This window comes from Natrix helvetica (genome assembly GCF_964273705.1).
Source record: "Natrix helvetica genome assembly, chromosome: 2".
NCBI classification, from domain to species: Eukaryota; Metazoa; Chordata; class Lepidosauria; order Squamata; family Natricidae; genus Natrix; species Natrix helvetica.
This window is the reverse complement of record NC_138552.1, coordinates 207815874-207887962: the sequence shown is the minus strand read 5'-3', so window position 1 is coordinate 207887962 and position 72089 is coordinate 207815874. Positions and strand designations below refer to the sequence as shown.

At 42.3% G+C, this 72089-nt stretch overlaps 2 protein-coding genes and 1 long non-coding RNA gene across 4 annotated transcripts in view; 1 reads left to right on the top strand and 2 right to left on the bottom strand.

Annotated features, from left to right (window-relative positions):
• Window positions 1-17555: 17555 nt before the first annotated feature.
• MYCT1 (MYC target 1) lies at window positions 17556-40884 on the bottom strand. Its single transcript, XM_081942334.1, has 2 exons — window positions 40727-40884; window positions 17556-21733 (listed from the first exon to the last, which is right to left on the bottom strand). The coding sequence occupies exons 1-2, from the start codon at window positions 40773-40775 to the stop codon at window positions 21204-21206; spliced, it is 579 nt and encodes a 192-aa protein (XP_081798460.1). The 5' UTR covers window positions 40776-40884; the 3' UTR covers window positions 17556-21203.
• Window positions 40885-41604: 720 nt separating this feature from the next.
• On the bottom strand, window positions 41605-47867 carry LOC309386760. Of its 2 annotated transcripts, none has more exons than XR_014174487.1 (3): window positions 47520-47867; window positions 43140-43574; window positions 41605-42356 (listed from the first exon to the last, which is right to left on the bottom strand). It is a non-coding gene; the product is annotated as an uncharacterized lncRNA (long non-coding RNA). The 2 variants fall into 2 exon arrangements; XR_014174488.1 differs by lacking the exon at window positions 47520-47867 and adding an exon at window positions 44881-44950.
• Window positions 47868-58360: 10493 nt separating this feature from the next.
• SYNE1 (spectrin repeat containing nuclear envelope protein 1) overlaps window positions 58361-72089 on the top strand; it is a 325193-nt gene continuing 311464 nt past the window's right edge. The window contains exons 1-2 of the mRNA XM_081943908.1: window positions 58361-58627; window positions 70671-70934. Of these exons, the coding sequence (XP_081800034.1) occupies window positions 70832-70934 (103 nt within the window). The 5' untranslated portion in view covers window positions 58361-58627; window positions 70671-70831. The remainder of the gene's footprint in view (window positions 58628-70670; window positions 70935-72089) is intronic.

Sequence of the window (72089 nt, the reverse complement as noted above, 5' to 3'; positions counted from 1 at the left end):
TTTTTCTATTTGCTAACAGCCACAAACAAAGTTCCAGGGCTTTCAGAAAACATGCAAAGAAAGTTTGAAACTTTGGGATAAGGAATAATTGCGCTTCCGCATAGCTTAACAGCACCACCTAGCTGCTGTTAAATTAAGGGTTTTATTCCTGGCAAAACTGCCTGCAGGATTTACAACATGAATTATCAGTAATATCTTTAGTTAAAACAAACACGTCATGCAATAAAACCACATGCCACATTACAAAAATCAATAAATAAAATAAAGTGCTCCTCAGAAACAGAATACCAGAATATAAAACTAGATTTCAAGCACAGTTTAAAAGGGATGAAAAACTGGACATCAGAGCTGGAGGAATCTTGCAACCATCGTAGGGAAGGCTTGTGATTCCAGTCTGATCTCATCCCTGGATGGCATAATCTCATTCCTGAGGGCAGAGGTGGTATTCAGCAGGTTCTGACCAGTTCTGGAGAACCGGTAGCAGAAATTTTGAGTAGTTCAGAGAACCGGTAAATACCATCTCTGTCTGGCTCCACCCCCATCTATTCTCTGCCTCCAGAGTCCCAGCTGATTGGGAGGGAATGGAGATTTTACAGTATCCTTCCCCTGCCACGCCCACCAAGCCACGCCCACAGAACCAGTTGTAAAAAAATTTGAATCCCATCACTGTCTCAGGGGTATAATTTCTTTAGGATTGAGTACCGGTAATCTTCAATTTATGATCACAATTGAGCCCAAACTTTCTGCTGCTAAGCGAGACAATTGTTAAGTGACTTTTGCACAATTTAACTACCTTTATTGCCACAGTTGTTTAGTGAAGAACTGCAGTTGTTAAGTTAGTAAAATGGTTGTTAAGTGAACCTGGCTCCCCCATTTGACTTTGCTTGTCAGAAAGTCATAAAAGGCGATCACATGAATCCAGGACACTGCAACCGACATAAATGTGAATCATTTGCCAAGTGTCTGAATTTTGATCATGTGACCATGGGGATGCTACAACAGTCATAAGTGTGAAAAACATTCCTAAATCACTTTTTTTCGGTGCCATGTAACTTTGAACCATCTCTAAATGAACTATTGTAAGTCAAGGACTACCCGTAGTATGGTTTTTAAAGCATTCTGCATTAAAATTGATCAATTCCATAGTCATTCATGTTTATGCATTTTGATAACTTCTAAAAATCCCACCCCAAAAGTACAGATGGACACTATTTTAAGACGATGGAATGAATGGTTATAACTTTTACTTTCCACCACTCTCCTTAATGGATTCCTGGTGTCTGAAATGCATTTTGCTGCATTCCTACGAGTGATCCACACTGGGGATGCTAACCTTGAACTGTCTTCTATCACCCATAAATAAGCTGTTGCATGTGTGTCAACTCCTCCTCCCAAATATTCCCCAAATGTTATCTCTTTTCCAAATCTTTTTTCTCTTCTAACACTACAAGACCATTTATAACAACCTGCAGATCAATGTCATGTCCAGCGCCAACTGAAAAGAAACATCTATTTCTGTCTCTTTTGATCCTAGTAAATACATTTCAACGTGCTTTCTGACAACCAGGATTCAGCATCAAGGAATTTATATATAGCAGTAAGTTTTCGTGTCCCTACAATGTTTTCTCCATCCATTGAATACATGGGAGAAGCTCACAGCCAGATTCAGGGTCATTCTAATGGAACATATTGTTGGATTCTTGTTTGCTTTATCCTGACAACAGTGGACTGTGTTGTTTGGACTAACAGGGTTGTCAATCATTGAACTTTTTGTGGGGGGGGGGGAGGAAGCGGTTGATCATATTGCCTCCAACAATCTGGATCCTCATTTTACCAACCTCAGAAGAAGGGAAGGCTGAATCAATGTTGAGCCAGCCAGGATCAAACTGCTGGCTGAGGGCAGAGTAGCCTACAATGCTGCATTATAATCACTGCACCACCAAGGCTCCTAATCCAGTCAATTATAGGGTTAGGGAAGATTGTCTTAAAACAGCCCTGAGGTTATTTAGAGTTAAAACAATTCCATAAATTAATTCCATAAATAGGCTAAACTGAAGCTTTCCTTTCATGCTGCTTCCCACAGAAGACAAAGTCCTTGATAAGAATGGGGCTTTTTCTACCATAACACTTTTCCACTTTATCCTGCTTTCACATTAGAGGATCAAAATGAGTAAGCTTCCTCCAACCCTAATCTTGGATATCCAGTCCCAGATCAGGTCACCATAAATTTTGATTTTTATTTAAATTTACAACACTAAAATAAAGATAAATGTGACAGCGTCCTCAACTGACAGGATACCAAAAGTGTCGGTTTCCTGATTGAATAAATCATTTCGGATCATGTACTATTGGTATGTGAAGTATTACCCAGATTATTACTCATTTCATTGAGTAATGGAACATATTTATTGAAAAAAGGGCCTCTAATTAATTTATTATTTAATGCAGTTTTATTGAATGAAAAAAGTTGAAAGAAAGAATTTTGTGGTAGTTCTATAATTATATCAGGATATTTCAAGAACTAGTTTGGTGCAATGGTTAAGATGATGGCCTAGAAATTAGGAGAACATACGTTATAGTCCCACTTTAGACATGAAAGCTGGTTGAATGACTATGGGATCATCAAACACTCTCTCAGCTTAAACCTCTACACAAGATTGTTGTAGGTAAAATAGGAGAGATGAATGTTAAATATTTCAACATCTTGAATTAAATATATAAATATAAATAACAGCAAGCAGATATTTTTTCTTCTTCTCAGACATATCTTTAAACATTTTAAGAGACCTATGGGGGGAGCTATTTGTGGGGAAATCTAAAAATCGAATTAACTCCTCAAACTTGGAATGAAAAGAAAAATCAATCCTGCAATTCATCTATGGAGATTCCCAGTTGTCCCAAAGGTGTTTTTTCAAAAGGCAACTGGACTTTGTTTCTCCTTGAATATGTTCCCCTTCGCATTCAAGAAGCTTCTTCAATTCATGAAGAAGTTCTTGGGTGAGAAGCAAAGAAATGTCTTCAAGGAAAAACAAAGTCCAGTTGCCTTTTGAAAAAAGCACCCTTGGGACAACCTATTCTATCATAAATAGGATGGGGAACTTTTCTTGTTCCCCATCCCCTTAGAACAGGGGTCAGCAATCTTAAACATTCAAAGAGCCATTTGGACCTGTTTCCCACAGAAAAGAAAACACAAGGAGACACACAACCCTTTTGACACTAAAATGAAAACAACACTCCATATATCATTTTTTATCTTAATGCTATGTATAAAAAAAAAAGACCCACAGTCTGTTGCATTTATGAAATCAATGAACTGCTGCAGCGAAAACATTTTTTTAAAATTTCTGCATGCAAGAAAAACATTTTGAACTCCGGAAAAAAAAGATGCTGGATTGAAGGTTACTTTCAAATAATCCCCATATTAAACATACTGATAAACCAGTTTCGTCAGCAGTGAAAGCAAACGAATCTGCCCACGTACCATTAAAAGTTCTATTTTCTTCTGAAACTTTTCTTTTCTTGGATTTATCCATGCTTAGCCTACCGGGGGGGGGGGGTCAAAAACCTCAATAAATCATGTGCCAGCAGGTGTTGCACATTGGCAGTTGTGACGCATATTTTAAGCGACAGGGAGCCGCAGCATAGGGATGAAAGAGCCACATGTGGCTCCAGAGTGGCAGGTTGCTGACCCCTGCCTTAGAACTACCTTAGTTTTAGTCAGTGACATGCGGTGAGGTTTACGGCTGGTGAGGGGCCACATGTGGGCCCCTCAGCCTCCAGCACACGTGATCCCATTCCCCGCCTTCCTGAGCGTGCTCCACTGGCTCGCGCTCCGCAGTCCTCAAAAGCGACTGGGGAACGACGAGAACCTTCCTCCACGGACGGATGGAGGTAGCCAGAGTGGCACCGAGGCAGTCCGACAGGCGAGCGACCGAGGACCTCCATCCCTCGCTCGCTCGCTCTTTCGTCCGCCCAGACCGCCTCGGCGTCGCTCTGGCTACATCTGTCCGGCCGTGCCCGGGAGCTGCGGAGGCAGAAATGTTGTCGGCGCTCCCGGATGAAAAATCCACGAAAGCGACTGGGGAACGACAAGAACCTTCCCCCAGTCGCTTTCGTGGCTTCATCATCTGGGAGCGCCGACAAAATTTCTGCCCCCGCAGCTCCCAGGCGCGGCCGGGCGGATGTATAGTATATAATATTCTATACTATTATTTCATGAAGAGAGGTGAGGCTCTGCCTCCCTTGCCTCCCCTGACCACACGTCCCTGGTTTTAGTGGGTTGTCTTAGTATTAGATAAAATTGAGGGTTTAATATCACTTGAATCTACAGTTCCAAAAACCATAAAAGAATTGTCTTTTTTTCCCCCTTCCTAGCCTCATACCTAATAAATACCCTTTTGCTTTTCTTCATGGTCACAAGAGTGGCAGACATGGTCCTCTTTTCTTCCTTGAAGTGAAACAGCCTGGAATTTATTTGCACTATGAAGTGCATATGATATTTATAAAACGGTTTTTGCTATTCAGATATCTGGGCTTATCACACTTACCAAATCATTTATATGCAAATGTTTCATAAAAGACAGACTAAAGGTGAGCAATGAAATAAAAGTGCAATTAAGCTGCAATGGTAAATCTCTGGCAAGCAAGATGCACAAAAGTCTATTCTACTTCAAAGGAAACCAGCAAGTTGAGCTCAAAAAGGATTGAGTCTCAAAAGGGGACTGGAGAATTATTGTGGTCTGTTGTGCTCTCTGAAGCCCACAGAGTATCTGTCTTTGAAAATAGTCATTTACTGTAATTATACATGTCTTGCCTCCGTCCTTCCACTCCCTATCGGTTTCTTACTACATTACAGAGGTGATATAAAGCAGAGGCAGGAATGTTGGATTCTGGAGAACCGGTTAGCGGAAATTTTGAGTAGTTCAGAGAATTGGTAAATACCACCTCTGACTGGCCCTGTCCCCATCTATTCTCTGTCTCCCGAGTCCCAGTTGATCGGTAGGAAATTGGGATTTTGCAGTAACCTTCCCCTGGAGTGGGATAGGAATGGAAATTTTACAGTATCCTTCCCCTGACACACCCACCAAACCAAACCACACCCTGCCACACCCACCAAGCCACACCCACAGAACTGTAGTAAAATAAATTGAATCCCACCACTGCTACATTACCTGGGGGCTTGTAGTCACGGATATGGGATAAGGAAGAAGGGGCAAAAGCAGCAGATTTGAGGATTGCCTATTTGTGATAAGACCAGTGGTGGGATTCAGCCAGTTCGCACCACTTCTGGAGAACCAGTTGTTAACTTTCTGAGCAGTTTGCTGAACTGGTTGTTGGAAGAAATCATTAGGGCAGAGAACCAGTTGTTCAATTATATGAATCCCATTACTGGATAAGACCCAAATTCCAAGGGCCATGTTCCACTGGTGGATTTGTACTGGTTTTACTACTGGTTTGCTTGTGTGCACTGCGCGCCCTTTCATGTACGTGTGACACTTCTGCACATGCATAGAAGCATGTGCTGGTGGGTGGGCGGAGCTTCTCACCGCCGCCACTACCACTTCAGCCGAACCGGGCCGAACCAGGAGGAAACCCCCCTCTGCCATGTTCCCATTGTCTAAAACAAGTAGAGACACTCCTTATTTTAGTGGTATGTCAGGAACAGGATATAAGTTCAAACTCATATTTCACAAAGACATATCCATTTTATATTATGTGAAGGAGAACGTATGGAGCCTTTGAGTCACTTGTAATGCCCTCTCCTTTTCCCTCTCTCTGTCTCCCATATATGAACTGATTAACTTTACTCTTTTGGCTTTGACAGAGAGATATTTCCTATCTCTGTTTTCATTAATTGCTGTAGAAGCTGAATCATATCACTAGCATTTCTAATCTCCTGAAGTATTTCTAGGCGAAAATCAGGCACAGGCTGGTACATAACTGGGTAGCTTCCAGCAAATACAGTTTTCATTTTGCTTTTAAAAGAAAGTAACTTGAGATGAGTCAAAAACAGGGAGTGATTTTTCTGGTGAACTTTAAAAATCCAATTTGATCTGAGTTCAAATAATCTACTTGATGTCATTTCTATCAATTATACAACAACATTCTGCAAAATATTATTATGCCAGAATTCTAATTTATTGTAATTCACTGATTAAACTGATATTTGTGATCAATTACCCAAGAAAAATACTTTTTGTTGTTGTTTAGGATCTAAGAAAATTGAAAAGTACAAATAGGTGTAACAAGAAATTCTGAATCCCTTGGTTTCATGGCCTAGCGATGGATCCAACAAGAATTTTGTTAGATACTCTCTCCCCCCTGGTGTTGCAGCAAGACAATAGTAGTTTCCACTCAGGTCCTCTCTTATGTATGGGAACAGAGAGGCCCCTGATTGGCTGGAGCGCTGGACAGCTCCCCTTTAAAAGGGGAGCTGCCCGACCATGCATTCAGTGGATGCCTGTCCTTATACCAATAAAGAGCTGTTGATATCGCTAGCCTTTTGTGCCTTTCATTACCCGATCTAACACTGGCGAAGAAGATGGGATTGGAAGGCAATTAGGCGGACAAAAGAGCGAAACTCACTGACAAAAGAGCTTGATCACAAGGCAGCCTTCCACCCGGAGCACAGGAAGGCAACAGGAGGGCCATAACGAACCCAGAGAGAATCACAATGGCCACCTATGCTCAACCTCCTCCGTTCAACCCAGCCACAGATGATTGGGACGCGTATCTACTGTGTTTCAAGGTCTTCCTGGAGGCGAACGATCTCGGCAGCGTCCCGGAAGCCTGGAAAAAGAACCTATTCCTGGGTTACTGCGGCCCCGAAATGTTGGAGACCACCAAAAACCTCTCCAAGCCGATGCCGCTGCAAGCCATCTCCTGGTCCGCATTGCAACAGACGTTGAAGACCCACTACTCCCCGAAGCCATCCAAGTACGTTTGGCGATACTTCAACATGCGGAAACAGATGGAAGGCGAGTCGATAAATGAGTACATAGCAGCACTCCGGAAAGCTGCAGCCCATTGCGAATTCCGTGAGCTGGACGATGTTCTCTTAGATCGAATCATGATGGGAGTTCGAGACCGGGCTCTACAGGTGAGGATGCTGGCGAGATCCAACCTTTTCCTCCAGATCACTGTCGATGAGGCGAGGGCAGCCGAGTCTGTGAACAATTCCGTGGAGACCCTCCAAAGCCTCCATGCACCCATGGAGGCACCCAAGAGCGCCTGTGTCCACCACAAGGCCATCGAGTCTGAGAGCTCCAAGAGCAACGAGGAATGCAGTTACCGCATGCACAGTAGCCAATAAATACCGGCACGGAAATTCAAGTCGCCAGGCCTGCCCTGTGCCAGTTGCAGAGGCGATCACTTTAGAGCAACCTGCCGTTTCCGAGACGTGATGTGCCAGCGTTGCGAGCGAAGGGGACACATCATCAGAGTGTGCCGCAGCGAGTTCCCTGCAGCCACTAGTCACCCCGAAAGAGCGGAGAAGGGACTGAACCGGAGACAGCGACCCAACCAGAGGCCCCCAGGAGGACAGAAACTGGTGACCAGATAGCCAGACTCAGGGCAACGGCCTGGGGATGCAAGGGTCGCATCAGGAAGTCGAACATCACGGTTCCTGTGTGGCACATCCGAACCAGCCGCCCCAAAAAACTAAAGGTCACCGTTTTCCTCGAAGGCGCGCCTTGTGAGATGGAGATCGACACCGGATCGTCTCTGACAATCATGTCATGGTCGGTCCTGAAACAGACAGTCCCCTCATGGGCCAAGGCACGCTCCGAGTGCGCTACAAACAGATCACCAAGGAACTACAGGCAATCGTGGTCTGGGATGATCTCCAAAGCCTTTTTGGACTGGACTTGTTTCAGGCATTGGGGATGGTCATAGCCGAAGTAAGCACTCTGAATGAGACGGGAAAAGCACCAGCCGCTACTGCCATCGGGAACGCCGCGGAAACGATATTTAAGGAGTTCGAGGACTTCTTTGATATGGTCTGGATGAGTATAAGGGGGACCCTATTTCCTTTAGCCTAGACCCAAACATGGCACCATTTCGGCTGAAGCCTAGGAGAGTGTCTTTTGCCCTCCGACCAAAAATCGATAAAGAAATTGACAAACTGGTGAGCCAGGGAATCCTCGAACCAGTCAACCACGCCCGCTGGGAAATGCCAATCGTGACCCCGGTTAAGCCCAATGGGTCTATCAGATTGTGCGCCGACTATAAATGCACAATCAACAAGGGGTTACAACAAAGCGCATACCCCGTACCCGTAGTCCAGCATTTGTTGCATTCCCTCGGCCCGGGAAAAATATTTGCAAAATTGGATTTGGCGCAGGCGTACCAGCAGCTGCCAGTAGTTAGCACCACTGTGGAGCCCCAAACAATCGTGATGCACAGGAGGGCTTTCAAATGTAACCACCTGCAATTCAGTGTTAGTATCGCCGGGAGGCAGGGAGCTTGAGGGGGCAAAAATGAGTGGAAAACAGGCCTTTTTTTGCTCGTTTCTGCCCCCTCAGCCTCAGGAGCACTCTATAAACCTCCTAAAGACTATGCATGCCCCCCTTTTTTGACAAAAAAATGGGCCAGTTTTTGCAAAAAATCTGGCCTTTTTGCTTGTTTTGGGGGGGGGGCTGCCCCCAGGAGCACCCTATAAGCTTCTAAAAGCTATGTATGCCCTTTTTTTGACAAAAACCAGGCCTGTTTTCACGAAAATGGGCCATTTTGGGGAGGTCTGCAGAGTGCTAAAACTTTTTTTTTAAAGTTGCCTTCTTCAAAATCTTGGTAAGTCTTACATTCTGAAAAATACAGTAACTCAAGAATCAGAGGTGGTATTCATCCGGTTCTCTCCTGTTCGGGCGAACTGGTAGTGGCAGCTGCAGGAGGCTCCGCCCACCCACCCTGATGTAATGCGCGAGCACTGCACATGAGCAGAAGGTGGTGCGCATGAGCAGATGAGATACATGCAAGCAAAGGAAAGGAAGGGAAGTGAATCCCAGCTCTGCGGTGAACATATTCTATACACTTTCCTCCTCTAATTATCTCCAGAACAACAATCCTGAGAGAATGACTGGCCCAAAGTCATCCAGCTGGTTTTCATAGCTAAGGTACGATTTGATTTCATGGCCTCTTGCTTTCTAATCTGATGCCTCTGGTGCATTAAACCACACTGGATCTCATCTCATATCCCTTTTAGCATAAGCCACTCGGTCAGCCTAACAAGATAGATCAGACTAAGAAACCAAGTAGGGAAGAACTGCTTATACTGTAACACCTCTAGTAGCAGAATCTTGCAAGTCATTTTGTGTGAATTAAGGAGCAGCTTGTCTGAGATAGCAATAGCACTTAGACTTATATACTGCTTCACAGTGCTTTTACAGCCCTCTCTAAGTGGTTTTACAGAGTCACCACATTGGGGGCAATTGCCCCCAACAATATGGGTCCTCATTTTACCCACCTCAGAGGGATGGGAGGCTGAGTCAACCTTGAGCTGGTGAGACCATTTGGCTCATACTTATGATGGTTGCAATGTCCCAGGGACATGTGATCACCTTTTGTGACCTTCTGACAAGCAAAGTCAATGGGTGACCCAGGTTAGCTTTATATTAGTAACTTAACTGTGGCAAGAAAGGTTGTAAAATGGGGGAAAACTCACTTAACTATTTCACTTAGCAATGGAAATTTTGGGCTTAATTGTGGTCATAAATTCTGGACTATCTGAAAATCTAGGTCTTTTGCAAGGCTGCCATTAACTAGCATGCCAAAAGATCGGTCTATTGACTTCTGCAATAACTTCATTTAATACAAATGATCTATGCTCCAATTCACTGCATGTACTTTTCTACATCGTATACACAATAGATTTTCTACCTAGGAGTGGTTTATGCAAATATTTAAAGAACTATAGCCCACTTTTCCACCTGGAAGCATTTAACATAAAAACCTTTTTAATAATACAGTGGTGGGATCAGTGGTGGGATTCAAATTTTTTTACTATCGGTTCTGTGGGTGTGGCTTGGTGGTCATGTGACTGGGTGGGTGTGGCTGGGTGGGCATGTGATGGGTGGACGTGGCCAACTTGATATCACTCATGTCAAAGGGTGCCTCTCCTCGCCTGAAAGGCCTCAACGAGATACAATTTCCTTGTCTATTTATTTACTACGACTGAACATCCAAAATATACTATTTAATCCAATGTATATATGCATGTACATACATATTGCATAGTATAGAGTGTGTCTAGATAAACAAAAGGATACATTATCTACTATACATACTGTATGTATATGTGTAAACACACACACACACACAGCTCTTCTAAAACTATACACATTCAACCTCACTTACTCTTTGGAAAAACACACCCAGAGTCCACTTTCTGCCACACATTTAACTATAACTTCTGTACATTAGAATATTACATACTCCTTCAGATTTGCTTCCCTAACCTGCATATTACCCTTAGACCCAGGAGATGTCTGGGATTGAGTAAAATGTAGCAAAACTCACTTAATAACACTCTTGCTTATCAACCAAAATTTTGGGTTCACTTGTGGTCATATCTCTGCCTTCCTCTGCATGACAGCCTTGTCCTAGTAAACTCCTTCCCTTTTCTAGCAATTTTCCTCTCTGTTAGAGGCAACAAAATAATCTGGACGATATAGCAGTGACGTGCGGTGAGGATTATGGCTGGTGAGGCACTGACACAGTGATGGGTTTCAAATATTTTTAGACTTGTGGACTTCAACTCCCAGAATTCCACAGTCAGGCATGCTCATTTCCAATTTAAAAAGACAGCATTTGTTTTTCTCCTTTGCGAAAGAAGTTTACTTCTTTCTTTTTCTTCTCCCCCTCCTTCTTCCCTCTCCCTCCCTCCCTCCCCCTCTCTCAAACACACACACACACACACACACACAGAAGTTGGATTGGACTATCTCTCCTACCCCCTTCCCTCTCTCTCACTCACTCTCTCTCAAACACACACACACACACACACACAAAGTTGGATTGGAGGGAAGAGCAGCAGAGAGGAGACCACAGGAGGAGGCAGGAAGTCAGTCAAAGAGCCATACTGGAGCACACACACTTTCCCCCAGCCCCGGAAGGATCCAGCCCATCTTCACTGATTACAGGTTTGAAAAGGCAATGTGGCTCTGCCTGCAATCAAACCCTAACCCTTCCCTCCAGCCTTTGCCCAAGCCCTACACCAGGAGGATGAAGTTTGAATTCCTCCCCCTCCCTCCCACCCACACGTACCTTTTCCAGCTGTTTCAGAGAAGATTTCAACTCTGCTCTTGCCTCGGGTCCTCTGAAGAAGCCCCGCCCAAATGAGTGCCCTCTACTATGAGGCAGGAGAACTGCGTGCCTCACCTACATCAGGAATTTTTAGGCTTTTAACCTTGCTTATTTCTGCTCAAGTGATCATAAAATGCCTAAAGTCAGACTAGATGAAGCATGCAGTTCTCCTGCCTCATAGCAGAGGGCGCTTTTTTAGAGGCTTTTTTAAACAGTTAAGCAGAGTCCATGGTGAGGCAGCAACTAGCTCAGCCTGACCTCAGCTCTCACCTTTTCCCTTTTACATTTTTTTCTTTTCATGATTAACTTTAACTTTTTAACTTTTATTTAATTTCTAGACCGCCCCTCTCCCAGAAGGGACTCGGGGCAGTGTACAGTCATATTAAAAACAGTGAATATACATAATATAAATATAAAATAAATATAGGGCTGGAGGAGGTAGCAATGGTTTACTGTACAAGTAGTTAAAGTTAGATTAAAATTTTAAAAATTTAAAAATACATTAGAAACACCCCTAAAAACTATCCCAGGATAAAAATATTTGCCAGGAGGTATGAATAGGATTATAAATGGGCCAGGCCAGCTAGTTGGAACAGGTGAGTCTTAAGTTTTTGTCGGAAGGAGCGGAGGTCGGTAGTAGTTCTAATATCGGGGGGGAGGTCATTCCAGAGGGTTGGGCCCATCACAGAGAAGGCTCTACTCCTAGGCGCCGCCCGTTGGCATTGCTTGGTGGACGGCACCCGGAGGAGTCCCTCCCTGTGAGAGCGAATTGGTCGCAGGGATGTATGCGGTAGGATGCGATCCCGCAGGTAACTAGGTCCTGTGCCATGGAGCGCTTTGAAGATGGTAATCAACACCTTGAAACGCACCCGAAAAACCACAGGCAGCCAGTGCAGCTCGTGCAGGAGAGGTGTTATGTGGGAGTACCTAGTACTCCCCATGATAGCCCGCGCGGCCGCATTCTGAACTAGCTGTAGTCTTTGGGTGCATCTCAAGGGGAGCCCCATGTAGAGAGCATTGCAGTAGTCCAGACGAGACGTCACCAGCGCATGAGTGACTGTGCGTAAGGCATCCCGGTCCAATAGGGGGCGCAATTGGCGCACCAGGCGAACCTGGTGGAACGCCCCCCTTGCCACGGCTGCCACATGGTCATCCATCGACAGCCGGGCATCTAGGAGGATGCCCAAATTGCGCGCCCGTTCCACAGGGGGCAGTTGCTCGCCCCCTATGGCCAGTGATGGAGTCCACTGGTTGAACCGAGGCGCCGGTAACCACAGCCACTCTGTCTTGGAGGGGTTGAGCCTGAGTCTGTTGTCCCCCATCCAGACCCGGACGGCTTCCAAACACCGGGACATCATTTCGACAGCCTCGTTGGGGTGGTTTGGGGTGGAAATGTACAGCTGAGTGTCATCAGCGTACAGATGGTATCCAACCCCCAAACCACGGATGATCTCTCCCAGTGGCTTCACATGTGTTGAACAGAAGGGGCAAGAGGACCGACCCCTGCGGCACCCCACAAGTGAGCGACCTCAGGGTCGACCTCTGCTCCCCTGTCAACACACATTGCATCCGGTCGGAGAGGTAGGAGCCGAACCACCGTAAAACGGTGCCCCTTACTCCCATCCCCTCCAGCCGGCGCAATAGGATACCATGGTCGATGGTATCAAAAGCCGCTGATAGATCTAATAGGACCAGGATAGAGGAACAACCCCTATCTCTGGCCCTCCAGAGATCATCAACCAACGTGACCAAGGCCGTCTCCGTGCTGTGACCGGGTCGGAAACCGGACTGGCGCGGGTCTAGATAATCGGTTTCTTCCAGGTGCTGTGGGAATTGCTGTGCCACCACATTCTCTACAACCTTCGCTAGAAAGGGAAGGTTGGAGACAGGACTATAATTAGCTAGTTCTGTCGGGTCCAGGGAAGGCTTCTTGAGTAAGGGCCTCACCACCGCCTCTTTCAAGGCGGCCGGTAAGGACCCCTCACCCAATGAAGCGTTCACTAGACCCAGGAGCCAGCCTCGTGTCACTTCCCAGGATGCCAGTACCAGCCAGGAGGGGCACAGGTCCAATAAACATGTAGTGGCTCGCAGCCGCCCACGTAACCTGTCCAAATCCTCGGGGGCAACAGAGTCAAACTCCTCCCAGAATGGTCTCTCAAGACTCGCTGTTGATGACTCCTCCGGTCCACTGAAGGGGGCCCATCCACTCCGGATCTGAGCGATTTTGTCCTGCAGATATTACCCAAACTCCTCTGCTCTGCCCTGTAAAGGGGCTTCCCGCGGCCTCTGTGATAAGAGGGAACGGGTCACCTGAAACAGGGCAGCAGGGTGGTTATCGGCGGACGCAATAAGAGCGGCACAATGTCTACGTTTGTCCGCTCTTAATGCCACAAGGTAGGTCCGTGAATAGGCTCTTACCTGTGTTCGATCAGATTCGGAGCACGAGGACCTCCACCTGTTCTCTAGGCGTCTCCTGTGGCGTTTCATCACCCTTAGGTCCTCGGTAAACCAAGGAGCCAGGGTGGTTCATTGCCGCAGGAGAGGCCGCAAAGGCGCAACCCGGTCCAAGGCCCCAGCAGCCGCCCTATTCCAGGCAGCCACTAGGTCCTCCGTCCGAGAGCGGGTCAGGGCTACAGGAAGTGGCCCAAGCTCCGTCTGGAATCTATCCGGTTCCATCAGGCGCCTGGGGTGGAACCATCTTGGACAGTCTGGTTCCGCCTCCCCGCAGTGGGGGGTAGCGCCAGGGAAGTCGAGCCAGAGAGATGAGTGATCTGACCATGATGACATTTCCTTTCTCCTCCCTCCCTTCCTTTCTTTCTTTCCCTTCCTTCCAGCCCTCTTTCTTTCTTGTCTATCCCTTTTTTGCTTTCTCTTTCTTTCTCTCTCTGTTTCTTTCTTTTCTGTTTCTTTCTTTCCCGTTTCTTTCTTTCTTGTCTTTCTTGTCTCTCCCTTCTCTTTCTCTCTCTCATTCTCTCTTTTTCCTGTCTTTCTTTCTTTGCTTTTCTTTCTTTTTTCTCTTTCTTTCTTTCTTTCTTTCTTTTTTCTCTCTCTGTCTCTCTTTCTATCCCTTCCCTTCCTCCTTCCCTCTCTCCTTCTAAAGCTAGGAGACCCACCTTAAACAAAAACTTCTTTGGATGCAACCAACCATTACTATCCAGCTTATTCAGTCCAACACACACACACACAAACACAAACATGCACACAGTCTTCGCTTCCAACCAAACCTGAGCAGTGGAGGATGGGCCGGTGGGCATGTGCCAGCCAGGAAGGAAGTCGCAGCAACAAAAGCTGAATGGTTACAGTGGACATAAAAAACTTATTTAAGCTGCCTTAAAGTGGTTCAGTGCGTTTTGCCTCATTTCCCTGCTGGCAAGTAAGAGGAACTTGGCAGCACCCGAATCTTGACATGGAGGGTTTTTTCAAAAAGAAAATAAGAGACCGAAAAAAGAAAAATAAATCCCCACAAAAGGCTGCAAGACAGATGGTGAGGGAGAAGACATCCAGGCAGGCTGTGACATTGGGGAAGGAAAGAACAAGAGATGGGAAAATCTGAGCTTCTTGTAGCTTTTTGCTGAGCTTCCTTGCAGCTGGGCCTGGGATGCCGTCCTGATAAGGTGAAGAGTGGCTCTGGCTGTGAGGGATGGGGAGGGGTGAGGCTTCAGCCAATTCCCCAGACTGAACAAAAAAAAAACTGGCTGAAGAATCTCACCACTGCCTTCACCATTACTAACAGATGTTCGATCTTTTCTTGAAAGCTTCCAGTGATAAAGCTTCCACAACTTCTAAAGGCAAGCTGTTTCATGAGTTGATTGCTCTCACAGTCAGAAAATGTGAAAGAAACAGTTCGGTTTTGTTGAATATGCCCTGTGAAAGCTTGCTAGATTTCAATCAGGATTTATTCAACCTTGAAACATATTTTCCCATGGGCAATGCAAGTGGGGTAGGAGAGGGGGTCACACAGTCCCTGTACACGTGAGACAGAAAAACTTACCAAAAGTTAGGCGAGCGGCCAAGTCAGGCAATGGAGACAAATAGGGTAGCAGGTAAACAGGGGTGATGGAGGCAAATGGAGGCAGTGGAGGCAAAGGGGGAGGAAGGAAAATGAGGGCTGTCCAAATGGAGGCAATGGAGGGAAACTGGGAGGGAAGAAAAGGAGGGCAACGTAGGCAAATGGAGGCAATGGAGGGAAACCGGGAGGGAGGAAAACAAGGGTGACGGAGGCATATGGAGGCAGTGGAGGCAAATGGGGAGGAAGGAAAATGAGGGCTGTCCAAAAAGCAGCAGTGGAGGGAAACTGGAAGGGAGGAAAAGGAGGGCAACGTAGGCAAATGGAGGCAGTGGAGGGAAACTGGGAGAGAGGAAAACAAGGGTGACAGAGGCAAATGGAGGCAGTGGAGGCAAAGGGGGAGGAAGGAAAATGTGGGCTGTCCAAATGGTGGCAGTGGAGGGAAACTGGGAGGGAAGAAAAGGAGGGCAACGTAGGCAAATGGAGGCAGTGGAGGGAAACCGGGAGGGAGGAAAACAAGGGTGACGGAGGCAAATGGAGGCAGTGGAGGCAAATGGGGAGGAAGGAAAATGAGGGCTGTCCAAAAAGCAGCAGTGGAGGGAAACTGGGAGGGAGGAAAACAAGGGTGACAGAGGCAAATGGAGGCAGTGGAGGCAAAGGGGGAGGAAGGAAAATGTGGGCTGTCCAAATGGTGGCAGTGGAGGGAAACTGGGAGGGAGGAAAAGGAGGGTGACGGAGACAAATGGAGGCAGTGGAGGCAAAGGGGGAGGAAGGAAAATGTGGGCTGTCCAAATGGAGGCAGTGGAGGGAAACTGGGAGAGAGGAAAACAAGGGTGACAGAGGCAAATGGAGGCAGTGGAGGCAAAGGGGGAGGAAGGAAAATGTGGGCTGTCCAAATGGTGGCAGTGGAGGGAAACTGGGAGGGAAGAAAAGGAGGGCAACGTAGGCAAATGGAGGCAGTGGAGGGAAACCGGGAGGGAGGAAAACAAGGGTGACGGAGGCAAATGGAGGCAGTGGAGGCAAATGGGGAGGAAGGAAAATGAGGGCTGTCCAAAAAGCAGCAGTGGAGGGAAACTGGGAGGGAGGAAAACAAGGGTGACAGAGGCAAATGGAGGCAGTGGAGGCAAAGGGGGAGGAAGGAAAATGTGGGCTGTCCAAATGGTGGCAGTGGAGGGAAACTGGGAGGGAGGAAAAGGAGGGTGACGGAGACAAATGGAGGCAGTGGAGGCAAAGGGGGAGGAAGGAAAATGAGGGCTGTCCAAATGGCGGCAGTGGAGGGAAACTGGAAGGGAGGAAAAGGAGGGCAACGTAGGCAAATGGAGGCAGTGGAGGGAAACTGGGAGGGAGGAAAACAAGGGTGACAGAGGCAAATGGAGGCAGTGGAGGCAAAGGGGGAGGAAGGAAAATGAGGGCTGTCCAAATGGAGGCAGTTGAGGGAAACTGGAGGGCACAGTAGCCAGTCTTATTCTTCTGGGTGTCAGAAACCATGTGACTTTTCTTGAGAAGCACTCACATCTATTCGTATGTCACTGACTTTGCCTATACAACAAACAGCTTTGTGTCGCAATCCTTTCTTGGAAATTGTGCTATATCATCCATAGGCTTCTGTACTAGTGATACATGCAAAATCTCAAGTACTTTATGAAATGAAAAGAAAGTGGATCTTCAGAATTATGTTGAAACAGTCATATGATTGAGATAAAATTGCAAGTTATGCTTGCCAAGAATAAATATATCAGAGAAACCCAACTTTGTGTCCTTTGATTTAAGCACAATGAGAAAATATCATTGGTTTTAGGCACAGTGAGAAAGTACCATTGGGGAAATCACTTTTCTTCTACCTTGGAAATGGTGTAAGCCAAAATAAACAAAATAAGCACAGAAAGTTAGAAATAGAAATGGATTTGAATACAGATCAAGTCAGAAGTCTTTCTATTCTTTGGTAGCTTCTTGCCAAAAAAGGTAGCAAATCAAGAGCTTTCAAAGAAATGTATTGCAAATGACACCACAAGGTGGAACGTTACAATAATATTACTAAGGAAATTACTTGCCTCAAGTATTCTAAAAAAACAAAAAAACAAAAACACCACAGGGCAAGACATCAGAGACGTAGTGTCAGTTCTGTGCTAGGAAAAGAATTGTAAGTGTTTGGGGATCTAACAAAATGCAATACCTATCTGTTCCCTTTCCCAAAATGAATTCCTTTCAATGTAATGTTTAACAAATAATTAACTTATACCACAGATCAAGGGTCAGGAGTTTATTTAAATTGCATCATTTCCACAGCACTCATGACATATAGATTCTTAAAAAAATTAAACTTATACCAATAGGCAATTATTTCACAAATTGTTATGAAATAAAGAATGTATGCTTCAGCTTTCCTAACTTGACTATATACATAAAGGGAGATTTATGCCAGTATTTGGCTGGATTATAGTAAGAAAAAATGCCTTCCCACAAGCTGCTTATGAAAATTAGAAGTTACATGTGGAATAATATCAACTGTAATTTTAAATTACTCTTTATAATCAACAAACCCCCACACATACACAAATTTAACCTTCTCCTTGAGGATAACCATTCAGCTCACTGGACAATAAAAGGTTCCCATTTTATAGGTCTAATGCATAAAGGACTCTTACATTCACAAGGAGCGTTGTCATTTTGCAAGATCAGGTTACACTCAGAAAAGAAGGAAGTTTGTGGGTTGATAGCCACACCCTCACATCAACATACATACTCGTTGTTTCTCAATCATGGGCAAAGCAGTTTAGCATATGAAGGTGAGTTTGCCCTCCTCAGGTATGAATAAATCAAGGACTCAATCACAGAAGTGGCCCTACTATAGTTTCTTTCATATTTCATGTGTTCAGCTTGGAGATCTGAATGACAGGTGCTTGCTTGAACATAAAAACATCTATCAATGTGATTTGAATATTTAATGGAGTATAATGCCACAAAGAAAGATGCTTTCAATCAAGCAAATGCAGGTACATCTCCTTCAGATCACCCAACTAAAACCAAGGTGGTCAGAGAAAGCAACAGGTGAACCAGAGGCATTTATTAAACTCTTCTGGCTTGAGAACTTGATTCAGTATGAAGTTCTCCTCAAGTTCAAATGCATACCTGAAGAAGGCTTTATTGCAATCTACCAACACTGCACACACACTCGGGAAATGATGGTAACAATAATGATGGTAAAGAGAGGTCCATTAGAGTTCATTTTCATTGGTAGTATAGGAAGCCCTGGGAGAAATACTGTAAGCCTCTTGTTCACAACAGAGAATGGCATTTGTATGTTTAGGTGTTCTGGAAATAAATATTGTACTTTGCAAAAACCTATTCCATTAATTTTTCTCAGGCCACACAGAGACAATGCAATTTGGATGTGCCGGATCTCATTATATAGGCTCAGTTTGGGAGTGTGGTTGATGTATTGTTGGCTCAACTGTGAGGTATCTGAAACTGCAGCCATGCTGAGGTTTTCCCTGGAAGTTCTGCAGGATCATTAAGGTTGATTCAGCCTTCCATCTTTCTAAGGTTGGTAAAATGAGGAACAAGATTGTTGGGGCAATATACTGATTCGGTAAACCGCTAAGACAGGGCTTTAAAGCACTATGAGACGGTATATACTGTATTTTTCAGAGTATAAGACGCACCTTTTTCCCTCAAAAAACAGGCTGAAAATCTGGGTGCATCTTATACGCTGAATACAGCATTATATTTTGCCTCCTGAAACCCCGCCCCCTTCACCAAAATGGCCGTGCATAGTTTGTAGAAGGTTTTCAGAGTGCTCCTGGGGGCTGGGGAGGGCAGAAATGAGCAAAGAAATGGCAATTTTTTGCTCAATTTTGCCCTGCCCCCGTCCCCAGGAGCACTCTATAAGCTTCCTAATGTCCTTTTTTTGACAAAAAACAGGCCCGTTTTCACGTAAAATTGGCCATTTTTTGCTCATTTTTGGTCTCCAGGAACACTCTACAAGCCTCCTAAGGGCTATTCATGCCTTTTTGGGGGAAAAACAAGTCTGTTTTTGTGAAAAACGGGCCGTTTTGGGGAGATTTGCAGAGTACAAAAACTTTTTTAAAAAATTTGCCTCTTCAAAACCTTGGTGCACTTATACTCCGGTGCATCTTATACTCCCCAAAATATGGTAAATCTAAGTGCTATTGGTATTGCTATTTTGCAGAAAGCATTTTCTGCCTTCCAACTATTTTGCTCCTCTCCCTCTCCAATCCCCTTCCAGAGTAAAACCTCAGCTACTGTTCTGTACAACAGCTACGGCTCCCTTCATTTCAAGCTCCATGGAAATAGAGGTTGACAAGCTTTTTTCAACTGTTTTGGAGAGACTGGGAATCCAAACATGGTGGGGTGGAATTGTGCTAAGATTGCAGCCTTGTGTCCATGTTCAGCACTAAGCTCCATCAAATTCAGCAGAAAGTTGCAGAAGTTCTGGATGCTCCACCACTGGAAGTTTTCAAGAAGAGATGGTATAGGTCTACTGCTCGAGCAAGCGATTGGACTAGAGGATCTCCAAGGTCCCTTCCAACGCTGTTATTCTGCATTCTACTCTGTAAATATCTTAAGGTGTATGATGAGGCATATTTCCAAGTCATCACTCATAGGAAAGGATCTTACATATTGCCTTTTTTACCCCATCCTCAAGATTCATTTGGGGTTTTTTTTTAATGAAATTTTCAAATACGTTTGAAGGCTATTGCAAATGGGCAGAATGGGAATTGAAATGAGGCACGGAAGGCCTTGCATGATGCAAACCACCAGAGAAAGGGCAGAATGAAAGACACACTTCTCAGCTTCCTCATTACTAGAATATGTATACCAGGCTATCCCAGTGTTTCTCTGAAATACTTTTCTTCTTTGGGGAAAAAGACCACACAGCAATTTTCAAACTGGTTGGGGGAAAAGAAGCAAACAATAATGTAGAACACTGCATTGGTTTTCTTACAGCAGTTCCTCCATTCCTCAGAAGCAAAAATTAGGGAAGTGGGAATTGGCCCCCAGCCAGGGGTAAAGTGCTACCGGTTCACCTGACCTCATAGTAAAAAATGCTACAGGTTCGCCTGAACCGGTAGTAAAAAAATGCCACCGGTAAGGCAAACCGGTAGCTCTGACTATCAGCTCTGCAACAATCAGCTGTACCACACGATTAGAAATCACGCGGCACAGCTGATTGTCACACACCTAATCATTGGAACGTTTTAAAAAATGCTACCAGTTTGGGCGATTCGTTAGTTCCAACGATCAGCTGTGCGACAATCAGTGGTGCACATGTGCGCGAACCAGTAGTGAATTGAACTGGTAGCAGACTTCAGAGCATTTCACCCCTGCTCCAAGCCTTAATCAGGGTGTGGTTTGACACAGCTATTTCTAAACACATAAATAAAACCCTTTCAGTTATGCAAAATTAATACATGAACTAACCTAGATTTCGGCTGAAGAATTACTGCATTCATTTACTGTAATGGTAACTAATGTACACATCACAGGAAAAATAAAGTCTGGAAATTCAGATTCCCAGGGAAAAGGCTTTGAAATTAAAATCCCATTTTAAAGGAGAAAACACCATTTTGTTCTAATTAATAGCAGGATATTTAACTTTGTGTTTATGCTTTGTGTCTGTACTGCAAGCCATTTTTATATTGTCTAAATGAAAGGCAATGCTTAATAAGCAAAGTTAATTATAAAAACGCATTAATACGGCAGAGATAGCTACAATCGTGAGAAAGATCTTCAAAGCTGAGGAACATCCCGATATCACACCATCTGCTCAGGTTTCACTAGATCCCTCCTGTCCCAGCACTGTAGTTCCTTTTGTAAGCTTCCCAGGTATCTTCAACGGCCCACAAAAAATCATAGGATTGAATTTCATGAATTGAAGTCAAGAATCTGGAAAAGCCTTTATGATAGAGTCATAAGCAGGAGGCGGGATTTGTGTTGAATGGAAGACACGAAGGCTGTTATTTGACCAAGTGAATTCTGGATGAGTGAAGCTGTTGGTGGACGTTCCAGTAGGCGTGATGGTGGTACTGGTGGGGACGAGGGTAATCAACTGACTCTCCGTTTCCACAGGAAGTGGAGGGCATTGTAGAAAAGGGTGAAATGTGGAGGCCCGAAAACTTGATTTCCTTGGGAAAGAATTATCCTGCTCTAAAGACGCTTGCCTTTGGAAAGTGAGGCTGGCTAAGCTGAGATTGCTTCGGCGCTCACAGCTGCTGTTGCGATAGAATCCAGGCCTGTTGGCCACACAGCCATGAGCAGCTCTGGTACGCCAGCTGGATGATGAGGTGCTCCATTGGGAAATGTGGGCGCTGGCTCTACGGCTAGACAGGCAAGTCAAAAGGGCCCAGAATATGCTTCCAATGACAAGTCCAATGACCATAGAAACCGAAAATGCTATTATTATTTGATCTAGAAAAGAAAAACAATGGTCAGGCAATGAATCACAAATTCTATGGGGAAAAATTGACATTTTTGCAAAAAGCATGCAGTTAATAGTAAGTACAGCTCTCATGAAGAAATGATTTTTTTTCAGATGAATAGACCAGATTTCTCCAACCTATTTCTCTGCAGAAGCATTGAGACTAAAAGTTCAAGGAGCTCCTTCCCACCCTGGTCAACAGTTATGGTAACTGAGAATTAATCCCAATATCCCGAGAGCAAAGATTTCCAGGCCAATCTAAAATCTTCGGCAAATCATGAGGATTGGTCCCTGCTGGGTACCAAAATAGTTTTTGTTTTGTTTTCAACAGCCATATTTAACTATCTCCCAAGCTTTGACCTGGAAATTCTCAAGATATAATCTTGTAAAATTTCATAGTCATCATCATCATCAAATTAGGGGAACTGTTGATGCCATTTAGAGGAAAAATATGTGTCATGGTCCCTGAGTGAGATGGAGTTCTTTAAAAGCTTTCAGTAATCTGGTAGTGATCATATAAAAAGAAATTTTGGAACCACTGAGCTAGAGGGCTCTAGTTTAAGGGATGATTTATAGGTTTAATATACTCAAGAAGGGAGGAGGATAAAACATGATGAAAAGGCAATATCCCCCCCCCCCCGAGAATATGCTGACTAGGGAATTCTGAGGAATGCTGAGAGAAATTTCAGAATTTTTAGGAAACACTAATCTAGAATTATTAATTTTTCTAAATTTCTTGGTCACTTAATTGAACACATGAACATGAAAAAAATTCTATAAATATGTACATACTGTCCATAATTCATTAACCTTATGTCAGGGTTCCAAATAGCATCCAAAATTAAATCAGAGTCCAAGGCAAAGTATTGCTCAAAGTTCCAATTTATTAAGAGAGCCATGTTGGCACATCTGGGAAAACCCAAATCTGAAAGCTTCCTGGTTTTCCCATCCAGTTGAAAGTTCATGATCTTGCCCCCACACCCACATCACATAGTCCAATCTTCCACTGCCATGCTGGCAGTTCCACCCATCCAGTTCCAATCAGGTGCAGAGGGGTAGAGACAAACGATGACCTTGGTTTTCTAGAAAGGAATTTTATTTTGGCTACATAGCATGTAATTTCATACCATCCCCCCTCCCATTTTCCCACAATAGAAATGGCATAGTAGAATAATAGAAAGTGTGGCAGGCCAAAGATCGAAAAGGAATATGGCTGCAGACCTGACACCTTATTTTATAAATCAATATGTTGAAGAAAAAGAACAAAAATGAGATATTTGCTAAATTTTGTCTTAAAATGATGGATTATTTATATGAACATCTATTAAATATTTATATAGTAATATATTATATTGATCTGCCATTTATATTTTTCATAGCTTGGTGATGTTTTTTTCTTTTTCTTTTTTGCAAAGACAAAATAACAAATTAGGAATAAGGAAAATCCGATCCCAGTTGAGCTCAAAATTTATGTTGTTAAGTGAAACATTTGTTAAGTCCAGTTTGCCTAATCTTACACTTTTCTTGCCACAGTTGTTATGGGAATCTGGTTTTCCCATTGACTTTGCTTGTCAGAAGGTCACAGAAAATAACCTTATCACCTGGGGACACTGTAACCGTCATAAGTATGAACCAATTGCCAAGCATCTGAATTTTGATCGCATCACAGGTGTCAAACCTGCAGTGTCATGTTGCAGTCATGTGACGTTTCACAATGTATTTTCCCCTTTGTGGAGCTGGGGTGCGCATGGCCTGTGTGTGATGCATCCAGCCCAGGGGCTGCCAGTTTGACTGGATCAGATGATCATGGGGAGGCTACAAAGGTCATAACTGTGAAAAACGGTCACAAGTTACATTTTTCAGTGCTGTTGTAACTTTGAATGGTCCCGAAATGAACTGTTGTAAGTTAAGGACTACCAGTACTCTTTCAGCTCCTGGGATCTGAAATTATGGAGAGCTTATATACTTAATACTAGCTGATAAACTGGCATTGCCCGGGTATTTATTTTTTGGTGGGAAAATGTCCAGACCAAACATAATTTCTAACATTGGATTTTCCGCCTTACCAGAGGGAGCACCCTTGTGGAGCTGTTACCATGGCAACTCCACTGCACTGTAGAGTAGAATCATTTTACAGCACAAAGGCTATATCTTGACAGAACAGCCCACCGCGAGGGGTGTCTTACCCACATAGTATTTTTTTCTAGAGAGTAAGTTATCTGTGTACCAAGTTTGGTTGAAATTGCTTGAGGTATTCCAAAGTTATGCTGGAACATACACATACACATACACACACACACACACATCTAGATAGAGATAGATAGATAGATAGATAGATAGATAGATAGATAGATAGATAGATAGATAGATAGATAGATAGATAGATAGATAGTTGATAGATGATAGATAGATAGATAGATAGATAGATAGATAGATAGATAGATAGATAGATAGATAGATAGATGATAGATAGATGATAGATAGATGATAGATAGATAGATAAGCATCTTGGATTGCAACTGGAAATGAACAGGAGTTAATGAAAATCATGAAGAACCACAGTGTGAAGTGTTGTTTTTACTTTACCCATTTCTAGTCAATATTTGTTGCCTTACTTTTTGATATTACATTTTTTAAAAAAACTTTCTACAATGGTAGCCTTAGGAACAGTGCACTGCTGTTATCCATTTTTAGGAAAGCAATAATAAATAGTGGTACTTTAAAAACTTGAAGTCTGAAAATGTAACCCTGTTATGTCGGAACCAAATGGCTACAATGGAAATTGAGCTTAATGAGGTCATAAATCAATCCACTAAACACACTGCCTGTGTATACTGCCAAACCGTGGATCCAGCCAAACAAATATAAATCCACTCTATTTGGCAATAGCATTTTAAAACTCAGCATGTTCCTTTTGTATTTAAAGTTCTGCATTTAAACTCAATCAATACCTTCAGTAGGCATCACTTATGCATGATATCTATGGAGATTCTCAGTCATCCAGGTCATGGTTGTCCCAAAAGTGCTTTTTCAAGAGGCAACTGGACTTTCTGGCTTTCTTTGAAGACGTTACGTTTCTCATCCAAGATCAAATCAAATCAAATTTATTTGATTAGCCGCAACCCTCTCCCGAAGGACTCGGGGCGGCGTACAATCAAAAGGATAAAATACACATAGGACACACATACATACGAAAAAACAAGGACAATTACATTTGTGCATGGAGGAGAGTAGACTTGTAAGTGAAAGACAATAAACACAGCTAAAAACACAGTTAAAACACAGTTTAAAATCCCCTAAATAAAATTGCTAAATTAAAAAACCCCTCAGGAGCGTAACGAAGTTATGGTTGGGCCAGGCCAGATATTTGAAAAAGGTGGGTCTTGAGCTTAACACGGAAGGAGCGGAGGTCTGTAGTGGTCCTAATATCCGGGGGGAGGTCATTCCACAGGGCTGGGCCCGCCACAGAGAAGGCTCTGCTCCTAGGCGCCGCCCCATGGCATTGTCTAGTGGACGGCACCTGGAGAAGTCCCTCTCTGTGCGAGCGAATAGGTCGTAGGGATGTATGGGGCAGAATACGGTCCCGCAGGTAACTAGGTCCTGAGCCATGGAGCGCTTTAAAGATCGTAATCAAAACCTTGAAACGCACTCGATAGACCACAGGAAGCCAGTGCAGCTCGCGCAGGTGTGGTGTCACATGGGAGTACCTGGTGCTCCCCATAATCACCCGCGCGGCCGCATTCTGGACCAACTGTAGTCTCCGAGTGCATTTCAAGGGAAGCCCCATGTAGAGAGCGTTACAGTAGTCCAGGCGAGACGTCACCAGCGCATCGGTGACTGTGCGTAGAGCGTCCCGGTCCAATAGGGGGCGCAATTGGCGCACCAGGCGAACCTGATGGAACGCCCCCCTGGCCACGGCTGTCACATGTTCATCCATGGACAGCTTGGCATCCAGGAGGACGCCCAAATTGCGTGCCCACTCCACGGGGGCGAGTTGAATGCCCCCAATGGCCAGAGATGGAATTATCTGGTTGAACCGGGGAGCCGGAACCCACAGCCACTCCGTCTTGGAAGGGTTGAGCCTGAGTCGGTTGTCATCCATCCAGACCCGTACGGCTTCCACACACCGGGACATCACTTCGACGGCCTCGTTGGGGTGGTTCAGGGTGGAAATGTACAGCTGAGTATCATCAGCGTACAGGTGGTATCCCACCCCAAAACCACGGATGATCTCACCCAGCGGCTTCATGTATGTGTTGAACAGGAGTGGCGAGAGGACCGACCCCTGTGGCACCCCACAGATGAGGGGGCTTAGGGTCGACCTCTGCTCTCCTGCCAACACACGTTGCGTCCTGCCGAAAAGAAGCTTTTGGGATGAGAAGCAAAGAAGCTTCTTGGATGAGAAGCTGAACATCTTCAAAGAAAAACCAGAAAGTCCATTTGCCTCTTGAAAAAAGCACTTTTGGGATTTATATGTGATAGTTTACTAGCTTGGATGGGGGAATTTAAAAGGGAAATAAAAAATATTGGCTGAAGCTGGTGAAGCTTCTCATGAGTAGAATTCACCTTTCACTTTGCAGATATCAGGTGTGCTAATCTACTACAGCAAAACTGTTTAAATAAAACAAATATGTTCCACAAGATCTTTAATTTTGCTCTGCAATGTCAGGGATTAAAAAAGAGAGAATGAACCATTTCTCTGTGACATGATTATGGCAACACTGCCCTCTACTGGAAATGTGCTTAAATAGAGCAATTAGGTGTATGAAATGTATGCTATGAAATACACTATATTGCTAAAAGTATTCGCTCACCCATCCAAATAATCTGAAACAGGTGTTCCAATCACTTCCATGGCCACGACAGCAACTCAGCCATGAAGTGGTAGGCTATGTAAACTCGTCCAACTTCAGTGTGTGACCTCACAAATGCGCTTCTGGAAGAATGGTCAAAAATTCCCATAAACACACTTCTAAACCTTGTGGACAGCCTTCCCAGAAGAGTTGAAGCTGTTATAGCTGCAAAAGGTGACCAACATCATATTGAACCCTATGGATTAGGAATGAGATGTCTCTTACAGTAAGTTCATATGCGAGTAAAGGCAAGTGAGCGAATACTTTTGGCAATAGAGTGTAGTAACAAATACTACCATACCTATTAGAAAGAAATGTATTCCCTTAGCCTCCTAATGTAATTCAGAAGCTTGTTATATCTTGTCTTAGACAACAATTTAATAGATAAGTTTTCTTTATTAACCTTCCTAATGCTAAGCTACCAGTCTGATGACACTGTACTATGTAACTGTTTTATTTTTCCAACAAGACAGAAGTGACAGGAAAAGAAAAAAATACACACAGAGACAGAAAGGTTACAAATGCAAAATGAGAACGTTTCATTACCTCATGAAAAAATTCTACTAATCATGCAAGATAATTGTACCATTTAAGTGTTAGTGCTTTCATATCTGCATTGCACAAATCCAGATGACCATTTAATGAAAGCAGGAGCAGAGTTTTCTGTTTCTTTTTATTGCTATCTAGTGGTTCCTTAAGCATTAGATTGATATGGTTCCAGAGGTGGTATTCAGCCAGTTCTTACCAGTTTGGGTGAACTGGTAGTGGTGGCTGCTGGAGGCTCCGCCCACCCACCCTGACATAATGCGCAACCTTCTGGTCATGCAAGCGCACTCATATTTGCAAACCAGTAGCAAAGATAAGTGAATCCCACCACTGTATGGTTCAGTCGACTGAGATTCATTTGAAAATATACTGAGTAGCAATATACTACAGATGTCAAACTCACCATGTCATGTTGCCGTCACGTGACGTTTCCCGACGTTTTTGAGCTGGGGTGGGCGTGGCCCGCACGTGACACATCTGGCCCATGGGCAGACAATTTGATGACACCCTGGCAATATACTATCCATGAAACCAAAGCAGACCAGACCTCTTTTGATGGGCAACTTTAGCTTATGGAATATGGGTTCCATATTTCAGCAGCAAAATTCTGGTTGGCCCTTAGATGGCAGCCCAAAACAAATGGTTAACTTCTGATATGCAGTTGCTGAAGGATTTATTTCATAAGCAGCTGCTTTACCTAATGCAGGGGTGTCCAAACTTGGGAACTTTAAGACTTGTGGACTTCAACTCCCAGAATTCCCCAGCCAGCATGGCTGGCTGGGGAATTCTGGGAGTTGAAGTCCACAAGTCTTAAAGTTCCCAAGTTTGGACACCCCTGACCAGTGGTGGGTTCCTACCGGTTCGCACCGGATCGCGCGAACCGGTTCCAGACCGAACCCGGAAGTAACCGGACCCGGAAGTAACCGGGAACCGGCACCGGTCCTGTCACTTTATCCCCCTTGCCATCCCAACGGAGCTCGCTCGCTCCCCCGCCCGTCCGCACTAAGCTAGCTAGCCCAGCTAGCCGCTCATTGATTGGCTGGAGTTCAGCCAATCAGTGAGCGGGCTGGAGGCGACCCGTTTAAAAGCGGGTTGTCCTCCATTTCAAAACTCCCTTCTCTTCGCTGGGAGCTTGCTGCTTCCTTCAGGTAAGCAACTAAGCGCGAGGGGGGGCGGGAGGCTAGCTTCGGCGAGGAAAGGCCTCTAGGCCTTCCCTCGCTGAAGCGGCGGGCTGGCGTGGGCCGTGCGGGCGGTGGGCAGCTAGCTGCGCCCGGGAAAGGCCGCTGGGCCTTTCCGGGGCGAAGCACCGGCGTCGCGTGGGACGCGCGGCCGCCGGGAAGCTAGCTGCGCCCGGGAAAGGCCGCTGGGCCTTTCCGGGGCGAAGCACCGGCGTCGCGTGGGACGCGCGGCCGCCGGGAAGCTAGCTGCGCCCGGGAAAGGCCGCTGGGCCTTTCCGGGGCGAAGCACCGGCGTCGCGTGGGACGCGCGGCCGCCGGGAAGCTAGCTGCGCCCGGGAAAGGCCGCTGGGCCTTTCCGGGGCGAAGCACCGGCGTCGCGTGGGACGCGCGGCCGCCGGGAAGCTAGCTGCGCCCGGGAAAGGCCGCTGGGCCTTTCCGGGGCGAAGCACCGGCGTCGCGTGGGACGCGCGGCCGCCGGGAAGCTAGCTGCGCCCGGGAAAGGCCGCTGGGCCTTTCCGGGGCGAAGCACCGGCGTCGCGTGGGACGCGCGGCCGCCGGGAAGCTAGCTGCGCCCGGGAAAGGCCGCTGGGCCTTTCCGGGGCGAAGCACCGGCGTCGCGTGGGACGCGCGGCCGCCGGGAAGCTAGCTGCGCCCGGGAAAGGCCGCTGGGCCTTTCCGGGGCGAAGCACCGGCGTCGCGTGGGACGCGCGGCCGCCGGGAAGCTAGCTGCGCCCGGGAAAGGCCGCTGGGCCTTTCCGGGGCGAAGCACCGGCGTCGCGTGGGACGCGCGGCCGCCGGGAAGCTAGCTGCGCCCGGGAAAGGCCGCTGGGCCTTTCCGGGGCGAAGCACCGGCGTCGCGTGGGACGCGCGGCCGCCGGGAAGCTAGCTGCGCCCCGGAAAGGCCGCTGGGCCTTTCCGGGACGAAGCACCGGCGTCGCGTGGGACGCGCGGCCGCCGGGAAGCTAGCTGCGCCCGGGAAAGGCCGCTGGGCCTTTCCGGGGCGAAGCACCGGCGTCGCGTGGGACGCGCGGCCGCCGGGAAGCTAGCTGCGCCCCGGAAAGGCCGCTGGGCCTTTCCGGGATGAAGCACCGGCGTCACGTGGGACGCGCGGCCGCCGGGAAGCTAGCTGCGCCCGGGAAAGGCCGCTGGGCCTTTCCGGGGCGAAGCACCGGCGTCGCGTGGGACGCGCGGCCGCCGGGAAGCTAGCTGCGCCCGGGAAAGGCCGCTGGGCCTTTCCGGGGCGAAGCACCGGCGTCGCGTGGGACGCGCGGCCGCCGGGAAGCTAGCTGCGCCCCGGAAAGGCCGCTGGGCCTTTCCGGGACAAAGCACCGGCGTCGCGTGGGACGCGCGGCCGCCGGGAAGCTAGCTGCGCCCGGGAAAGGCCGCTGGGCCTTTCCGGGACAAAGCACCAGGCTGGCATGGGCGGCAAGCCTCCGCGAGGCTAGGCCAAAAGCCCCCCACCCTCCCCTCTCCAGCCTCGCCTGGCTGGCTAAGCCCTAAGAGTCTTAAACAGTCTTACCTGTCCTCCTGCCTCTCTGCCTGTCTGCTGCCTGTTGCATCGGAGAGCTGCTGATTCTGCCTGCTGGTAAGTAACCTGGTTTTTTTTCTTTTATTTTTTTAATGTATTTTAAAATAATATTTTATTTATTGTGCATAGAATTTTTTAAAATATTTTTACTTAAAAGTATTGAGTGTAGAATATTTTAAAATGGTTTACTTCAATTTATTGTGTATGGATTCTTTTTTAAAATTGTCTCAGACTATTTTAAAAAAGATTCTATCCAAAATAAATTAAAATAAACAATTTTAAAATATTCTATACTCAATACTTTAAAATGTATTGTGTATAGAATTGTTTTAAATTGTTTTATTGTAATTTATTGTGTATTGAATGTTTTTAATGGTTTCATTTTAAATTATTGTGTGTGGAGTAGTTTGAAATGGTACAGTATAAATTATTGCTGGTGGAATAATGGTTACAGTTGGTACAATACCTTAAAATAGTTATAGTATAAATTATTGCTGGTGGAATACTTAACAATGGTTTTTAAGGATTTTTTTTATTTATAGAATATCTTTTTTTTAATTATTGTTTGGGAATTTTTATGTTTTAATTGTTTATAAAATATATTTACTACAAGAAATATTATTCCTTTTTGCAAATGTTTTCTTTGTGGTGCAATATGTTGCTTAAAAGTGTTCAGACCAGGTTTATATATCTCAAAGTGGGTGCTTTTCTATGGGCAGGCCAGGTTGGTGCAAGGCAGCTTTGCCAGATTTTGTGTGTTTCTATGTGATACCTGGTTGTTTAGGTAATTGTGAGGTGGTTGCTGGTTCTGTGAGCTTCCTGGCACTGTCCTTTATAATTTCCCACAATGCCTTGATGGTTTTTATTCCAGTGGCTTTGTCTTTCCTGTCCTTAGGGTTAGGGGGGAAAAAAACACTGGTTTCATTTGCAGTCTTTGGGGGGGGGGACAAAAAGGAGAAAGAGGGAGGAGGTGGGGGAAAGTGGGATCCTTGCTGCTTTCTGAGCTTGGTGGTTTTTTTTACAGACATTTCACTACCAAACTAGGTAACATCATCAGTGCTAGATGGGGTTGTGGGGAAAGGAGGAGGAGGAGAAGTCGAAGGACAAAAAGGAAAAAGATAAGGAGGGAGAGGACTGTGGGGTCCTTTGGTGTTCTCTGAACCTGGTGGTTTTTAATTATTTTTAGGGAATTTTTATTTATTTATTGTTTATAGAATGTTTATTACAAGAAATGTTATTCCTTTTTGCAAATGTTTTATTTGTGATGCAATATGTTGCTTTTAAGTGTACAGGTTGGTGTATGGTATGTGTCTCAAGGTGGCTTCTTTTCTATGGGCAGGCCAGGTTGGTGCAAGGCAGCTTTGCCAGATTTTGTGTGTTTCTGTGTGATACCTGGTTGTTTAGGTAATTGTGAGGTGGTTGCTGGTTCTGTGAGCTTCCTGGCACTGTCCTTTATAATTTCCCACAATGCCTTGATGGTTTTTATTCCTGTGGCTTTGTCTTTCCTGTTCTTAGGGTTAGGGAAAAAACTGGTTTCATCTGCAGTCTTTTGGGGGGGAATTGTTTTTTTTTTGTGTGTGTGTGTGTGTGTGTGTTTTCCTGGCACTGTCATAGTTTGTGTTTGTGGGTATGTAATGTCCTGCAGTTATCTACACATTAATAATGATCAAGTACTAATAATATTTCCTTATACATTTTAATGACCTTTCCTTTCATAATTGGTGTTTTCTTTCATACTTTTAGATTTCTAATTGCTGTTTCTGTTAGTTAGCAATTGATAAAACAAATTCCACGTGAAAAAGTATTCAAAGCCTTCTTGGTTTTAATTGTCAATTTATTCATTCTTGCACATTCTAATATTTATTCATTTTCATATCTTTGTTTTTTCCACTGTTGTGCAAACACAATTCCAACAGCTGTTAACATGTGTAAAATTAAATATGTATTTATTCCCTTCTGTAAGTAGCTCTTTTATTGTTTTGTGTACTTATTTTAATCTTATTTAAGTAGTAAGTGCACAAAATAATAAATTTCCTTTTTTATATTTTCTTTTTGTAGATCATTCATTGGGGCAAAAAATTCAGTGACATTGTCTTGGCCACTCCCATCCGGTCACATGACTGCCAAGCCACTCCCACCCGGTCACATGGCCAGCAAGCCACTCCCACCTGGTCACATGGCCGGCAAGCCACTCCCACCAGGTCACATGGCTGGCAAGCCACTCCCATAAAGGAGGCCACACCCACAGAGTAGGTTCCAAAAAATTTTGAAACCCACCACTGCCCCTGACCTAATGTAATGCAGCCTGCTTTACTTTTGGAAGGCAAATTGCACCTTAATTTCTACATGACTAAGAATAGACTGAGCCTTTATACTATATATTGTAATTTTGTGTTAGGTCTTGAAGGGCCTTTTACTAAAATGCTCAGGCATGGAAAGGTATTTTCTTTGGATTTCAACCAATATTCAAAAGAAGGCATTTCCTTCTGCGTTGTTTAAACAGAATCATTAGAAAATAACATTTAATATGTAGTACATTATCAATCTAAATAAAAAGTATCTAATGCGTGCAAGCACTAAAATATTACTGCCCTTAAAAAAATTACAGTAACATCATCAAGAGTTATGTTCCTCTCTTAGAAAATTGTCTGTATTCAAACAGATCTTGATTTATTGTTTTTGGTTATGCACAAAATTAAATTAGATGGAAGTAGCAGTTTCCTGCTGTTGTTGAGGGGCTAACCAATAGAAAGCGGTTTTGCAAAAGTTGGCAAGCACGAAGCTTGCTTGTGGAGCCAGGCTGCTTCAGGTGTCCCTTAATAACAAGGAAATTCAACAGCATTGCAGTCTGCAAAATATCCTGCTGAAACATTTGGCAAATACATTATACATCTGAACAAGAGTATATTTTTTTTCCCTAACCCCCTTCCATCTTAGGCATGGTGAAAAGCCATGCATTAAAAAAAAAATGGAACTGTAAAATAAACTCTGGGTTTTTGTTTCTTATTATGCATGAATGGGTATTTCTAATTCATTTATAAAATGCATGTGATTTATGGAAGATTTTGTTTTAAATGGTGGAATAATCATGAAAAAGAATATTAATCACATAGCAGAAGAGACTATAACCTTGATGGCGAACCTATGGCACATGTGCCCAAAGTGGCATGCAAAGCCATGTTGCCTGGCACATACGGCCTTGACTGATTGTGTTCCGGGTTTCTGATGAGCATGCACGTGGGACAAAGGGCTGTCCTTTGTCCGTGCGGCAGTGCCGAAAATCAGTGTGCGCATGCACCCCGCCCAGCTGATTGTCAGGTGTGCATGCACGCCAGAACCTGGTAGTTCAGTTTTTCTAGAGCATGATACCTTCACACCCATGGCAGTGACAAAAACTGGCCTGCGCATGCGCGCTGGCCAGCTGATCGTTGGATGCACATGCACTCTAGAACCCAGGAGTTCAGCTTTCCGGAGCACGGCCCTGATGAGCACGCACACACATGTTTCTCAGTGCCGAAAAGGTTGGCCATCACTGGACTATAATCTTCCCAGACCTCACAGAGCCATCATTGATCTAAAAAACTAAAATTAAAACACTCAAAATTATGAAATGCATTATATTTATTCATCAAATTTCTATGCCGCCCACTTCACCTAAGTAACCCTGGGGAGTTTACAAACAATATCCTAAAATAATATAAAAACCTGACTAAACACACAGTTAAAAACAGAGTTTAAAACAAGGTTCAAATTTAGAAGTTAAAAGTAAAAATAAATATCTGGGTTTTTTTGTTCTTTTTCTTCAATATAAATCAACTAGCCCATAACCCAGTGTTGCCTGGGCATTTATTTATAGGGAGGAAATGTCTGGACCAAATGTAATTTCTAATGTTGGATTGTCCCCCCTTACCAGAGGGAGCCTCTTTGTGGAATACTGTGAAGCCGTTACCATGTCAACAGTAGAAGCCATTTTACAGCAGTACAGTAGAAGCCATTTTAAGGCACAACAGGCTGTATCGTAACAGAACACTCACCCCAAGGGGGTGTCTTACCAACACAGTATTTTTTTCCAGACAGTAAGTCATCTGTGTACCAAGTTTGGTTGAAATTGTTCAAGGCATTCCAGAATTATGCTGGAAAACACACACACACACACACACACACACACACACACAGCTATTTAATAAGTTGTATAAATTATGGCCTGTACATATTTATGGAGTTTTTTCATATTGATTTATTCTGTTAAGTGACCAAGAAACTTAGCAAAACTAAGCTAAGAAATTAACAAGCATAAAAGTTTAACAAGTCGGAGGGAGTGTCCTGAAATCACCAGCCAACCCCAGAGTTGCATAACACTCTTGGACCCCCAATGCTAATTGGTAAATCCCAGTCTTCCCAGAAGGCCAGGAGAATAGACGCTCACCGCATCTTTGGGGGTAAGATGTTCCAAAGGATGGGAGCAGTGGAAAGACCCTCTCACTACATCCTGTCAGTCAAAATTCTTTAACTGACAGGATCCACAGCATGCTCTCCCTGTCTGATTGGGTGAGAGAAATTGAGATGAGATGGCTTCTCAGGTAACCTAGTCCCATGCCATGAAGAACTTTAAAGGTGATAGCCAACACCTTGAATTGGAGCCAGAAGTAAACTGGCACACAATGCATTAGTGTAACATAAGTGTTACATATATAATTCTAGGGGCAACCATACTGCTTGTGCAGTGTGTTCTGTACCACTTTCATTATGTTCTGTACCACTGTGTTCTGTGCCTCTGGATACTTTTCAAGGGTAGCCCCATTTATAACACATTGCAGTAGTCCAACTGGGAGGTGAGTACGGCATGGGTGTGCACAATACACTGAGCTGCAAACTGACCAGCCACTATTTAATTTAGCTTGCTGTGTTTAGATTAGGATTTGTGTGTTATGTCAAGCCAAAAATTTGGTTCATTCAGTAGACACAGTATCTTATGGTAACTCTCCAGGATCCTTAAAAAGAGAGCAAGGAAGCATCTCCACCTTTAAATGGAAGAAGAGATTGGGGGGAAATGGAACAATTCTACCTTTACCTAAAAGAGAAATAAACTGACTTGATGCAGATTCTCTCCCCCCACCCCCCCTGTCCCCAAATGTCACTCTCTTGGTTTACGTTCATTACTTCTATTGCAACATCATTGGAGATGTCATTGCATCACAGGTGGGTTTCTGCCGGTTCTCCCCGGATCGGGTGAACTGATAGTGGTGTCAGCGGGAGGCTCCGCCCACCTGCCTGGACGCTTCTTCGCATGTTGCAGAAGCATCGCGGGAGTGCGCACATGAGCGAACCGGTAGTAAAGTAAATTGAAATCCACCACTGCATTGCATCATAAGCCCCAAAGCAATTAACTGCCACTTTGGTATTAACATGATCTGGTAAACATAAACTAACAGATGAGAAATAGGATGGAAGCTGCTAATATTGTTCAAACAGGCACTTGAGTCTGAAGCCTTTGAACTGAAGAACTGATTTTTTAAAAAAAAGAATAAAAAAAGATGTTATTCAGCATCCTAGCAACAGCTGTCAGATAGTCTATGTTATTAGGCAGAAACATTTGGAGAATGAATGGCCACCAATGCTACCAGTACATGATGGTATTTTTGATTATGTATATGATTTTATACTGTTATCATTTTTCTGATGTAAACTGTTGGGAGTCATCTTTGGAATCTGACAGGATAAAATGCAATCAGTCATTCAAGTGATCAGTCAATCAAGCAATCCGTCCTATAACTGTATTTTTCTTCTTTTCTGCTGTGCCCTAGCAGCTCTTAACTTCTGACAGCCAGACCAAAAAGGTGTTGGGAAGAGTTCAGCAAGTGTTTGGATTCATGTTTTCTCCCCTCCTATTGACACCATAAGCTGTGCAGGAGCAGAGAAAAATTAGTCATGCTTGCTCTGAATCTGAGTGTGTCTAGAAGAGAATACCATGGCAATTTGAGATTCAGAGCAAAGCAGAGCTGTCTCCTCCCCAATCCATTCCTAATTTCCTCCACCTTCTGAACAACGGTTCTGACATAGGAGGTTAGAACTAAATGGGACAGGAAGAGATCTAATTGATTTCCTCCCCTTCATAACCTACCTTCACAAAATATATCTTATGTCTGCAAAGAACTACAATGTAATTGTGAGCATATTCCCTCTTCTGTCTCCTGTAGGCGTCTTTCAGTTTTGGTAATTCCTGTTGCCTAAAGTTCAGATCTGTGCATGTGTGACAGTAACGTCTATGAGCTCTTATAAACTGAATGGGATCAAGAGAAAGTTATGGAAATCATCAGTGGCCCAATGTATCTTGCAGAAATCTTGTCTCTTTATCATAGCAAGCAAACACTTCGCATGTGAAATTAGCAAGCAGATCCAATGAGAAAGTAGACATTCTTACTTCCTGCTTAATTGCTGCATGATAGACAGCTTTTAAGACACAGAAACCTGTACACACTAAGGTGGCAGCTTTGACTGAATTGGGACGGGGGGGGGGGGAACTCGCTCACACTCTTGGGTGCATGCATTGTTTTTAATTTCATTTGAATAGCTAAATTACTTAATGAAAAACTTCAACAGTTTTTTGTGTATTCAGTGACATTCTACTGTGAGTTTGAACAAAGGTTGCCCATATGTTCTATAATGCCACTTGCATTTAATTGATGCCTTTGAGGCATAACATTCAACAGATGCTTTAAACATTTCCCCCCTTTTTCTTTGAAAGAAATGGCCTATGGAGAATGAATATAGTGGCAGTACAAACTATGTTGAAGAGATGGGTAAGTTTGGTCCCTCACAATTAGAAATAAGATTTATTTTCATTTCTATCTGAGAGACTGGGTTGTGGAGCTGAATATTTGTACGGCATTTCTGTAAGTTTTCAGGATCATTTTGATTTTATTTCTATGTTCTAAAATATTAATATTGTACTCTATGGGTTGTCATCAAATACTTTGGCAAGCACTGTTTAACCTCTTTGTCCATGTGACTGGTCATAGAGTGTATTATTAATATTTTAGAACATGGAAATAAAATCAAAATGATCCTGACAACTTATGGAAATGAAGTGAAAATATTCAGGTAGAAGACAGAAATCAGAAATGTACAGATTCAGGAGATGATGCATGGATTGGTAATAGTTCTTGGAAATAATTTGTGCAAACCAAATATGAATCATGCAAATGTAATTTTAATCTGTATCTACAGAAGCAGTTTCAGAATCTTGCAAAATAAAAGTCTCATTTGTTTTTAAGTAGTCAGACTTGTCTTTAGTATTCGTCTCATCTAGTCCTCCTCTCTTCTCAAAAATTCAGACAAAATGGACACGGAAAAGTGAGAGGGATATCCAGGAGATTAGATATTAGATAGGATTTGAACCTAATATTAAACATTAAATGTTTAATGTGAAACACCTAACATTAAAACCATCATTAAAAGCGAACAACAAACAGCGTTCTTTCTGAGTCAACTCAGGAAGTTCAGACTGCCCTTGGAGCTGCTGATACAGTTCTACAGAGGAATTATTGAGTCAGTCATCTGTTCCTCTATAACTGTCTGGTTTGGTACAGCAATCAAAAGGGACAGATACAGACTCCAAAAGATAGTTAGGACTGCAAAAAAATAATTGCAGCCAGTCTGCCTTCCTTTGAGAGCCTGTATATTACATGGGTCAGAAGGAAGGCTCAGAAGATATCTACAGACCCCTCATATCTCAGACATAATTGCTCCCCTCGGGAGGCTGCTCTAGGGCATTGCATAGGGACAGTATTTTTCTCTCCTGCCATCATATTGCTGGGCACCTAATTCTTACAGTACTGTTTTATGTCTAAGTATATTTACTCACATTGTACAGCTGTAGCATTATTATTATTATCCTTCCCATCTTCTTTACTACTCTCTCTTATTGGTATCATTATTACGATTATTATTATTATTCTGTTGTTTTGCATCTACACTGAGAGCTTTTGTACTGGAAACAAATTCCTTGTGTGTCTAATCACACATGGCTAATAAAGTATTACATTATTTCTATTATTATGAAAATTGAGGAAATTGGGGTCTTTCAGAAGAGAAGACTGATTCTGAGATATTTTCAAATACCCACAAAGATAGCACAAAGAATTCAGCAGGTTTTCTCCACTGATATTCAGCGATATTCAGACTTAAAGACTTTAGACTTGAAATGAGGCACCACATAATAGAAGTACATGGGTCGCTTAGTTTGTACCTGTGGCCTGCTTCTTAAGGGAGCTATATGTTTTATGGATTTGTGTAGTAGTCACATATCCTTTATAAATTCTAAGTCAGAATCTTCTATAGTGTAACAGCACTTCAGATATTTAAAGACAACTATTGTGACCTATCTCAACCTTCTCTTCTATAAGCAGTAGAACTTTTAGGACATGATTTTTTAAAGAGCCGTGGTGGTGCAGTGGTTAGAGTGCAGTACTGCAGGCTACTTCTGCTGACTGCAATTTGGCAGTTCGAATCTCACCAGGCTCAAGGTTGACTCAGCCTTCCATCCTTCCGAGGTCAGTAAAATGAGGACCCAGATTGTTGGGGGCAATATGCTGACTCTGTAAACTGCTTAGGAGAGAGCTGTAAAGCACTGTGACGCTGTATATAATTTTAAGTGCAATTCTCTGGAATTGATCGAGTTTTTCAATGTCTTTTTAAAAGTGGGTTGTGCAAAACTGAATGCAATATCCAGGTGAGAGCTGGCCATTACAGGGTATAGCAGGATAATTACCTCCCACAATCTATACTCTGAACTCTTCTTGATGCTCTCTGACATATCATTGCTTGAATTTCTAGCTCCTTCCAAATACCTGATGCAGTTTTGCTTAACAAATATTATACTAAGTAGAATTGGTCTTCTTCCGTCTCTTTGATAACTGATGATCTTGATGCATAGAAATGCTTTCAAAGAAGACATTACAGGTGGTACTCGACTTATGACTGTTCATTCAGTGACAGTTAAAAATTACAGTGGTTCTGAATGAAGGGACGTATGATCCCTGCTCACAATTATGATCCCTGTGGTTCCTCGCAGTCACATGAACAAAATGTGGGTGCTTGATAATCCAACCACCTTTACGACTGACCTCAGGCATGCTACAGCAACCCCCCCCCCCAACTATCATCATCCTTCTCTGCTGGGTCCCCTTGGGCCTTGGGTCTGATTCCCATCCTTCTGAACCCCACAACTTCCTCCCTATCCCCATCACACTTTGGTCATTTACCTTTTCTGTAGATCTCCTTCGGGAAGCAGCTGATCTGCCAAGGACCTTCCCACATGGTACCATCCTGGAAGGAGATGCCATTTTGGGAGGGTCTGCAATGAATTATCGTCACTCCAAAATGGCGCCCACTTCTGGGACAGCATCATGTAGCCTCTGCAATGTGTAGAGAAGCCAAGGAATAAAGCAGTTGGGCCTGCTTCCAAAATATGATCTCTGGGAAGCTAAGGAGGTGCTGCAGTGCAGGCCTGGGCCTGTGCTAGGCTTCCCAGGGCCTTCTCAATCACTGAAGCACTTTGTGCTCTGCTTAATGATTGCTATGGGGAAAACACTGATTGAGGTTGTTAAGCAAGGCAATCCCTTGGTCCCTCTCTTAATGACTGTCATGACTTGTAACCGTAATGGGCAAGCTCCCTTTACAGCTACTATCCGCACCTATCATCTCAAAATAGGTTGTACTCATTTGTGACAAGATTTTCAGACAATGCTATAATAGGTCCTGTATTCAATGAAGTAAATTATTTGAACTCTCTGCAGTTCACCTTTCTATCAAATAGAATAGTGTTTCCTGCTTGAGCAGGGGGTTGGACTAGAAAACTCCCAAGGTCCCTTCCAACTCTGTTATTCTGTTCTATCAAAATGAAAATTAATCTGAAGTGGTTATAATAAGAGCTCAAAATAAAGGTCCTTTATGACTACTAATCAATATAATTTGTAGTAAAAGGACATTCACTGACCCTGCTTCTTCATACATCTAGCTTCTTATCTAAACGTTCATCTCTTTACAGATTCCCAAGAGCGATTAAAAAACAGGCCAGCATGGTTCTTGATCACCAACCCACAATTTCCTTGCCTGTTTCTGTCTGATCTTTGCCCAGCACGTCAAAAGGCAGAACACCGTATAACAGCAATGAAGCAGCTGGGATAAATCAACAGGTGGGCCCAGTAACAGAGAAACATGGCCATACTTTCCAAAACAAACAACAACAATACCTTCTTGGAACTTGGAAAACAAAACAGAGGTCCCACGCTGGTTGGATAAAGGCAGAGAAAGAATAACAACAGTGAGGATGCCTAAGAACATCACAAATCATCCCAGCATTGAAAAACAAGATTGCAATTCAAAGTATTCCATTAATTTTTATAGTTTCCAGTTTAGGCTTTTAGTTTGTGGGCAAAAAAAATAGCCTATTTCCCTACTGGGTTCACCTCTGTAGATCTAAATGAACAGGAAAGTAACAATCCTGCTCTTTTGGCTGTCAGCATGAAACGTCCCTTGAAGGTTAGTGACATATCTACATCTAAAAACAAACTGAGCTGAATAAAAGGCTTGTAATTTGCAAATATGTGTCTCAGTTTATGATTATTGTCATTATTATTACCCCAACATTGCATGAGCTAATGAAACTTGATTTCAAATGAGGGCCAGCAACGTTAAAATATTTTTCTCTATTTTGCAAACGCTTTGTTTACCATGAAATATTCTGATTTATGCTGAATACACTACCTAAGCGAGATACAATATAATTGCATAGCAGAGAGAATTGAGAGCAGACAATTTAGAAAATATTTTCATCCACATTTTTAGTAAAAGTAACAAGTTGACTAGCATACTTACTCCAGAAATTGGGTGGCCAGAAGTTCTCCTCACTTGTGCTGTTATCCATTGCATTCAACGTGGACAAAGAAAGTAATTTTAAGAATAAATGGGGGGTATATTAGAATTTTGATTTGTGAAAACAAAAATACCGTCACACATTCCCTAAACTTGTTCTGTTTTCATGAAAGGAAATCAGTGTATCAGATTTCCTGCTTTTATACTCAAAATTAGCAACCGTTTCCCTTATCTTGCATTGCCACATGTTTCCTGAAAAAGGGAACAATTTCCTTCTCGTCATTTCCTTGGCTAGTCAGTGTTTCAAGCGCGAACAGTATCTCAATCTTTTGTGTTCAGCTTGTTGTTGGATACAGCTCATCTGTAAGAGAAGCAGAAAGGTTTCCATCCCTTCTCCAGAATATTTCTATAAATGGAGCGGTTTAGCCTGCATTCTGAAATCGTCAAAAGGACACATGGGATTTACTATTTTCTTCATGACGATGGAGCCATTTTAAAACTTTGTCTGGTGTTGTGTTTACCTTATTTTTGATTGCATTTTCCTTTAGATTGGATCCCTAATAAGATAGCTCTTCTTGTTATTTTGTTTTGCTTTGGGTTTTTTTCTAATTGTTGTAGTAGGACAGTTTAAGTACTGGAGCACTTTATTTTGATATTAATTATGTAAGTCCCCTCTTGAGAGTTGAGATCAGCTTCAAAATATTCCAACATACATAATATTTTAATTAAAAATAAACACAAAATCATTCCATGTGCATTATTTAGTAATGTATTTATTTACCTCATTTTTCCATCAACAGCTGGCACTAAAAATGCTCACTAAGTACTAAAGTACAATTTATAATGCAATTAAATTTACAACCATAATTTAAAAAAACAATAAACATTCAAACATCAGAAAGCCTACTTTGCAGGAAAGAAATGGAGATACAAGGCTAAGAAGCTCTAAAACCTATCAGAAATATTCACATTTTATCTAGACACTGTCTGCCTATTTATTATTTACTTCTTGTCTCACACTTTTTTATTCAACAGGTAAACTGAAGACTACTTTTGCAAAAGTATAAGTAATATATGTGAGAGCTTGCAAGTACTAAGTCTTTCTTCATCAAAACTCATGTTTCTCTTCCATCTCTTTATGGGGGAAAACCAAAGCAGAGTAAGCTAACATTGTCTAACCAACAATTAGAAAATGTTAAACTGTTGTTTAATACCAACAATCAGAGTTTAGCTTTCCTTTTTGCTTCTTTCTAAAAAAAAAAAACAAAAACCCTGAGAAATGCTGGTCTGGTCTGCAGATGAACCCAGATTCATAGAAAAGATCAAAGGTGGTTTTGCTCCACTTTATCTTTTTCCTTTAATTTAAAAAATACATTGTAGAGAATAGTTTCTGGGTCACTTTGCTAGCATCCTTCCATGAAGCATGCACATATTTATGATAATTACTACCACCTTTGCTAATAATCGTATGGATTTTGCTTTACATCCATTGTCTCTTTCTCAGTTGCCAATTACTACAGCTGTTCACATTATTAATGTTCAATCTCTTTAGATAAAACAAGTGAGGCAATTGAAATGAATAATTTAGAGAGATAAGCATCAAATGGGTATTGGCTAGGTGAGGACATCATACCTGCAAACAAATCAGAAAAATCAAATGTATTGGTCTGTAAATGTGGGTATAAGAAACTAATGTCATTATCATATTTTTCTTTTAAATTCAGTGTAGAGAGGTACAATGGAAGTTGTACCAAGAGTGACATCTTCTAGCATACAACCATGGTCGCAGCATGAATTTTTAGTTACACAGATGCAAAGGTCTTAGTATTATTCTGGACTACACTTCTATAGTTCTCTGCTGGGGATAATGATACCTTTGTGTTTGCTTGTTTATTATTTCACTGTTGCATTTATTAATGTGAGTATTGGTTTTAACAGATTAAGTAGTTCTTGATTAAATAGTTAATAGTTATTGTTTTGTGATTTTTGTAATTTAGATACTGGAGGTTTCTGGTCGAGTTTCCTTGGTTATTAGATAGATCAAGAGAGTAAAAATATTTAAATTGAACCTCTTAAAGAATGATTAATTCTGCTTTTTATTATTGTCTTGAACTAACGTGAAATTGCCTTGACGCAGTCAAAGAAAGTTGTCAGATGTTAAGGCAACCCAGGAAGCGCAGGTTTTCTGGGATTCTTGGCATTCATTTCAGTAACTCACAGAGCAGGCAATGATCTTTGGACAGCCAGGAAGAAATTACGGACTTTATTTTAAAGACATTCTGCAACCCAAGGTTTCTCATCCTTGGCTGGCTGGGAATACTGGGAGTTGAAGTCCACACATCCTAAAGTTGCCAGCTTTTCTCCCTGGCCAAACTGAATATGTGGGAAAATCCTATTCAATGATAAACATACTTACTGTTAAGGTTAGGTCCCCATGAACTTGTAGAGCAAAATAGATATTGTGAATAAATTGGCAGCACATCGGCATGCTTATGAGAGCAGGGACATTTTCAGTCAGGCTTTTCTACCTTTCCATGGAAAATATGTAGAAAAATCCTATTGGAGGGTAAACCCACTTAGGGTTAGGGTTAGGTTTCTGTGAACTCGGAGGGAAAAAATGGATGTCATCAAGGAATTCAAAGCACATGGATATGCATAGGAGGGATACGATTTTCAGCACATCTTTTCTACCTGTCGATGTTACATGGGAAAATCCAAGTGGCGTGCAAAGCCAATTAGGGTTAGGGTTAGGTCTCCATGAATTTAGAGAGCAAAATTGATGTCCCCAATGAAATCACCGCACATCCGTATTCTTAGAAGGGGGGTGAAATTTTCAGTCCAGGTTTTCTCCCTGTCCAAGTTAAATCATGAGAAAATCCAATTGGACAATAATCCTACTTAGGTTTATGGTTAGGTCCCCATGAACTCGGAGAGCAAAATTCATGTTGCCAAGGAATTTGAAGCACATTAGTATATTTAGGAGAGGGATGAGTTTTTCATCCCACATTTGCAGCCTCCAGGCACTGCAAAAAAACATCCACAGTATCATTCACTTCATCCAGAATGGAGATGCATACCTGGCTATCACATTGGACAACAATTTTGACTTATCTCTTTCCCAAATCATAAGCTTAACTTTGTCAGATCAAATCATGGAATGAACCTAATGGGATGAAATTTTGGTGCTTTCATCAGACACAGGGAAAAAGTCATCAAATTCCTACAGTTCCTTTGAAGGATGAAATTTCTGAATGTTCTGTTTTGCTATTTTTTGCTGTAAAAATTTGCTATACCAGTTTTTTACACAATTGAAATTATTTACAACATTTACAACATTCCAACTGTCTAATTTACTGATCAGTTTCATTCCATTCCGGGTGGTGGGTGGGAGATTGGGTTTTCTTATAGCAGAATGGAACACCCTTGAGCCAGTCAGGATTGAACTATGAGCAGAGTGAACATGCAATACTGCACTCTAACCACTATGCCACCATGGCTCAAAAAGTAGATCTGAGATTGAAGAAGACACATACCACTAATAAGGATTAGAAGGATTATTTTAATGGTATGATTACTCTTGCAATATATCTTTCATGTATGCTGTCCCAAGTTTTGAATAAATAGTGTAACAGTTTTTGTAAATAAATCATAACTCAATCTAGTTTTGGGACTGTGTTTTCAAAGGCCAACTAAATTCTAATCCTGCTTTTATGTAGTAAGAACTTGCTTCCTGCTTTGCTCAGTACACTGAACAATATTTTTTACCTATGTATGTCAGACTTTGACAGTTTTCCTGAGTTGTGCTACTTACCAGTTTCCAAATGGCTATGCAACATTTTAGAAATAATTCAAAAAAATGTGCTTTGGATTCCAAATATAACCACATCTTTTTCTGCAAGATTTCACAAAAAGACATGCTATCTTTACACTTCCACTTGGAATGAATTGCCTTTTCTAAATTATTTCCTAAGCAATCCATAATTCTACTTTTATTTCAAACTCTGACTTTTAGCAAAGCGGGATTAGAATTTAGTTGGCCTTTGAAAACACAGTCCCAAAACTAGATTGAGTTATGATTTATTTACAAAAACTGTTACACTATTTATTCAAAACTTGGGACAGCATACATGAAAGATATATTGCAAGAGTAATCATACCATTAAAATAATCCTTCTAATCCTTATTAGTGGTATGTGTCTTCTTCAATCTCAGATCTACTTTTTGAGCCATGGTGGCATAGTGGTTAGAGTGCAGTATTGCATGTTCACTCTGCTCATAGTTCAATCCTGACTGGCTCAAGGGTGTTCCATTCTGCTATAAGAAAACCCAATCTCCCACCCACCACCCGGAATGGAATGAAACTGATCAGTAAATTAGACAGTTGGAATGTTGTAAATGTTGTAAATAATTTCAATTGTGTAAAAAACTGGTATAGCAAATTTTGAGTTACCCACCCTTAAACCCATCCCCCCTTTTAAATAAAGTAACTAATAACTTCGTTGTTTTGTGACAAAATGTCAAGTAATTTTGAGCAATGGTCATTTCTATAATGGTGGAAGCATTCCAAATATCAAGCAAGGAAGGTAATTGAGTTTTGTTTTAAAAAAACAACATGTTTATATGACAGAATATCAGCCTGAATCAAGTAAAACAAATTATTGGGAGTTGAGATGGAACTAATAATAACAAGATCTCTATTTCATCAAATCAATAGTCAGTTATCAATATTACTGAATGCAGTGGCATTTTCTTCCATTGGGCCTTCAGAACATTTATTTCCAATCAAATTTATAACTGAAAGCCACTCAGAGTCCCCTTGTAGGGGAGATGGGTGGCATAAACATTTAATCAACAAATAACTAAAAAATAAAATACCCACATGGATTTATTTTCAGGTAACTTCAATTCCTAGGTAGAGTTGTTATATAATGAGTTCACTATTGTCCAGAAGGTGGCAATATATTGCTATTTTTCCTTTTAAGATTCAGAAACTATAACCTTCAGTGCAGAACATATTTTTTTACACATTTTGGAACAGCTGATACAATACAATACAATACAATAGCAGAGTTGGAAGGGACCTTGGAGGTCTTCTAGTCCAACCCCCTGCCTAGGCAGGAAACCCTATACCATTTCAGACAAATAGCTATCCAACATCTTCTTAAAGACTTCCAGTGTTGGGGCATTCACAACTTCTGGAGGCAAGCTGTTCCACTGATTAATTGTTCTAACTGTCAGGAAATTTCTCCTCAGTTCTAAGTTGCTTCTTTCCTTGATTAGTTTCCACCCATTGCTTCTTGTTCTACCCTCAGGTGCCTTGGAAAATAGTTTGACTCCCTCTTCTTTGTGGCAACCCCTGAGATATTGGAACACTTCTATCATGTCTCCCCTAGTCCTTCTTTCTATTAAACTAGACATACCTTCTATTTAACATTCTATTAAACTAAACATCAATTGATGTTTCAGTTGATGTCTTGCTACATATGGTTTATGTGGTAATATGAGGTATGCAGTGCAAAACATGTTATTTACAGCCAGCCACCATTATCCTTTTTTCTGTGAATTATTTACTGTTATTTATATTGATTTTTATAGCCATCTTGCCATTGCAACTCCATCAGTGGTGGGTTTCTAATTTTTTTTACTACCGGTTTGCTTGTGCATACGTGCACATGTGCAGAAGCGTTCGGACGGGTGGGTGGAATCTTTCACCACCGCTACTACCTGTTCGCCCAATCCAGGCCAAACTGGGAGCAACCCACCTCTGAACTCCATGTATTGAACATACCAGAGATGGGTTGCTTCTGGTTCAGCCCAGATCGGGCGAACCTGTAGTAGCACCGGTGGGAGGCTCCACCCACCTGCCTAGACACTTCTGTACATACGCAGAAGCGTTGTGCGCGAACATGAGCGTCCGAACCAGTAGTAGAAAAATTGGCAACCCACCTCTGGAACATAGGATTAAAACCTACACACAACAAAAGCAAAACATATATTTGTATGTGTGAGAGAGATATTAAAATGTTCGCTTAGAATATCGCAAATGAAATGCAAGAATAAAAAGTAAAACATTTTAAACCAGAGTCTAATTTTTCTATTTCTCTTTTATACCTGTGTGCAGACAGCAATGGAGATGGCTTTAAGGGAGATATTTAGAAAGATATATATATATATATATATATGTATGTATGTATGTATGTATGTATGTATGTATGTATGTATGTATGTATGTATATATATATATATATATATATATATATATATATATATATATATATATATATATATATATATATATATATATATATTAAAGGGCAGAAGCATTCCTTGAGCCTTGAGTAGTAGTATAAAGATAATTGTTGTAAATGATTGGCTCCTCTCTGACTCATTGAGGTATAAGAGGTAAAGGGTGAAAAATACAATCAGACTTCTATTAAGATAGTCATTCTCAATAAAACTTGGCTCTAGTCTTCATGTAGAGTCTGTATCCTGTTTTGGGCAATCATAAAGGGCTGACACTGTGTTGTAGGATGTTATCACTCCCCCCCCCCCCCCCCAAAAAAAATGAAATATCCTAGGAAACATTGAAAATGCAGAATATTATATTTCCCTGGTCAGAAATGGAGAAACATGTTTTTAAGGCAGGAAACAGACACACTCTTAATAGCCCCCACTTTCCTTAATGACCCATTAAAATGCCCAAGCCTTTCTATTCTACATAATAAAGTGTTCTCCCCTTCAGCTCCAGGGTGATGGGATTAAGACATGATAATATTAGCCTTCCACAGAAACCCACCACATGGCATCTGGAAACTCAAAACTTGGTCCCATGGGAGTCTGACAACCAATCAGAATACATTTCTTATACAGGAACAGGAAACAGAGAGGTGAGGCCGAACAGGGGGTATAAAGCCAGAAACTTTCAGCCCTTCCGTCTCTTCTCTTCTTCTTCACCCAACATTGAAGCATGTGATCCCCTTTTCTGTTCAGGACTCAAGCCATGTGATCCTGTCCACCATTAAACCATCTTTCCAAGCAGCCTCCATGTCTCCAGTGTCTTTTTCCCCCACTTGGAGCTGAACCCAGAAGGACATTACTTCCAACAGTGTTTTAAAGGGAAAATTAATGCATCTTACCCGAATGGTGTGATCTTTCTGAAAGACAAATGAGAAACACGGCTGATCTATCTCAATGTGCAAAACTTTCACAATGAACAGAATTATGTACCCCGTTAGCCATTCTGAACATGAAACCAAATCCATATTTATTTTTCCGAAGAAAACATGGAAATGTAAGATATGTAATAAAACGTAAAGATGCCTACCAAGGCCAAACACCATTGGGTTTGCAATCAAGGCCCTATGAAATCAACCACTTCCTTTTGCAAACTTCCTTAGAGTAATCAACATAATGCAATGTTCAACGGAAGACACCAGGTACTGGAAAAACTGGTATGCTTTCTCAAGAATGGTTAGTGCAGCAAGAGGATCTTCTTCAAAGTAAAATTGTACTATTAATTTAATCTGGATCTGTGCCAGGCTTATATAGACTCATGTACTTCTATAGTACTTACAAGTAGTCCTCGACTTCCAACAGTTTGTTTAGTGACCGTTCAAATGTACAACAGAATTATTGCTGTTTTTCACACGTAACATCTGTAGAATCCCTGAGATCACGTGATCAAAATGTGAATGTTTGGCAACTGTTATTAGTGTCCCAGGGTCATGTGATCCCCTTTTGCGACCTTCTGATAAGCAAAGTCAAAGGGCAAGCCAGATTCACTTAACAACTATGTCACTAACTTAACAATTGCAGTGATTCACTTAACAATTGCAGCAAGAAAAGTTGCAAAATTGGACAAAATTCAAATGTCTCACTTAAACACAGAAATTTTGGGCTTCAATTGTGATCGTAAGTCAAGGACTATCTGTACTATATGCTGTTATTGTCATCTCATTCAAACCTCTAGCTGATGTGGCCTGTCAATATGGAGATTGCATAAAAAGCAAGACTGAAAAATGTCCAGTGGATATGAAATGTACACTATTTTAGGGGATTGTGGACTCAGGTCTTGAGTCACGTGCTCCTCAATACCGTTGATAGGTTCTCTGCTAAAACACACAAATATTGCATTCAATTTTACATGCCTATCATCTTGTCTTGTCTTATCTCATCTCTAGAAAATGAATGAACTAATGAATTAATCCAGAGAAGTTATTTGGAACTAAAACAACTACTTCCATATCATCTATATTATGAAAATATTTGATTTCTCAGTTAACTGACCACCTATACCAGGGGTGTCCAAAATTGGGAACTTTAAGACTTGTGGACTTCAACTCCCGGAATTCCCCAGCCAGCCTGGCTGGGGAATTCCGGGAGTTGAAGTCCACAAGTCTTAAAGTTCCCAATTTTGGACACCCCTGACCTATACTCTCTTCAGAATAAAAACAAAATGTTTCAGGCACTACAAAACAGGCCTTCATTAAGAATGCCTGGGGTTTTTTGTTTTTTTTTTCCATTCCCGTGGTAATATGCAGCAAGGGGAAAAAAAGAATGAAACTCAATCACTCTGTCCATAGTGGTACTGACCCACATTGAGGTACTATAGATTTTCCATTTCAGCAAAACATTCTGCCAAAAGGAATGGAAACCCAGGGAAGTGGCAACATTGCAAGATTGGTTATGATGCCTGGGAGGGCCTAAAAACTGCCCAGCTGATTGGGTTGCCAGAGATTGTGCATTTCTAGTGCATTCATGTGAATTTTTTAATTGGAGGAGTGGCTAATTGGGTCAAATTGTGTTATGTAAACACAGCTAGTGAAATGTACAGCATTTGGAAACGATGCTATTTGTCACAAATACTGTAGTGAAATATGATACAGAACAAAAATACATTTTCTTGCTTCTGTGCATAAGCAAAAGCCAGAGAAAAGAGATTACTGTCTTTTATTTTTAGCTCTTGCATACATTTCCACCTGTCACTAATCACCCATTATTGCAGCTTCCTTTCTGCAACGCTTGACTGATTGTTAAAAGAGAGGAACTGAAAAGGGTTCCACTGAAAAGATAGTTCAAAGTTACGTAAATACTGGACAAACAAACTGTTGTCCTCATAACTTACAGAGCTGTGAATAATTTTTAGCAGAAAATAATTAAGAGTTGCTTAATCTACAATTAAGGCATTCTGGACAAAAAGAATGAAACAATATGTACTGGAACAATTAATGATAGCTTAGTCTTCAGTGTCCATCAGTAGCCCACGGATACGTAATTTGAAGACTACTTAACTACCAGTGGTGGAAGACTGAAGTGCTGAAGAATATTTAGCTATGGATTACAAAATGGTTCAATAATGTTTAATCAGTTATTAAACTGGTTTTATTATATTTGAAAAAAAATTGGTGTATCATCAAAAGCTGAGCAAAGATATTATTTCCGCCTATGATTTAATACAGCAGATCCTAATCTTTCTAGCTTGGCAGCCCGGCATGGGGAGGAGAGGGGATGATTCCTTGTGTGAATGGTAGGTATCCATTCGCCTACTGCTTGCGCAGCCCGGTTCCAAACAGTCTGTGATCAGAAGTGGGTTTCTGCTGGTTTGCTGCGGATCACGCACGAGCGAACTGGTAGTAAAATAAATTGAAACCCACCATTGTCTGTGACCCACTAGTGGGCCATGGTCCAGGGATTGGGGACCCCTGGCTTAATATCTATCATTCGATGTTTGACCACAATGGCTGAAATATTGATTTATATTCATATCTCTTTCACTTGTAGGAATAAATACCCTTGGAATCTCATTAACCAAAAATTTCTTAACATCTGCCACTTCTAGAAGATCCTCTAGCCTTCTGGAGCTGCTTTTTGCTTGCGGCATGTTGTTCAGTTGTGTGCAATTTTTCGTGTCCTTTACTGTCCCCCAGACTTTGCCCAAATTCATATTCATTGTGACTAGGACACTATCTAACCATTGTAGGAAGTTATCACCTAGCCCTCTCCCAGAAAAATGAAATATCCTAGGAAATATTGATAAGGCAGAATATTATATTTTCCTGGATGTGAAAAAAGGGAGAAACACATTTTAAACACAAAGTAAATTCCTGCAGCTTCCAGCCCATCCCCACTTTGTCAATGGGCCATTAAGAAGGCCAAGCTAGTCCACTTTACATAATAAAGAGTTCTCCCCTTCAGCTCCAGGGGGATGGGTGTAGAGTTCTGGCAGTGACAATGAAGGCATGATAATATAAGCCTTTACTCAACTGACCACATGGCATCTGAACTCAATCAAACCTGGATTCAAAATTCAGCCTAGAGGGTTGCCCCTTGCATGGGCCCATGTGAGTCTGACAGCCAATCAGGATACATTTCTTACACAGGAACAGGAAACAGATAGGTGGGACCGAACAGATTATAAAAAATCCCTGCAAGCCCTTCTTCAGCCCTTCTCTTCCCTTCTTTTCTTCTCCACCAACATTGAAGCATGTGATCACCTTTTCTGTTCAGGACCCAAGCCATGCGGTCCTGTCCACCATTAAAACCATCTTTCCAAGCAGCCTCCATGTCTCCAGTGTCTTTTTCCCCACTTGGAGCCGAACCCAGAAGGACATTTCTTCCAACAATTGGCACCCCCCAGATGGGACTCCAAGCTAACCTAACAAATGGATATGGCCCAGGTAAGCCTCCCATGCCGGCACAGACCCCATTGAGTCTGTGGGTGGACTTTATCTTGGCCTTAACCATTTGGATGTAGGTTTTAAAGGGGTTTTGAGTTTGAGCTCAAAGGCTGCCTGGAAAGAAGGTGAGTACCTCTAAATTTTAATTCTCTAAAATTTAATTTTAAAGCATAGGAAATGTGTGTATGCCTGCATGTGTGTGACTAGTGTGTGTGAAAGTGGATGGAAAAGTGAATGGTTTTTTTATTTTTTGGTTGTTGTTGCTGTTTTTGTCCTGTGAGACCATCTCATTGCCTGCCATTCATTTCTTTCTCCTTTTGCCTTCGGTCTTTCCCAACATCAGGGTATTTTCCACTGAGTTCTCATTAGGTGGCCAAAGTATTTGAGCTTCATTTTCAGTGTCAAGGAAACATAGAGGACTACAAATGGAATGAGAAATTGGCAAACGCTTCTGCTCACCAGCTTCTAAGAATGCAAGTAGAATTCCACAAAACTCAAATCTGAATGTAACACTTTAAATAGTTAGTCACTTAATATTAGATCCCCAAACAATAGGGATGTTTATCCACCAACTAAATGTTATAAAGGCTATGAATCCACAAATCAATGATTATCCTTTATCAATGGAATAAATTTCCTGTCTGACAGAAGGAGCTGGGGGGGGGAAGGGGAGGATATTACTTTTTCAAATCCGTCTCTAAAAATGTAAACTGGAGGGGCAACAATCAAAGGCAACAGAAGCACATTGGAGACTTGAAAAAAAAAGGATTTATGCATATTGATTAACAATTACATAATATAGCAGGGATGCGGTGGCTCAGTGACTAAGACGCTGAGTTTGTCAATCAGAAAGGTCGGCCATTCAGCGGTTCGAATCCCTAGTGCCACGTAATGGAATGAGCTCCCGTTAGTTGTCCCAGCTTCTGCCAACCTAGCAGTTCGAAAGCACTTAAAAATGCAAATAGAAAAATAGGGACCACCTTTGGTGGGAAGCAGAGATGTATTGCTGCCAATTCAGCTTGGTTCGGCTGAACCGATAGTGGAATTCAGGTCTGGATCGCAGAACCGGCAGCGACCCAAGCCTGTCACGCCCACGAACCGGTTCCCTCGCTGTGCTTGGGCACTGCCATTTTGGATTTTAGTGACTGTGTGTGCGCAGTTCACTGTAAATTGTTCTGCGCATGCACGCAGAACAATTTGCACAAACACAACCTGCATTTGATGCACAGGTGGGTTGTGGAGCGGGAGTAACGCCAGCAGCAACCCACCCCTGGTGAGAATGTAACAGCGTTCCGGCTCCCTTGGCATTTAGTCATGCCGGCCACATGACCACGGAGATGTCTTTGGACAGCACTGGCTCTTCGGCTTGGAAACGGAGATGAGCACCGCCCCTAGAGTCGGGAATGACTAGCATGCATGTGTGGGGGAAGCTCTACCACTACTACCTAATATAGCAATCATAAATCATAAATCAATATCAAAATAAATTAAGGGTTGACTTTATTTTAACTAAATAAAGTTAAAATAAAGGTAACAGAAATATAAATGGGATAGATACTAATCCTAAAAATATCTTAAATTACAATTAGAAAAACATAGGGTGACTTTCAGCCAATCCCTTTCTCTCAGCCAAATTCAAGGGTTGTTGTGGAGAAAAGAAAAGGAGGGAGAAAGATCAGCTATATTTACTGCCTTGAGGTATTTATGAATAATAATAAAGGCAGGATTAATAAAACCAAATAAATAAATATTGATAACACTTTTTTTAAAAAAAAAACCCTTCTCAGCAGCTGTTTTTAAAGTTTTCCAAATGTCAACAGTAACGTTGCCATCTGGATTTGTGGTAGGTGGCTATAAAGTGAATATTATTGGATTTAAAAAAAAGATCTTTTTTCTAGATCTCAGGGGGAAAGGAAACTTAAACAACCACATTCAAGATCCATCTACTACACAAACAGGATTTATTTGAAATCCTGTAGATGGCCTGGTGCCATGCAATGTATAATTTGAAGTTAGAAACAAACAAACAGCACTACTGGTAGCCTAATGTAGAAGCCTCAGCAGTAGCATTATGTGTGAACAGGGACTCTTAACTGCAATAAGTGCAGATGACTAATTGCAGTTTTTGGACGATTTCAAAAGTCACTCCATGTATGCCATATTTCAGTAATCTAACTGGGAATTTACAGCACTGCAGCTTGACGTTGCCAAGCAGGGTTTCATTTTCCAGTAAAGCCAAAGCCAAGCAGTTTCTCCCCTAAAGAAACAATCTTCATCTTATCCAGCAGTAGCTGGATAAGTCTACTGGAGTTGAGAGAGAGCCAGACAGTGGGTGCTCCAACATTGGATACATTTTAAAGAAGAGAATGGACAACCATTTGCCTGAAATGGTATAGGCCAGCAGTCTGCAACCTTAAACACTCAAAGAAGCCATTTCGAACCGTTTCCCACAGAAAACACCAGGAGCCAATAAATTAACAACCGGTGTGACTGGGTGGGTGTAGCCAATTCGATATTACTCACCTCCACCCAGTCACATGACACCCCACCCCCTCAGTCATGCCTATCCAGCCGGTCATTAGAGCACATAACTGGTTGTTCAATTATTTACCCAGCCGGGCACCGCCTCACCCCTACCCTCCCAGCCATCTCTTATCATACTTGGCCTCAGGTGTGTTGTTCACACCTCTCTCTCTCCCTCCCTCTCTCCCCCACTTCCCAGGGAATAAGCCTACAGGAACTTCAGCTACATTCTCTATGTCTCTGGAAAGATACAAAAATAAACCTTGCATTGGAAAAGGAGTGACTGTCAGGCTGTTACAGCACAGCACCATGAGGTGACCAGCTTAGATTGCCGCATGCACTTCAGAGAAGCATCATCCCAAGCAGTAGCACGCTCACACAGGGACGCATGGGCATCCTGCAACTCAGTCCAAACTGGCTGGGAAATATAGTCCCCGGGAGTCCCTGAAGACACAGTACGGGACAACCTGCCACCCCATCACCAAAGCAGTGTCCACTGAGTCCTTGCAAAACTGAGCGAAGTCGGAGAGAGGGGAACAGACGGAGCCCAATCGAGCTGAATCTGTCTCTGTCTCTTTGTGTGCCCAACAGATTGCAGCAGGAAATGGTGGGCGGCTACTTCTGGCCTTTGTTAGTGCTGGGCACGTGACCTGCTCTCCACCTTGACACAATGGCCTGCTCTGCCCCATGGCCAACACTGCTGCTGCTGTTGCCAGGGGTGTGTGGGGCAGGGTTGCATTGTGGCTCCGTGTTGTAATGGTCACCAGGAGGAGGAGGGGACCCCGTCTCCCCCATTGTGAAGTGTGCTCGATTTCACTGTGCTATGCCAGACAAAGCAGCGGGCAGGCCATGGAGGCAGCAACAGCAGCGGCGTCGACCGAGTCTCTCTGCAGCAGAGGAATGAAAGGAAGGAGCCACAGCAGAGGGTTAAAAGAGCTACATGCGGCTCTGGAGCCGTGGGTTGCCGACCCCTGGTGTAGGATCTCCTGCTTGAGCAGGGGGTTGGGCTAGAAGACCTCCAAGATCCCTTCCAACTTGTTATTCTGTTAATTCTGTCTAGCTTGGATTCAATTTTAAATAGTTTTTTTCCCTTTCAAATTCTCACAGCCTTCAAATATCAGTTCTAGATTTCCAACACATCACCAGCTAGAGCAGTAATGGCTAACCTTTTTGTCATGTGCCGAAAGTGCACGGGCACCCATAATGTGACCCATGTTCCCCACCCACATGCATGCGCATGTGACCCCCATGCATGTGCCCCTTCCCACACATGCACACACTTCCCCTGCATGCACCCCTCCCCCACATAGCAAAAACCTGAAAACCAGCTAGCCAGTGGAGGTGCACACACATGCACAGTGGAACTGCGCTGGGGCGACAGCTTGCGTTCCCGCAGAGAGGGCTCTGCATGCCACCTGTGCCACAGGTTTGCCATCATGGAGCTAGAGCATCATTGATGTATTGCTAAACCTCAATTCAAATTACTAGCTGACTTCTCCCAGCAATTTTATGAAAATATTAAACAGAGGTGGAGAAAGAAAAGTATTCCATTTCACACATGGCTATAAACATCTACTACATTCAGTGATCAACCCCTTCTGGGTGGCCTGAAAATTTTATAGGTGTGGCCAAGTAGTATGAAATGCCACTAGAAGATTTAGGAGTTGGTGTCCTGCATACATTCCACCTCAGATCAACCTAGATTCTGATGTTAAAAGATCATTAAAATATATATTTATCTTCACAAGTTTTATAGAACAAAACAGAAAATGCAAAATAAACAAAAAACAAAATTAGTGTGTGTGTGTGGGGGGAATCTCAGAATGGGAAGATTGCACAGTAGGTCAAAGTTGTCTAATACAGCAATTGCCTTTTCCAAAGATACCAAATCACTGTCCTTTTCAAGACAAACAATACTATCCCTTTCCAATGTTGACAACTTCTCTTATTTAGTGGATTAATCCCCCCTCTGCTTCTCAGTAAAAACTAGTCTTAGAACTCAAACGGAACGTTTTAGATTGCTCATACTGATAAAGATGGTGCAGAACTAATATTCCAGTTTGGTAATAGCCATGTTGAGGATGGTGATAGTTGTAACTAAACATTTGGAGCATACCAAGTTGAGAAACTAGGTTGGACCCCGCAGGTGGCAGCATCTGGTTGACACTATCAGAGTGGGAATTTGTTAGGACTGGGAGACCCAGCGGGGTTTGCCCTGGTTAGTACTTGGTTGGGACTTGCCAAGTAATACTACGACTGGGAAATTCCAGAGCAGAGTGGTTTCCGTATAGCTGCCTAGAAAACTACAAGGATGTGTCCATGAAGAGTTGAGGGATACTGTTTTAGAAGATGTTTATAGTAAGGCATCTCTAATGTAACTATAGCAAGAAGTCAGGCATGAAATCCTCTTACCTTCGCTACCGGTTCAGAACTGGGAGCGTGCACATGTACGTGCTCACTTGGCTCACACGTGGTGCTTCTGTGCATGCGCAGACCTTTGTGCGCATGCACAGAAAGACCATGACGACATCTGGCAGGTGCGTGGAGCCTCCTGCCGCCACTACGGGTTCGCCCGAACCGGGGCGAACTGGCAGAATACTACCTCTGCAAGAAGTACTTTCAAATTATCCTAATAACTACCAATAAAGCATATTCCAGTATAGTAGTATAATTTTAAAATCAACAATGACTGAATTTGTGGCTGAAGTACTTCATTGGAAAACACAAATTTACCAAAATTAAAAAAATATGCCAAACATCCAAAGAGTTTTGATTGGAATTGAGAACCGATGACCTTTTTATCAAGCACCTCAAAAACATGTATGAAAAGTACAGAAGCACAACTATCAGCAGAACAATTTTATTACCAATAAATACTTGTCTTAACAAGCTTTATAGAAAAAAATATAAAAAATGCAAAACAAAAATCAGGGGGGGAAAGAATCTCAGGAAGGGAAGGCTGCAGAGAGGATCCTCCATCTATCATCATTTGTTCAGTGACCATTCCAAGTTACACTGGCAATGAAAAAAGGGGCTGACAGCCTGTCCTTGCACTTAAGAGGAGAGTTGCAGCCTCCCCCATTACATGATCAAAATTCAGATGCTTGGCAGCTGGCATTTATTTATGATGGCTGCAGTGTCCCAGGGTCATGTGACCACCATTTGTAACTTTCCCAGATGGCTACTGGCAAGCAAAGTCCATAGGGGAAGCAGTTGTTACTACTTACTTAACAACTGCAAGGAGTCACTTACCAACCATGGCAGAGAGAGAGAGAAAAAAAGGTCGTTAAAAGCGTGTGAGGCTTGCCCTTGCTTACCAACGGAAATTCTGGTCTCAATCGCAATGCTGAGTCAAGGACTATCTGTTTCATGAGAGGCAGACCAAGGGACAACATCGCCAAGTCTACCTATAGAAGTAGTGAGACTTAAGATGCCAGGACTTGCTATGTTAAGCAGAGTGAAAGTATGCGATGTGCATCTGACATTTCAAGTGCAAGTGGAAGAAATGATTCGGGTTTTGTTTTTTTGTTTTTTTGCAGAGGTTCCTCTTTTGGGTGGCCCTCCGGAAAGCGAGGGGCACGTTTGGTACCTGAACCGTAACTCGCTCCTCTTCGATGTAGCTCGGTCACGCGAGAGGCTCTCTGCCCTTGTATTAAAAAAATGGAGGCTCTTCTTCCTCCTCCTCCTCCTATATATATTTATATACATATACATCTACATCATACTCCCCCCCCCCTCCCCGGAAACGTTACCCGCTCGTCCTGGCCACAAATTGGATTGTACGCGCTGCGGCTAAACCGCTCGGTTAAAGAGAAGGCAGAGGAATATTTCTGCGGAGGGGGGGGAGAAAGAGAGAGGGGGAGAGAAAGAAACGGAGGGAGGGGGGAGAAAGAGAGGGGTTGAGAGGGAGGGAGGGAGAGAGGGAGGGAGGGGGGACAGTCGGGAGGGGGAGAGAGAAAGGGAGGGAAGGAGAGAGAGGGGGGGAAGAGGGAGAGAACCCGCTCCCGACGGGCCACTAATGCCCCAATAACTGTTCTGGCTGACAGCGAATTGCCACAGGGAGACATTCCCGGGCAGGCGCGCGCTCGGCTCCTCGGACTCAAATAGGGCGCCCCGAGCCTGTCCTAGGACGGCACAGCGCGCGCCCGCCGGCCCAGACTCGTCCGGGCCTGGCTCTGGCGCAGCATCTCTGCTCAGCCTTATCTCGGAGAGGCCGTTGAGTTCCACTTCTCCCTCTTCTCCCGCCCCCCTCCCGGTCCTAATAGAGGCGCACGCACCTGCTCTCTTTCCTGCCTGCCTTCCTTTCTAGCCTCCCTCCCGACCAGGGAGTTAAAAAAAAAAAGAGAGCCAGACGCTGGGGGAAGAAGAGCCCTGCGTGCTCCGCTAAGGGAGGCGAGAAAGAGGCGGGGCTTCCCGAAACCCGTTCGCTGCTAGGTGCAGTACTGCCATACCTCTCGGTGGCTGCGTGCGCGTCTGGGTGTTCGTTTGTATTTGTATATGTGTGTGTGCGTGTACGCGGCTGTCGCTGGGCTGGGATTGTTGCCCTCGGTAACCAGGGAACCTGCCGGGGCTTTCCGGCCGCTCCGGAGCTCTGGGAGATTCAAGCGGGAGGTTTGTGGGGTCAGGCGTGTCGTTTTTGAAGAGGAGAGTTTGGAGAGGCGGCGAGGGACAGCACCGTCGGCGGCTGCTCCGGAACGTGAAGAAGGTACGGGCGACGCGGTTTCTCTCCGCCTGCCTTGCTTGCAGGCGATGCTTCTGCTTTTTGCGCTGTCATGTCCGGGAAAGGAAAGAGAGATGAGCTTGAATTGGGGCAGGTACAGCAAGCCTTGGGCATTTCCGGAGTTAAAGGGGCGAGTTGCAGTTAAAAATGTGCACCCTTGCGGGTGATCGATGCTGCACCTCCAAAATGAAATCTATCGCTGCTCCGGCGATCCCCAAAGCAGTTGAGCCCCTGGTAGAGTTGGACCCGAGATGACTTGGCTAACGGCTAAGGGGATGCGGGGGAAATGATTTATTTAAGGTTGATTGACTTAATTGGGTTGTAAAGCTAAATCCGGAGTGTGGGAATGTTGGGTTCCAAATTCAACTCCATTGAAGGAGGGCAGGAAGGTTGCCAAGATGGGCAGTTTGCACAGCAGATGTACCTGTGATTCTGAATCTTGGTATTCAACTGGTGTAACTGAAAACAGGACAAGTTTTGCCCAGGAAGAACTGACTCACTCCCCCCCTTCCCCCCCCTTTGCTTATTTTCGTTTTATCAAATGACTGTTGAATTTGTAGTACCTTCAAGACAGTTTTAACAAGAAGTGTTAGATTGGTACTGGATGGAGCTACCAGCAGTAATACATATTCACATTTAAGCAGACATAGTAACTGACATCAAATTGTTGAGCTACTTACTTGCCTTTTAGAAGTCAATGACCAAATCCATTTAATGCAGTTCGGCTTTATCTCAGGAAGTTAAGTTTATTTTGGTTAGAAGATACTATGAAACATTTTTATCAATTAATACTTTAAAAAAACCCTCCTCTATAGATTGCTACAACATGTAATATCTTATACAGATGATCCTAACAGTGTAACTAGTTTTACCTATGTAACAACTTGAATAAATTTCCAGGAATTTTCAAAGTTTCAAAAGGGTTTATGTGGTTTTTGTTTGTAGAAATATGGTTGTGAACACCTAATAGAGTTTAGAGTGTTTTGTTATGATTAAAATACAAAACAGTAGTAATATGAGTCAGCTTCTATAATTTATCCGATCATTTCCCAATAGAGGAAAATCTGCCAAATAAGGGAGAAGGCCTAACAGATCTCCAAAAAAATCTGGTTTTTTTTTTTTTTTTTTGAAGAACAGGAATCCATCCTTACCTCAAATTTAAACCATTCATAAAGTTTGTAGGCTTTTGGAAAAGTTACGTTTTCACCTGGATAAAATGCAAGCAGATGTTCTTATAAATATATGCTTATTTCAGTGAGGTGACTGGAAGTAAATACCCAAATACATAAATTAACAAATAAACAATAAGCATTGGAAGTAAGTATGCATTATAAGAAAAGGCTTCTAGTGAAACATACAAATAGGTTATTTTAATGTACATACTAAATGGAGTAGAACTTTTGAGTCCTCAACATGGTAGCAATATATCTACAAGCGACTGTGAAGAGATATTTGGAGATAGGTACGTGAATAAGGGCCACTTCTGTGAAAAAGAGATGAGACCATCCCACCCTTGCAATAAAACAGGACTAGAACTGGGTATCTCTAAATTCTGTTTTCAACCATTTATAGAAAAAAGAACAAATTGGGGAAAATATGCAGAGCATGATTACTGAATTCTTTTCAATCAATCCCTTAATCAGAGCTCTGCCTGAGGAGGAGGGGGGGTCATATGATCTGAAGGGAGGGGCTTACATTGTTACAGTGAGCAACATTCTGTGCCAATGCCAGCTTCCTCCCCCCACGATGATACACTGTGAAATTTGTTTTCTGGATTTTTTGCTCCACAGCCTCTAGCCAGATCTGGCTCATTTTTGAACTAGGTCTTTCTTTTGTTGACTTCTCTTACAATACCAAACTAGATCCCATTCTTTTCTGATATTCAGACAGGCAGGCAGAGTTTTGAACTCTTTTTATGTAATTCCTTTCAAACATTCTCTGGGGTTGGGGAAGGATAAAGAAGAACAAAAGAGTTATTGTTTCCGAATGCCTTTCTCCCTAAACCACCTTGGGATGATGGGGCAGAAAGAGGTTCCCTCAAATTCAGAGTAAATGTATTCAGTCTTTTTTAGGTCTTAGCTCAGTTCATTATACAGGTCATCCTCAACTTGCAACAGTGGTGGGTTACGACTGGTACGCCCCGGTACGGGCGTACCGTTGCCTGCTGGGAGCACCAGGTACCGTTCCAGTACGGTGCTCCGGAGGGCCCGCCTGCCTGCCTGTGCTCCTTACCGGTATTTGAAGTTTTCGGGGCTTCCGTGCAAGGGCACGGAGCGTACGGCGCCTATGCGACGCTCCGCGAGCAGCTGGAGCGTCACGGAGGCGTTGCGGAGTGTTGCGGGTGGTAAGTATGCATGTGTGAGCTGGATGCTTTCATGTGGTGGGTGCCCGGCCCCGTTGCATTGCACCGTTTGCATTTGGGATCCGGAACCCACCACTGACTTGCAACCACAATTGAGCCCTAAATTTTTGTTGCTAAGCATGACTGTTGTTAAGCGGTTTTTGTCCCATTTTACGGCCTCTCATGCCACAGTTGTTAAATGAGTCACTGCAGCTGTTGAGTGAGTAACAGAGTTGTTAAGTGCATCTGGCTGGCCCATTGGCTTTGCTTCTCAGAAGGTTGCAAAAGGTGATCACATGATTTTGGGACACTGCAACTGTCATAAATATTTGGGATACTGCAACAGTCTTTAAGTATGAAAAATGGTCATAAATCACTTTTTTCAGTGCCGTTGTAACTAAAGCATCACTAAATGAACTGTTGTAAGTCAATAACTACCTGTATTAGCAAATTATGTAAGATGATATAATATGGGGCCCTAGTTAAGGAAGGTAACATATTTTCTGTTTGAAAGGTAATTAATGTAACTGTGTTTAACCCTATATCTCAAGATATGTAATTCCGGAGTACCAGAAACAAACTTATCTTATGCTACCCTATTAATTTTATATTCATATGTAATTCTCACCTTATGTCTTATTATCATACATTTCTGCATCAATCATCTTTGATTCTGACAAATAGGCTGTGATAGCAGGATTACCATTTATGGCTGCAGTCATATATTTGCACGTGTTTCTTTGAATTTAGTATTGAGTTCTGGATATACATTCAGAGGAAAATACTAGTGCATTATTACTCATATGTAATGTCAACTAAACTCAGACGTAATCATGCTTAGGGACAGAAAATAATATTTTTTATTAATTTAAACTTTCATTTTTGGTAACACTTGAACAGCTTGCTAGAAAATTTTAATACTGCGCTTGTGTATGCACCTGAGTGTGAGACTCATTTACTGTTAGGGCAAAATCTCTATTTCCATCTTTAGAAAAGCTTGTGTTATAATAAACCAATACTTGCCCTGATTGCACACAGTACTTTTTGTATTGATATTTTGTTCTGACATAGCTCATTCACTAGAAATAGTTTTATACTCATTACATATGGAGAAAAATTACAAATAAAGGTTTGAAGATTATTATCAATGCGTAGCAATGGAAAATAAACGGACTTCTTAATATGCTGAAGCTCTGAGTACTCCTTTGATTTTATATTATGTTTTGGAGGAAGGTTTTATTATTATTATTATTATTAATGCTGTGCCAAAACTAATGTGATTGGTTTGGATTTAGTGTTAGTTTGGTACAGGGGCATCATTGTCTTGTCTTGGATTAATAGCATGTGCTGAAGAGGTCTGAACATTAACCATATACAGCAGTGATGGCTAACCTTTTCCGGAGTGAGTGCCCAAAGTGTGTACATGTGCATGCAAATGTGCACACCTATGCCCAACCCCCAAATGCAATGTAATGCCCCCAAATACATGAACCTGCGCATGCGCTCTGCCCCATGCATGCGCATGCCACATGTGCCTCCTCACGTGTGCACATGGGTTCCTTGTGCACCCATCCCCTTGCATGCGCACCCACTCCCTCACATGCACGGCAATGATCAGCTGACCGGCAGGAGGCATTTGCACGCATGTGCGGTGGAGTAGAACTAGGGTGACGGCTCGCGTGCCCACAGAAAGGTTGCTGCATGCTACCTGTTACACATGTGCTATAGGTCCACCATCACAGATATACAGAGTAGCACTTTGTAACAGTGTTTTGGCTCTTGGGCTAAAAATTTCAGCGTGTGCAATTGTGTGCAAAGCCTTTCTCTAAAGATGGTCAAGATAGGCAGTGATGTATGTATAGACAGCAAGTTAGATTATCTCGATTTTCAGGCATTTGATACTGCTTTAGGATATGGTGCCACAAGTCATTATATGCTGTTCTTCCTATCAAGTCGGAATGGAAATAGATACATTTAGCCTTCAGAGGGAATAATTTCAGGGAGATGATAGCACTTTTTGAATACATGAAAAGCTGTCAGACCAGAGAAGGAAGGGCATGACAGTTTCTGCCTTATTCTAGAGCAGACCTGGGCATTTTGCAGACCTTGGGCCATATCCAGCCCTTTGGCTGTTCCCATCTGCCTTACATGGGATCACTCTGAAATTAGAAATTGAATGTAAATAAGTTTATGGATGGCATGTAGGGAATACAATTGTATTGCTTTTATTTTGAATGGGACTGTTCTTTTTTTTTCCAATTTATGTATTTGCATGCGTACCTATGCACCTTCACAGTAATGTGTTGGTCCTATTGATTTGGCCCTCCACAACAGTCCCAGTTTCTCATGTGGCCCCTTGAGAAAACTAATTGCCTACCCCTGTAAGCTTTCTTAACTATTTATACTATAGGTGTCATAAGAGGTTGCTAGGGATGCCGCACGAGACAGGGATTGAAAAAAAAATAAACATTTTTTGAATTTCTTGCACCCTGCAATGCTAGCACTTGCAGTGGTGAGAATTTTTATGGATTTCAAATCAGCTGCCAGCCTACTGCTCTGCTGTTATAAACATTGCAAAATGTTGATTGTGTAGGTTGGAAGTGAACTGTGTTGTGATTTTTATATTTCTCAAAGACCTGAAAATTCTTTTCCTAGACACCTCTGGATAAAATGGTTGAGAAAGGCTGTTCTGGAATATGGGAAATGGAATAATGTTCATAAATTATAGGAAGGCAGATTCCCTGAGAAGGGTAAGAAAAAATCCTAACTGAAATAGCAGTTTACCTGAAATGGTGATTTAATTCTCCTTCATTAGATATGATCAAAAAGAGGCTAGAAAGAAATTTTGGTGATGCTTTAATTTGAATTCCTCTATTGAATGGAAGGAGGTAGACTTGATGGCCTAAATATCTCTTTCTCACTCTGTGACTCATGAACAAAGTATGCTATATTTCACATTCCATTATTTTTAAACACCTGCTAATATTTTTGATCACCTTGTTCTCATCCTGTGTCTCCAGATTGTTGAGGGTAAGATGAAAACATGACTGGAGAAAAACATTGTGTGAACTTAGATGCCCATTTTCATGTTCTGCCTGTGATGATGAGCATAATTTCCATTCTAGTAATGGAAATTAAAGATAATTGCTTTAAATTGATATTGGGAACATTCAGTTATTTAATTTCAGCATCCAAAGGGCATCATGGAACAGAATTATTGTAATAGCTGATTACTTGCATCCCATCTTATCCCAGAAATGCAGGATTGGGCTTGGTGAATATAACTTGTGAATAGACTCTATTTTTTCCTTTGTAAAAGAGTTGAGAGCCATCCATCCAGAATAATCCGCCTACTTTTCAAGAGAAAAAATATCTAGTTCTCAACTATGAGCATATAAAATTATTTCTTTATTTCAAAAACCAGATTTTAAATGACAACTATCAAACTCTGTTGGATAGTGAACCTAAGGTATTAGGCTCCTTAGGGAAAAATAACCATATCACATTAAAATTTGATATATCTGTGGGGGAAAAAACAGAGACAAGTCAGTCACAGATCTTGATTCAAGGATATCACCTGCTTTCATTAGGTCAAGCAGCTCCCCATCTATTCGACCGTTTTCCCCAATGCTGGATAGGCCTGGCACTCCATTGTCCTCAGCCTCTGGGCTCTTGGGGTGTTTCTGGAGAGACATGCAATCCCCATCGGATGGTCTTAGTTATAACTCCTCCTACAAATCAGCTTCCGATGGGGCCATCACAACCACTCATTCAGCGCTGTCATAACTTCAAGTGATTATTAAATGAGGATTCCTTGTAAAATGTTTGACAAAGTATCTCATGATATTTTTGAGGGCAGGATGAATAAATGTAGGTTGAAAGCATACCCAAAAGGCACTTGTAAATGACCCATCCATCTGTGTGGTTCAGCAACTTTATAAATGATCTAGAACAGTGTTTCTCAACCTTGGCGACTTTAAATCCTGTGGACCTCAACTCCCAGAATTCCCCCACAGGACTTAAAGTTGCCAAGGTTGAGAAACACTGATCTAGGAGATGAAATATTTATGAATTTTGCAGATGATGCCAAGCTCTAACTCTTTAGAGGACAAAATCATCATTCAAAATGACCCCTACAGTCCTGAACATTGGGCCATATCCAAACAGGATGATACTAAATTATATTAGATGTAAGATCAAGCGGCAGAAATGCCAAATACATGGGTATAGGATTGGAGAAACCTGGTTTGTGAAGGGGATCTAGGGGTTTTAGCTAACTATTGGCAGGATATGAACAAATAGAATTACACAGTGATTGAGAAGAATTATGCACTGCAATGTAGAGTATCAGAAACACTGAGTCTAGTTGTCTAGTTTAATGAAAAGAAGGACTAGGGAAGACATGATAGCAGTGTTCCAATATCTCAGGGGTTGCCACAAAGAAGAGGGAGTCAAACTATTCTCCAAGGCACCTGAGGGTAGAACAAGAAGCAATGGGTGGAAACTAATCAAGGAGAGAAGCAACTTAGAACTGAGGAGAAATTTCCTGACAGTTAGAACAATTAATCAGTGGAACAGCTTGCCTCCAGAAGTTGTAAATGCCCCAACACTGGAAGTCTTTAAGAAGATGTTGGATAGCCATTTGTCTGAAACGGTATAGGGTTTCCTGTCTGGGCAGGGGGTTGGACTAAAAGACCTCCATGGTCCCTTCCAACTCTGCTATTGTATTGTATAGATAATGGGCATTAATTTACAATTTCCTCAGTTGCCTTATTTGTATTTGTTTTAAGATAAATCTAGATGTTAGTATTATATAACAAATCTCTCATACAGTTTCAATATTTTAAAGGGTTTAGGTATAACATGGAGTAGTATCCATTGTTTTGAACTTCCCACGGTCATTTTTTTGTGAATGGACAGCCATGTATATTTGATGATAAATAAATAAAAATAAATAAATTAGTAATCCTCTTCTGGGCATTACACTTATAAAAAGATAAAATGTAAATATGGTTCAGAGGATACCAGATTCATAATTGGAATAGGTCCAATCCCTATGAAGACTCATCAAAGAGCTATAGATCATGCACACACACACAAAAAAAAACCCCTGTAAAAGAGAGATGTTTAACTTGCAAAATAGATAATGTCATGTGCAAGAGGTTGTAGACTTGTTTTCTCTTGAAATCGAAGGCTAGACAAATCAAAAGGGGTTGAAATTAAATACTTAAGCTGACTCAAGAAAACCCTGAGATAAAATCCACTCTGTTGGAGATTTCTACCTGTTGGGGATGGTTTAATAGATTCTTGCAAGGCACTACATTGACAGTACATCTGATATTCTAATTACCTGTGACTCTTCTTATGAGTAGCTTTAAAATACTATAGGAATTAATGTACCATACAACATTGGCCACATGCATATGCAATATTTCATCCTATAAAATCAGTTGTATTTTGTATCAAATAAAGTAATATAAACAAGACTAAATATAAATTTATTATTTCATGGTGATTTTGCTGAATTTTTCATATTGCTGAAATGAACATAGGATTCGATTAAAGTAGTATCCTCCATATATTTTTTCTTTTATCTATCCATTACAATTTAGTTTCTATCTTTTAAGATAAATATAGATTTTTGAATTATATAACAAATCTTTTCCACACATTTGCATGTAGGAATCTTCTTTTGCTTAGAAATGTCCTTGTTTGTTGCAAATTTTAGACTCTGTGCCCACTTGTACTTAATTCTGGCATGATCATGTATTGAGATGGCTTATTTTCTTCCTTGTTTTCACAATTGCCCTTGTCTTATCCCCAGCCCATAAGTGAGTTAGTTTTAAGTTGTTCTTAGTAGTATTGCTATAAATCACAGGTGTCAAACTCATCATGGCACATTGCCATTGTGTGATGTTTTGCGACGTTTTACAACTTTTTTCTATTCGCAGAGCTGGGATGGGGGTGGTCTGCATGTGATGCATCCGGCCTATGGGCCATCAGTTTGACACTCTTGCATATAAATGTAGTGTCTAACACATACATTTCCCTTTCAAACCTTCCATAAACTCTATCATCCAGCCATAAGGTGTTAATCAGTTCAGCTTTCCTAGCAGGGCTGAACAGTGACAATGGAAGCTGGATAGACATTAGCATGAAAGTCAGCAGTTTCATACCAGTATAGTTTTCTGCTGATTGAGACAAGGGAGGTGGGTGGGAAAGACCCTCCCTTAATAGTAGGTGGGAAAGACTTTTAGTAAACTTGAGTAAAGTGGATAAACTTGATAAAATTAACTATCAATCAACAGCTCATCTTAATAAAGTATAAACTCAGGTAATTTTCAAATTACATCCATTTGTTCAGTGCCTCCTCAAAATTACAAGTTATAATAGTTCATTTAGTGACCATTCAAAGTTACAATGGCACTGAAAAAAGTGACTTATGACTGTTTTTCACATTTAGGACTTTTGCAGCATCCCCAGTCATGCAGTAGAAATTTGGATGCTTGGCAACTGGTTCATATTTATGATAGTTGTAGTGTCCTGGGATCACTGTTTGCAACCTTCTGACAAGCAAAGTCAATGGGAAAACAAGATCCACTTACTCCGTGTTACTAATTTAACAATAGGAGTGATTCACTGAACAACTGAAGAAAGGTCGCTAAGTGAGGCAAAATTAACAAATGTATCATTTAGCAACAGAAATGTTTTGGCTCAGTTATGGCCGTTTTTCGAGGACTACCTGTATAGCAGCACTGAAAAAATGGACATATGACCAGTTCTCAATGTTCTGACCATTGCAGCTGCAATGGGGTCTGTTAAGTAATGAAGCTCCCCGTTAGAAGAGTGAGTATGCAGAGAAACGTAATGAGAGTGATATGGAATAACACGCAAAAACCAGCATACAGAGACACTGAATAGTATAAAAATATAGTAGTTTACTATGTAGAAATATAGAGGTATTCAGAGTCTGGTTAACAGTCTAAGTCATAGACGGTTCAGTAATTCAGTTATCAAAATAGTCAGTCTAACACACAAAGTATAGCTAAACAGTAGCAAACCACAATACCTCAGTATACACCGATCAGCTTCTAATAAAACAGAGAGCTAACAGCCATTCTGGCTCCCTCTTATGGCCGCTTGAGGTAACAAACCAATTACATCTCTTAAGCATTTAAAGTAACAGTAAAGTAATCATAGCTTATATACATTGCCAAGCCAAGCCTTGGGTTACATCCCTAACAGGTTCACATGATTGTGATCTGGAGTCTCAGGTCAGGCTCACAATTACAACACTGCAGAGTGCTACAATCACAAGATTGCCATTTGCATCCTTCCCTGCTGACTTCTCACAAGCAAATTTAATGGGGAAGCCAGCAGGGATGATTGCAAATCACTTTGGAAGTTGGTCCCGCCTCTAGCATCTTCCGGTCTGCATGCAACCTCTACTGGCCCTCCCTCGACTGATGAGCAACCTGCATCAGGCCTTCCTTGCCCTTCTGACCTAGGCTTCCTGAGAAACATAAATCACAATCTTAGTCCCCCAAACCCTCTTTTATTTATACGGCTATGAATTACGGCCATTCACATTCCACAAGGCTTCACAAACAGTCTGTGAAGATTCCGACAGATGTCTGCTCGAGTTGCTACAGTCTTTCAGGGGAATGTTGATATACACCCACCTTATCTTTCTTGGAATGCTGTCAGAGACCTAGTGTATTTTTTGGAGTATAAGATGCACCAGAGTATAAGACGCACCAAAGTTTTGAAGACGCAAATAAAAAAAAAGTTTTTGCACTCTCCAAGCTTCCAAAAACAGTTCATTTTCCACAAAAACAGCCCCCCCCAAAAGAAGCATGAATAGCCTTTAGGGTGCTTGCAGAGTGCTCCCGGGGAGTGGGGGCTCCCCAAAATTAACAAAAACTGGCCCGTTTTTCATGAAAACTGGCCCTTTTTTTGTCAAAAAAATTGCATGCATAGCCTTTAGGAGGCTTATAGAGGCTGGGGGGAGAGGGGAAAATCGAGCAAAAAACGGTCCATTTTTCACTCCTTTCTGCCTTCCCCAGCCCCCAGGAGTTCTCTGAAAGCCTTCTACAGGCTCTGCACGGCCATTTTGTTGAAGGAGGAGGGGTTTCAGGAGGCAAAAAATGCTGTATTCAGTGTATAAGACGCACTCAGATATTCAGCCTCTTTTTTGAGGGAAAAAGGTGCATTTTATACTCCGAAAAATACGGTAATTGCCAAATGCAGAGAAAGGCCAAACTTAGCCCAGAGTCATACATAACTTTTCAAAGCTTGAAAAGCTCCCGAGTTGACCCCGTTTTCTTAATTGTTCTTGCCTTCTAGAAGCTTTGCGCATGCACACACTGGGAAGAGTTCCCTGCTGTTCTTCTGCCTCGCTGATGTCAGACTCTGGAGGCTCCGGAGGCAGCAAATAACTACCAGATGGCCTTGATCCCCTCTCTGCCTCTGACGCAGAACCCTCATCTGAGCGTTCCCTAGACTCTAGGACTGGCCAATGTTCCTCCCCAACCTCCGCACTGTCCGACTCTGCTGCCAGCTCTGCTGGCTGCTGACGGGTCACAATACGTTTGCATGCAGGCTCTGTCAGGCCTCCATAGCCTTCCCCCAGGCTCCTCCATTCCTCTGCAGCATCCATCTTATTTCATCTTAGATATCTTTCTTTCCTCACATAAGAGCCTTTTCAAAGGAATCTGTTTATTTCTATCATCAGTATATTGATTTTTATGAGGCATTTGTTCAGTAATTCTGCTAGTTCTGAGCTAGAACAAGAAAATGAGAATTTCCTAAATAAACAATAATCTAGTATTTTAGCGCATAACAAATTTTCTGTGAAAATGTGCAAGTATCAGTCACTTTTTGGAAACAAATATGTCTTTAAGCTGTGTAAGTACATAATTTTTTTTCTGATGTTGTTATTATAGTAGCCTTGGTTGCAATCTCAAAATAATTGAGATCTCCATTAAATAGTGTGGTGTGGCTTGGTGGGTGTGGCAGGGGAAGGATACTGTAAAATACCTATTTCCTCCCCACTTCAGGAGAAGGTTACTGCAAAATCCCAATTTCCTACTGATCAGCTGGAACTCGGGAGGCAGAGAATAGCTGGGGATGGGGCCAGTCAGAGGTGGTATTTACTGGTTCTCTGAACCATTCAAAATTTCTGCTACCGGTTCTCTAGAACTGGTCAGAATCTGCTGAATACCACCTCTGCTTGTAACCCAGATCTTTAAGCCTTAACAAACATTCTTTAAGCTGTGTAAGTACATAATTTTTTTCTGATATTGTTATTATAGTAGCCTCGGTTGCAATCTCAAAATAATTGAGATCTCCATTAAATAGTGTGTTCTATTATATTCATTTTCTAACCACTTAAACCTTTCTGGAATAATGACATTAAACTTCACATTTTGACCTATTGTGTTTCATTAATGTAAATTCTAAGGTTTGCTCAAAATATAAGCTCGCAATAACTTGTAATTCTTAGTGTTGATGTAGTGCACGGTTTCTTGTTCTATTTTACCAATGCAATTCATGATATTAAGTCACATGGAAAAGCCAATCAACCAGATTTCTAAATGTCTGATCTAGTGAAAGTCTGGAAACTGTTTTTATACCAATGTATAGGTGTTCTCTCAAACTTTCTTGTGCATTTCTATATCTTTTCAGGCCTGAATTGCAAGCTACTGGATGAGAACAATCCTAAAACAGTGGCAAGCCAGAAGCTATATGTCTACCACTTAAAGCTGCCGTGACTTGCTATGGCATGCCATTCTGCAACTAATGCTTTATAAAAAGAACTGTTGAAACATCACATCAGATAGTTAACCATGCAGAAAAAACCAACACCATTGCCACGTGGCACAATGGCATCTTCAAGACTAGCAGGAAGAACATCTCGAGATATTGCTGGAGTGATGCAGAGACTCCAAGGTAAGTGATTAAAACAGAACATAAAAGGTTTGTTTTGAGTTTTCAGTGAAACATCGGGACCTGTTGTGTGTAGAGCCTAAATACATAGACTTTTAAGTATCTAACCTGGGTGTTTAAAAATGGATTAGTCTTTCCTCCTATATGCTACATCCACTTTTCTGAAGTTATTTCTGAAGTGGCATCTGCTTCTTTCTTTCTGCTGTCCTCTCAAGAATACTCTAGTATCCGTAGAGAGAATTAAGTTTTAAAGAAATTCCAAGAAGTTTGACAGTCTGTAATTTTGCCTATTTAGATTTCTAAATTTTTATCATTCTCCATTGGGATATTGTTGGCCATAAAGAAGAAATGGAGGATAATATTTTGCAATACATTTACAAATTGGTTTCTTTAAATATTTGAATTTGTAATTCAAATTATATTGAATAGTATTGAAACATATTCATACTGTTTAAGGACAAAGTTGGGAGAGACATATAGCATTTATTAGTATGTTCTAAATCTTTTTGCTTATTTTCTCACTTCTCAAAACAAAAAGGGTTCAGTTTGTAATAGCTGATTCCTCCTGCAAGTCAAGCAGATCAAGCAGGAGTTTTAAAAGATTTCACTTCTGTTGTGCTTATGTACAATACTTTTTTTTTAGTCTATAGTCCTGAATTATGGATGAGCAGGCAATCTGTAGAACAGACTGTTTCTGGCTTTGTGAGTTAAGAATTTCATTTTCTGGAGACCTAAAACATAAAACTGGAGACTGAATTTATAAATCTGAAAATGACAAGATTGTATATTGTGTTTTGTAAGGCACTTGAATCCATTTTCGTAATTCTGCTATTCTAAGAAGGTCTCTAGAACAAAAATGGGAAATAATATCTCCACTCTTTATGCTTACTTTTATATAGCAGTATAATTTTGTATAACCCATACTAAAACACTTATTTTATTTTTGTTTATTTTTAAATATATATTACATGGGAACACTAGTAAGTTGCTGCTGAGATTAGATCATTGTCTGCTTCCCAGTGCAGATGATTGATAAAGATAATCAAAGTTGTTTCCTTCTCTTAAGGAGTAGATATCCTGTGCAAACCAAGAGGATTAAAATTTGAAAACCTTGCTTATTATTGGATGATTTTTTATAGTCTGAGATAAGTCTACCAA

Coding starts and splice junctions, on each gene's coding strand:
- MYCT1 (XM_081942334.1), bottom strand. CDS start 40,775: ATGGATAACAGCACAAGTGAGGAGAACTTCTGGCCACCCAATTTCTGG. Junction 21,734..40,726: donor CTGGCCACCCAATTTCTGGA/GTAAGTATGCTA, acceptor TTTCTTTTCTAG/ATCAAATAATAATAGCATTT.